Raw genomic sequence first — 64,682 nt, forward strand, 5'->3', positions numbered from 1 at the left:
AGTATTAAGGGGCATTTTACTTGTACTCTTCCATTTGCCATTAAATAGCCCCAGCTCATTGTTTACCTAAGCAACCCGAAAGACAGTTGCATCTGTCAAGTAGGAAATTTAGGGACTGCTTATGCGGGGAGGCTAATTTAACTAATTTATGTCACCATAAAAATGTCCAGCAGTGTGCGTGCCAGAAGATGAGGAGGTACTCCATCAAGGACTCAGCGTCACAGTGGATGATGAAGCAGCAGCTCCCCCTGTGGCCGGAATCAAGCATACCCTCATAAAGCCAGAAGCTGGAAATGTTAAATAGCCTCTGTGTGTGTGTGTGTCGTATGTCTGTGGCATGGAATGTTTGCCATGTATGTGTACATTGTAATCCGCCCTGAGTCCCCTTCGGGGTGAGAAGGGCGTAATATAAATACTGCAGATAAATAAATAAATAAAGATGTAGAATTGGCGTCACAGGTCAGAACTTTGAGGTTATAACGTCCAAACTAAGGGTGTATCTACACCAGGCATGGACAAACTTGGGCCCTCCAGGTGTTCTGGACTTCAACTTCCACAATTCCTAACAGTCTACTGGCTGTTAGGAATTGTGGAGTTGAAGTCAAAAACACCTGGAAGGCCCAAGTTTGCCCATGCCTGACCTACACTGTATAATTAATGCAGCTTGACATAATTTTAACTGTCATGGCTCAATGCTATTTTGAATTTGTAGTTTGGTGAGGCACCAACTTTCTTTGGCAGCAAAGGCTAAAGATATTGTAAAAGTACAACTCCCATGGCTAGAGCATTGAGCCCTGGCAGTTAAAGCCACTTATAGAGGAATTTTTGAGTTACTTTTGATTGCTCATTACTTTTGTTTTCTAGACCTGAAAAAATACACAGAAAGATGTCTATGGGCTTCCTTCAGCCCTCAACTGAGTTCAGCGATGTTAATGAGTAATGAAGATGCAGTGAATATTTTTATTTTTTTGTTTTTATTCAAGTTACTTATCATTCTAAAATTAAGAGCATGTTAAAATGAAATGAGGGATGGATAGATGAATGGAGGGAAAGGCAGAAGAAAGGAAGGAAAGCAGGAGCTAGATTTCATTTGAAATGGTAACAGGATCATTTATGCAAGAAGAATAAGAAGAAAAGAAGAGGAAAAAGGGGAAAAGAAAGAAAGGAAAGTTTTTGCTTTTGTTAATGAAACTGTAAATATCATCTCACCAGGTAGCATGTCTATTCCTGAGGCAGAACCTGGAATGTTATTTTTGCCCTAGCAATTTATACTGCATTTCTGAAATATTCAAGCCCCAATTAATTATTGTTAGAAAGAGGGAAATTCTTTCCTAGCTATCTCACATTCCTATGTGGTACACTAATTCTATGGTACACTAATACTATGTGTACTTCATAACATAATTAACATAACCGTCACCTTATAGCTGTTATGGTCTAAGTTGAATTACAACGAATGCTGGACACCTTCTGCAGTTTGGTCATTTTAATCAGTCCATGCTGATGTGTAATAATGTTTTTACTTGCTTAACTGTTATGATTTAAATTTATTGTTCTTTCTAATCTGGACATTTTTATTATAATAAGTATGTTATATTTATTTTACATTTTTTGATATTAAGTGATGTAGTTATGGCATTGAATGTTTGCTGTTTTATATGTATATTAACTGCCCTGAATCCCTCTGGGGAAAGAGGGATTGTTGTTGTTGTTGCTGTTGTTGTATGGCACAGCAAACAAGATAGATATGCTGGATTTCGTATCATAAAATCACAAGTTGAACAGTTCCCAAGTGTCTAGGACTGTGTGATGTATTTTCGGATGATGCCTGCAGATCCCAGTAGGGTGCCCTTTTGCAGTTGGCAGATCGTAATTTTGTCAATGTCTATTTTTTTCCAAATGCTGGCTGAGATCATCATCATCATTATCAAAACTAAACATTTAATTGTGCGATTTTAGGTTTTATTTATAATTGGTTGTTTGATGTTGATTGGTGTTGGGATTGGGTGGGTTGTTAACTGTATCCTTTTCTGCTTTTGTGGTAAGGCATTGAATGTTTGCCTCTATTAGTGTGTTGTAATCTGCCCTGAGTCCCCTTGGAGAGATAGAGCAGAATATAAATGATGTTTTATTATTATGTTATTATTTATTATTATTTCTGGGTAATTTCTGGGTAATATTTTTAATTTACAGTACAGTACAATATAATATAATATTGGGACTTACTCCCAAGAAACTCATTTCAGGATTATAACCTTAAATAATAATGAATGACATGGCTTTTCCTCTTCTGTATTTGCTTTATCAAAGTTCACTCTGGTTTTCAGAAAGCTATTTGCTGTGTCCTTTTCCAGAGGGAGATGTGTGTGTATCTTCTCTGAGTTTTAAATAACTCACCCAATACTATAGAAGAAACCCCTGCACTACTGATAATAAATCATAGTTCACATAAATAAAGTACTGAGAGAAAAATCTAAGTTTGGAGGGAGAGAGAAAAACTGTTTGAAATGGCTCATAATGGCTGGGCCAGAGCAAACCTCACATCCATGTAGCTCTGAATTTTCTGGTTAGGTTTTAATGTTTTCAAAGGCGTTTCGTTCATTTTTATTTGTGTTTCTGACTTGCCCAGACTCTTTAATCAAAATCCCAATAAAAAGGAGGGGAGGGAATTGCACATTGGCAGAGCGAACGGAAGCCCTTAAAGATCTAAGGCCAGGAGATCAATGGCCCCTGCAATTTGGGTCTGGACCCTGTTCCCCTGTTAGGTCAGTCTTGCTGTAAGGAAGGCGATATGGGACTTATTAAACCCTTTTCATGCATTCGTCGACTTCATGTTAGGTGGGATGGGAGGTTAAAAGGGTGTGGGGAGAAGAGGGGAAGGGAACCAACTGCCCATGCAAACAGCTCACACAACATTTTGCCTTGCACAGAGCTTTCATTGTAAAGGCCAAGAGTTCTGCTTTCAATAATCCTGCTGCTAATAATGCCCCATTGAGTCCAAAGAGAAAGACATCATTGAATCACTATAGGGCTGTATTTCCAGTGAAGAGTTAAATTTTTTAAAAAATGTTGGCATAGAATCATACCATGTGGCCCATATGGTATATCGGGGCATCTGAGAAACATGTGCCACCAATCTGTGTGACTTGTCAATGTTCATAGTTTTTTTTATAAGGCAGAACACAAACACTCACAAATGTGCAGGTTGGGGTTACAATGTACACCAAGAATGTGAGTTTGGTTTTTGCCCCAGGCTGTATAATTATATTTTGTTTTTAAATGCATAATCTTAAACATGTGGTTAGATATGAGTGTTAGTTGGGGACATTTTACCAAAAGGCATGGAAGAGTTTGGCCTTGTGCATCAATAAGCTGAACATAAATTAATATAGATCCAATGAAGGACAGGAACTAGCTTTGCAGATGGTATTCAGTGTTTGGGTTACCTGCTCAGCGGAATCGGCATTGCTTAATAGACTATCTGAGAAAACCTAGATTATATAAACTTAAATACAGTCAATATATCAAGCAAATAGAAAATATGTAAGATTCTGGGTCCATCCACACAGCCATATAACCCAGAATATCAAGGCAGATAATCCACAATATCTGCTTTGAATTGGATTATCTGAGTCTACACTGCCATATAATCCAGTTCAATGTGGATTTCATACAGCTGTGTGGAAGGGGCCTTCCACAGAGCTTTCATTGTAAAGGCCTGTAAACTTTTGTACCATGTTGCTGCTGTTGCTGCTGTTCCAATGCTGCTGCTGTTGTTCCAATGCTATAGAATCATGGGAGTTGTAGTCTTACAAGCCCTTTAGTCTTCTCTGCCAAAGAGTGCTGGTGCCTCAAAAAGCTACAGTTCCCATTATTCCATAGGATTGAACCATGGCAGTTAAAGTGGTGTCAAACTGCATTCATTTTACAGTGTGGGTGCACCCCGAGTCACAATGCTACAGTTGGCCTTAGATTTTCAGATTTTTTTCTCAAGCGCACAAAATAGAAACGGCTGCTATAAATTCCCCTGATCCAGGGCATATCTGCACTGACAACTTAATATGGAAGAACCACCAACAAGCTCCATGGTGGCTAAATGCTATGCAGAACTGCTCCGAGGCAACGTGAGGCAAGGCAACCTTAATGCACCCTTCTCCCACATTAACCAAAGTTAAGGAATACTCGAATTGGACTAACCATACAGAGTATTGGTTCTGTGACAGAAGCCACTGCAACTGTTTTCACTACCATCTAATGTTACCTGGGTTTGGTGGCCCAGGGACGTGGGATGGCCTTTATTGTCTCCTCCTGTTTTCTATGTCCCCTATTGTGCTCCGTGTTGCAGTGGTCTCCAGCTGTTACATGTGTCTTACTTGAAAGCTATCACTACTAGTGATTTTTTTATTGTGTCAGAAGCGACTTGAGAACATGCTGCAAGTCGCTTCTTGTGTGAGAAAATTGGCCGTCTACAGAGATGTTGCCCGAGGGACGCCTGGATGTGTTACCATCCTGCTAGGAAGCTTCTCTCATGTCCCCGCAAGCTAGAACTGACAGCTAGAGCTCACCCCGTCTCACGGATTCGAACTGGTAAAATTCGGGTCAGCAACCCACCCTTCAGGTTAGCAGTTCAGCCGGCACAAGGGTTTAACCTATTGTGAGCCATTGAAGCTCACACTTCTAGTGATGCTGGCCAGAGCAACAGTGAGATCAGGAGGAGGTAGATGGAGATGAGGGTGATAGACAGGTGATGGACTGGTAGGACCTATGTGGTGGTCACAGACTGCAGCAATATGGAACAGGAGGGGATGGCAAGGGTGGCCATCCAGTGGTGCTGAACTGTGATTCCAAAGGGGGTCTCAGCAATATAGAAGTCTTGGTAGTCCAATTTTCCTGAGCATTTCAGTGGCATGCAGCCTTTTCTTGGGAGAAGCTTGTTTCTGCCCTGCCCTTCCATCTTTGCGTCATGGTAGTGTAGACACCCAGGCAAAAAAGAGCAAAAACCCATAATGAAATACTGTTTTAAAAGCATATTATGTAGCTTATCAGTCATGCTATCTATGTAATTTGATAAATAACAGGAAAACCCACACAAGGCACAAATTGAAAAATTGTTACTTAATTTTCAAATAGTTCCACAAATCCCATTCATGTGAAATGTACATATTCAACTTTTAAAAATATTGTCTGGAAATGTAGAAAAGAGTCTGTGATGTCTGGCATTTTGCCATTAATCCCATTACACTGTCATCTGGATTTCCATTTAGAAAGGGAAAAATGTAAAGTAAAATATTTTGCTAAAGTAGGATGAAGTGAATTGTGAGGCTTTTATAATGATGCCCAACCACTTCCATGGGATCTGTGTAAGAAGCAATGTACGGATTAGAATATTAAGTTAGCTTACATAGTGTAAGGTTGGTAATTTTGTTGGGCAACCACATATTAAAATATAAGCTTTCCTAAAGCTTGCCACGTTTCCAATTCTATTAGGTACCATAGATGGTTATGTTAAGGAATTTGTCTCGCTTTCATGCACTAGATTTGTTGATTTTGATTGGTGTCCTTCAGATGGTTGCAGAATGATATGGAGATTGACTGAGGTATTTGTAAAAATAAGAAGAAATGGGATAGTATGTTGAACAAATTTCCTGTTTTGATAAGGGAAAATGTATTTTTGAAAACTGTTAATGGCATTTGACTTCAGTTCAACTACACATTACAGATTCAGGGTAAAATTTCAATGTTTATGGCTTTTCTGTAACAACATATCTAAATTTTGGAACAGTTTGCTTTGAAATAAATTATATTAACATAATAGAGAAGAACAAAGTAGAGAACTATGACCATCTTCAAATTCTTACTGTTGTTATAATGACTTTAATTTTTATGTCAATTACTATATTAATGATAATAAGGTATAGTAAAACTCAATTCAGTTTGCCTTTCAAAGAAGACAAAGAGGAGCTTTGGTGAAAGTATCTGGAAAACAGCAAGCAGAGAAGAATTAGGAGTTCTCAAAAGTGATTTAAAAGTAAAATATCAGAAATTTGAAGATATGAATACACACAACGTGTTATCCAGCTTGGCCCATTGTGAATTAATATTGAAGACTAGACAAGCAGGCTTTTGAAATCAGTGCTTCAGTTTTTCTGCATAGTATACATTTCAGTGGTTTTCTTCTTTACAAACAACTGACTTTTGAAGGTGGCATTTTAGACAAGGCAATGAATCAAGAGGCACGAACTACACAGCTCTGGTGAAAATATTAATGCTAAGAAGGAAATATATCAATTGGATAAAAATCAAATGAGGGAAAAATCAAAGTCAAGTATAGTTGTTTAAACGTTAATTTGCTGTATTTCTGAGCATTTCTTTCCAGGACAAGAAATATGTAGAATCTAAGGTTCATAGAATCTTACAGTTGGAAGGAGTTGCAAGGGTCATTTAGTCCAACTTCATACCACGCAGGAATGGACTACTAACATACTCTGAAAGAGTCCCAGGCAACCTCTGTTTCAAGACATCGAAAGAGGGAGTATCCACCACTAGGAAGTTTATTTAAATGCCAAACAGATCTTACAATAAAGAAATTCTTCCCAATGATTACATTGAATCTCTCTTCTTGTATTTTGGATCCATTGCTTTGAGTTCTAGTCTTTGGGTAGCAGAAAACCCATCTTGCTTCATGAATGTGCTCAACTGTTTTCATCACATAAATGTACACTTCTGCCCTCAGTAAATTATATGCCTTGATTATATCTACTGGCATAGTCACAGATTATGTTGATATCCTTTTTGTTGATGTTGTTATTTTTCCTTAAATTGGCTTCAATTTATTATGTCCCTATGAATGAGATATCTCCATGAGGCTTGGCGACCAATAGCCTAGTCATGCAAAATCAAGACTGTGGCTCCACAGTAAAGTGGCCTACCTCTTTTCCTATTGCTTTCCACGTAGTATTACCTTTTTCCAATGGGTCAGTTGATCTTAGGATATGCCCAAGATATGGCAATTTTGCTGTAGTCATTTTGGCTTCTAGTGAGAGTTCAGAATTGATTTGAATCCACTCATTTGCCTTTTCAGCACTCCATGATGTCTGTAGAACTCTCCTCAAACAGCGTATTACAAAAGAGTTGACTCTCTTCCAGTCAGCTTTCAATGTCTTGCAAAACATTTCCCCACAGTAGTTGAAGAATATTTACCTTACTCTTCTGCTAAAAACAAATTTATGTGTAAAGTTAGGGATGTGTAAGGGTCATGACAATTTATTATGAGAATTAGTAGTAAAAATAATGTGAATCTTTCTCATTGACTCTTGAAATTGATAAGGCTTGGACAGCAATCAGAAATTGGCTGCTCACTCATCTTCCCTCCTTAACCTTTTTCATTTTAAAGATATTACGATATGTATTGGTTGTCAGAATGAAACATTATAAAGGCAAAATGGGAATTGAGAGAGGGGCAAACAAGTACAGTAGAGTCTCATTTATCCAACATAAACGGGCCAGAAGAATGTTAGATAAGCGAATATGTTGAATAATAAGGAGGGATTAAGGAAAAGCCTATTAAACTACAAATTACGTTATGATTTTACAAATTAAGCACAAAAACATCCACAGAAACAAATCCACAGAAAAAGCAGTTCAATACACGGTAACGTTATGTAGTAATTACTGTATTTACAAATTTAGCACCAAAACATTGCAATATATTGAGAACATTGGCTACTAACAAATTAACTACAAGTAAAGATAGAATTGCATAAAATGAACTTACAGTAACAACATTGTTGGAAGTTAAATCCGTAAAAGGTTCGGTCCTTGCTGCCTAGAGAAACAGCTGTGGATCCTGGCGGGAGGCAGACTGCGTTGGATAACCCAGAACGTTGGATAAGTAAAGGCTGGATAAGTGAGACTCTACTGTATATTATTATGTGCTCAATCTTTACTGCAAAGTGGGATAAAATATACAGATTCTGTAGCCATGGATTCAAGCACCCATGTCTTGAAAATATTTTAAATCCAAAAAACAAACCTTGATTTTGCCATTTTGTGTAAGGGACATCATTTTACATGAGCATCCTGAGATTTTAGTTTTCACAGAAGTTCTGGAACCAAACCCCAGGAGATACCAAGAGCTCACTGTACTGTATTAAACACTAATAGTAATATCAGAGACCAGCAGTGTAGCATTTTGGGCCCACCAGAATCAGAGCTGAATTCCTTGAAATAACCTGTTTAGAAAGGACACTTTTTAGGGCAACAACTGCCAGAATCTTCCAATTAGCATGCAGATTCTTGGGGCAGCTGTCCAAAAAGTTATCTTTCCAGTTTCTGGAAATAATATACCAGGAATCATAGTCTTGTCAAAAGCTAGTATGAATAACACCCCACCACTTGTTGTCTAGCAACGGCTGTCAAAAGAACAAGATGGAGGGCAGAATTAATTTTTCCAACAGCTCAGCTAAAAGAGGCCAGGGCATATTCTTGATTGTCACAATGATGATGATGAGTAACATAAGGCTGCATTCCCCACATAGCATTGTTTCCTGGCAGTGTCTGGGGTAAAGCAGGAAAATGCTGACATTTGCTGCAATTATGGCTTGACCTGTCACTGTGGTTTGATGGGATGATTGTAACACTGTGAGCCCATCATTTGACAGATCTCCATTCTGCCACCGAGAACCCTGGGGATTATATAATGCTTTTCTGTGAGGCATTCAGGGCATTCATTTATATTAACCTCAGTAATTAACTGTGTCACAGGGAGCAGAATTATAATCTGTGATATTATCATAAGACAGATGGAAAGTGATACATTGAAGGATAGACCAATAAAATAGTGCATGGGAAAGGATTTACTGCAAAACTGGAAGACTCATGAAGTTGCAATCTGGCTTGTGCTATGTATTTTTAATAGTTGGTACTTGACGGGGGATAATGGAAAAGGTAGAAGCATCAGTGACAACAACTATTTTTACCTGTGTCGGCTATCTCACATTATTTGTTGCTGCTGCTAATATTGTTGTTATGTAATTGGTTTAGAGTAATCCTCCCCAAAGTAGATTTCAATTAAATTAAATCTCATAAACTCTAGCATGTATTTTAATTGATGTATGAAAAAGAAGTCCCGGCCACTTTGATCCTGGGGAGAGAGTCACCCTGTTCACATCTTAACTTCTACATTTGTATGAAGAATAGGCTGGGGTTCTGCTCACTGTTCCTTGTTCCTGACATCAAATCCCTTGGCTAGGTTTGCCAGGTCATTGAAGTTTGAGACCAAACCCAGAGACCTAGCATGCCTCTACTCTGTAGAATTAATGCAGCTCGACATTACTTTAAGTGCTATGCCTCAATGCTATGGAATCACAGGAGTTGTAGCTTTACAGATACTTTAGCCTTCTCTGCCAAATAGAGTGTATGCCTCACCAAACTGCAAACCCCAAGATTTCAATTCACATAGTGAGAATTCACATATACGTATTTGGGGATCAAAAGTAACATTTCAATCTGACTCAAATTAACTCTAATTATTATGTGCACAGGAGCCTTCTAGTTTGGATCCCAAAATTTGCTTTGACTATGTAGTGAATTCAGTGAACATTATGGCTGACTACAAGATCAAAATGCAAGGTACTGTCTAAACATTTCAGTGAAATGTCAGACAGCAATTTTTTAAAAATACAATGGCCAGATTTTATCTTTCTATTGGTAGGGTGATTTTGTTCCTGCAAAGTACAGATCAAATCCCACTCTATGTCAAACTTGGAAATGTTGGCTCTAATTCCCCAAATCTCCCAGCCATCCTGGATAATGCTTACATTAGCTGGGGAGGGGGCTGGAAAATGCAAGCACATTTAATATGTTTGCCTGAAGGAGGAATCTACTGGATTCATCACTCTACATCCAGCTGGAATGCCCCCTCAATTACATGGATGAAGAAATTATGTAAATAATGTAAATCTGGTCTAAGATAATAACCATCACATTGCAGCATATGCTGCAATGGTTCTTTACAAACACATATTTTCAACAAAGGCCAGGAGTACAACCAAGACTTGTATCAATCCATATTAGATAAATTTATATTCTGAGCTCTACCAATCCACTCAATTTTCTCTCCTCAGTAGCAGGAACAAACCCCAATTTGAATTTCATATAGATTCTAAGCCTAGTCTTCAATGAACCAGAAAGTTGCAGCTGACTCTGGATTTTATCCATTTGGGCTAATGAATGCTATTCCATGTAACAAATTGTAGATAGAGCCAAAGGGAGAGGATCCCCCAGTGGCGCAGCATGTTAAAGTACTGAGCTGCTGAACTTGCGGACCAAAAGGTCGCAGTTTTGAATCCGGGGAGCGGAGTGAGCGCATGCTGTTAACCCCAGCTTCTGCCAACCTAGCAGTTCGAGAACATGCAAATGTGAGTAGATCAATAGGTACTGCTCTGGCGGGAAGGTGACAGCGCTCCATGCAGTCATGCCAATCACATGACCTTGGAGGTGTCTACGGACAACGCCGGCTCTTCGGCTTAGAAATGAAGATGAGCACCAACCCCCAGAGTCAGACACGACTGGACTTAATGTCAGGGGAAAACTTTTATCTTTACCTACCTTTGTTACAGGGAGAATTCAGTCAGTTCAGCTTCTGCCTGTCCTATAAATTGCTGTAATCCAAAGTCAGAAACAAATTTCTCACCTCAGTGAGAACTATTCAGTCCAAAGTAGGATGTAGCTCTTGTCCCAAATAATCCTCTTTACACTTCTCACTGTGGCAGATTACAAACAAAACAAAAATCTGGCCAAATTTCTGAACCCAATGAAAATTCCAGTGTTTTGTTAGGTGATCACTGGATTATATCCGAATACTCAATGAGGAGCGGTTGCGACCACAATGGCCCTGTATTGTACAATATTCAAACACCCAGAGCCAGAAAATGCACATTAACATGATATGCAATATTTTGAATAGCTATCAGCGCTCCTTTGGTAATGGGGAGGGGGGGGGGTGGAACAACAATACATAATAGACTTTATAGTAGGTATGACTGAAACTCATGGACATTGTGTACAGCTCTTGAGGCGACAATGTCATATGGCCCGATTGTATAGAGCAATAATTAGGGGCCGTATGTATATGTGACAGCAAGTGTAGTGTAGTGCTTTTAGTATTGAGCTCTGTGATAGGTTCATCTTAGGGTTGCTGTTAGCTGGAAACAACTGGAAGCATCAACAAGACACAGCAGCAGTTCGAAGTGATACAAACTTACTATATTATTTTCTTAAAGAATATGCTTTGGTCTTAAAGTTTTTCCAGCTTTCTTATCATAACTCTAAGTTCTCTAAGTTATCTAAAAATGGTTATCAGCCTTAAAAACAGAACTACATATATTAATATTTTTGACGTTGCTGCTGTCGCTTCCTTAGATAATGCATTTCAGTGGGATGCTGCTTAGTTTCAAAAAGAGAGATGAATAATGTTTGAAAGAAATTACTCTGGGATTTAGTCAAGTCTCCTAAGTCATGAGGTCATTGGTAGAATTTAGGTTTGATAATGATGATGGCACTTATGAAGCAACCAGGGAGTAGAAGGGAGTAGAGTAGAAATGATCCTAAACTTTAAATTCAAAGACATTCTTTTCTGTGAACTGGAACCACTGCTAAACTAAAAATCTTTGTGTTCCTGTGACTTTGAACTCTGTTTAGGAATAGTTCAATTCTAGTTTGAAACAAGTGGTTCAATAATCAGGATTTTTTTTAAAAAAAACTAATAAATAGATATGAAAGGCAAGAAAAGAAATTAAGGACAGATATTTAGAACCCTTTTAGAGCATCTAATGCCTCTAATGGATAAGAGGTTATCCCAGCACAAACACATGTAGTGTGAGCTGATTTCTGGACCCAGCTCTGAGATTTTAAAGACTGGTCCATCTGCTCTGATCCTTAGGGTGAGAGAGAAGACTCTCAGGGTGACAGCAGTGCCCTGAAATGTATCTCTTGGTCATTAGCGTGATGTGTTGTCTCTGCTGCTGCCAGCTTTAGAAAGAGGGTGCTGTGAAACCAAGAGGTTCACTTCTCCCTTTCCCTTCCTTTCATGACTGGGCAAGAACTCAGTGAGAACGAGAGGACAGTACAGGGAAATAGGTTCTAATTTGTAAAATATGGTGTTTTTTGTTTGAATTGCAACCCCTGGGCAACTGTTATATAAGTTAACTAGGCTTGATGACACAAAGAGATCCAGCAGAGTGACTGTTGCAGTGTCCTGGTGCATAGTGTGTCCTGTTGCATCCCAAGGCACATGTCTCATGGCATGTGGCCCAATGAACAATGCATTTCATAGAGCAACAGACATCTTGGCATTGTCACTTGTTGCTATTGTATGCCTTCCAATCATGACCCTAAGGCAACTCCATCAAGGGGGCTGTATCCATACTGCAGAATTATAGCAGTTTGACATCACATTAACTGCTATGGCTCAATGGTATGAAATTCTGAGATCTGCAGTTTTGTGAGATATTTAACCTTCTCTGTCAGAAAGGTCTAGTGCCACAACTACAAATTCCTGAATTCACGAAATGGGGCCATGACAGTCAAAGTGGTGTTAATCTGCTATAATTCTGCAGTGTGCATAGTCTTGGATTTTCTTGGCAAGATTTGCCCAGAATTGCCTTCTTCTGTGGCTGTGTGACATGCCCAAAGTCACCCAGTAGTTTCCATGGCCAAGCAGGGATCTGATCTTTGGTATCCAGAATTGTACTCCAATTCTCAAACCACTACACCATGCTGGCTGTCGATGCATAACTGCAATTCACTAGTATGGATGTATCGGCATCGAATTGTTGCCAATTGTACGCCGCCCTAAGTCCCTCCGGGTGAGAAGGGCGAGATAGAAATATTTGAAATAAATAATAAAATAAAATAAATTTCATGTCAGAGATGTAGTTCTGTCCTTGTAAAGTTTTGTACCACAGAATCATAATTGGCCTGTTTCTGTTTCTCTTGAGAAGATTGATGTACAAAGAATATTTAGAAATTAAAATTCTGATGGATTTGGTGCAGTGTGTGTAGCATCCATGTCTTCAAAACACCGTTTTCACAAGCCACATATGTATAATTGCAGCCAGTTTATAAGAGTGACAGTGCAGCTCTCACAGTTTGATGTTCATCTGTATGAAATGTAGCAAAAGCAGCTCAAAGTGGATGAACAAGCAGTCAATCAGAGAGTTAAGTGTCCTGCTCACTTCAAAGGATCAGTCTGAACGCAGATCAGAGATGGCTGCTCTCAAATCCAATCTTTATTGAAGAACACATGACTTTGGAAAAGTCAGGAATGACCCAATGTTTACATACAACTATTTTTATAACTTTTGATGCTACGTAACACCACACGTAAATATCATCATCAAGTCCCACCCCCAATATCACATTACTACCATTTTCACACACTAGACCAATTATAATTGTTTATACTTTCGGCCCCAAGTTCCCAGGCATATTCTATCTTCTTCTGCCAGGTGCTCCTGGGATTGTTTATGTTATGACTCCCAGTTACAGGGCTGAATTACCAAAGCCCTGTAACTGGGTTCCATGACATGGTGCCCTCCTTTTCTTCGTCCTCCTCTTCGGTTCTTCTTTCATCACCAGCCTGAAACAAAACAATAATTCTATGTGTCCATTTTGTCCAAAGTACCCATATATTTTTTCAGTAAGCTACGATGGAATACAGGGTGTATTTTCCCTAAGCTTTTTGGCAATGCCAACTGGAAAGTCACCTCGTTGATAACACCCTGTATTCTAAATGGTCCAATATATTTAGGGCCCAATTTTTTCGAAGGTAGCCCCAGTTTGATGTTTTGGGTACTTAGCCACACTAAATCTCCTTTCTCCAATTTATCACCTTCCACCCTCTTTCTGTCTGCGAATACTTTATACTTTTTATGTGCTTCTTTTAAGGATGCAGTCACTTGACTCCAGCATTCCATCATTTGCGCTTTCCATTTCCCTGCCTCTGTTCCCTCATTCTCTGTCCATCTCGGCAGCTGGGGCAGAGGCTGTATTTCATACCCGTAAACTACTTCAAAGGGGTTTTTATTTGTTGCTGAATGTATAGTCGAATTAAAAGCTAGTTCTGCAAAAGCCAACCACCGAGACCAGTCATTTTGTCTCATGTTAGAGTACATTCGAAGGAACTGCCCAAGTGTTTGCTGAGTACGTTCTACCGCCCCATTTGTCATGGGGTGAAAAGCAGAACTTAAACTCCTTTCTGCTCCTAGCATTTCCAGGAATTTTTCCCAAAATTTTGCTGTGAATTGTACTCCTCTGTCACTGACCACTCTACTGGGACATCCATGCAGTTTGTAAATATGGTTTATGTACAATTCAGCTAGTTTCTCGGCTGATGGTAGTTTCGTCAGTGCTATAAAGTGGGCCTGTTTAGAAAACAGGTCCAATACTGTCCAAATATAACGATGTCCTTTGCTAACCGGTAGTTCCCCCACAAAGTCCATAGCTACACATTCCCAAGGTCTGGTAGGTTCTGCTACTGTTTGTAATAATCCCATTGGCTTCCCTCCTCTCGATTTATTTCTGGCACAATCATCACATTGAACAACATAATTTTTTATGTCCTTCCTCATCCCTGGCCACCAGCAATGTTTTGCTATTGCTTTTGTTGTTTTTGTAATTCCTGTATGACCAGCGCTCTGGTTGTTGTGAAAACGATGCAAAATCTTGATCCTTAATGTTGCTGGGATATACAGTTTCTTGTTCACAAACCAAAATCCCCCCTTCTGCTCCCCCTGTTCTGCATTGGATGCGATCCACTGGTCTCCTTCATAAGACTGTTTCAGCTCGTTTCCCCAATTATCTTTTCCGTCGAGTTCAACCATAGCAGTGTTCTCCTTTTGGGTTTGTGCTCTTGTTCTGACAGCTAAACCCCATTGTTTGTCAGAGAATATTGTTCCCTCTTTTGCTGTGGTTATGCCTTCGTGTTGAGGCATGCGTGAAAGAGCATCTGCCAAGACATTCTGCTTCCCCTGAAAAAACTTTAATTGGAAATCGAACCTGCTGAAGTATTGTGCCCATCTAATCTGTTTGGGGGACAATTTTCGAGGGGACTTTAAATACTGGAGGTTCTTATGGTCAGACCAAATTTCAAATGGGATTCCGCTTCCTTCGAGAAAGTGTCGCCAGCATTCTAAGGCTTTTAATATGGCTAGTGCCTCTTTTTCCCATATCGGCCAACATTTTTCAGTTTCGCTGAACTTCCGGGATAAATATCCACAGGGTTTTAAGTTCCCATTTTGATCCTTTTGCAATAGTACTGCCCCATACGCACAGTCTGAGGCATCGCAATGGATTATGAAAGGGCTCCTGATATCGGGGTGTTTTAGAATGGGTCCTTCTGTGAAGCATTCTTTTAGGGTTTCAAATGCCTTTTGGCATTCTGGCGTCCAACTTAGTTTGGCGCCAGGAGCTTTTACTTTTGCTGTCTCTCCTTTCCCTTTTGTTTTTAAAAGTTCAGTAAGGGGTGCAGTTATTTGCGCGAAGCCTTTTATGAAGGATCTATAAAAATTTGCAAACCCCAGAAACGATTGCAATTGCCTCCTTGTTTGAGGCACTCCCCATTCTTTTACATCTGATACTTTAGCTGGATCCATAGCTAACCCTTCTGGAGATATCCGATACCCCAGAAAGTCAATTTGAGTTTTATTAAATTCACATTTGGACAGTTTTGCGTACAGCTTTGCTTCTCTTAGTCTCTGCAAAACTTCCCGGACCAATTTCACGTGCTTTTCCTTATCTTCAGTCACAATCAAGATATCATCAAGAAATATGAATACCCCTCTGTACAACAATGGGTGCAGTATTTCATTTATAAGCTGCATAAAGCACCCGCCTCCATTTTTTAAACCGAAAGGTAAAATTTTATATTCAAAATGGCCGAATGCGCAGGAAAATGCAGTTTTCCAAGTATCTTCCGGTTTGATCCTTAATTTATGATATGCTTCAATTAAATCAAGTTTAGTAAATATGCTCCCTTTTTTCAATACGGTAATTAAATCCTTTACTAAGGGCATAGGGTATTTATTGTCCTTAGTAATTGCATTCAAATTTCGATAATCAATGCACAATCTTAGGGAGTTGTCTTTCTTTCTCCTGAATAACACTGGGGCCCCGAGAGGAGAATTGGATGGCTTAATGAAGCCCCGCGCCAGGTTTTTATCAATGTATTTCCTCAATTCCTCCTTCTCCTGCACAGACATGGGATACACTTTTGGTTTTGGTAAGTTTGCTCCGGGGGTTATTTCAATTTCTACTTCTATATTCCTTTTGGGAGGTAATTTACTTGCCTCTTTCTGATTGAACACATCCACAAAGTCTCTGTATTCAGGTGGCAATAGCAGTGGGTCTATTTCACCTTCTTCATCTCCCTCGTCCTCCTCTTCTGCAATCTTGCTTATCTCCCATTGCGTCTGCTGTTCTTTAAATGCTAGGCTCTTTCCTCTCCAATCTACTTCGGGATTTGCCTGTTCGAGCCATGGTATCCCTAATATTACGTGGTATGTGGCAATAGGGGCTATCACAAAGGATATTCTTCCTTCCCATTTGCCTATTTTACATTTGCCGTATTTCCTTTGTAGATACTTCCCCAGTAGCAACTGATCCGTCTAGCTGCGAAAATGCAATTGGGGAGTCAAGCGCCATCTGCTGGCATTTCAACGCTCCTGCTAACTCTGGAGTTATAATATTCCTGGAACAACCACAATCCACAAATGCCTTGCAGGTGGCCCGATTCTCTAGCCCCGAGAGGCAGATTGGCACTACTATCATGCGTTTGTCCCGACTCACCAATTTTTCTGAAGATTCTGGGGCTTGCACCTCCTCCTCCGCACGCCTCCCGGTTGCTGGCTTGGGCTTTGAGGGTTTTGGCGGCTCCCCCTTCCGTGCCCAGCATTCTGCTGCTCGATGGCCCGTCTTCCCACATACAAAGCATCCCGGTTTAGGTTTGTTGTCGTCTCCTCTGGAGGGAATCCCCGGCCTCCCTCCAGGTCTTTCCTGCTTCCTCGTTTCTCCTCGACCTCTCGCCACCGGTCTTTGCTGGCTGCTGCTGCTCCTGAAGCGCTTTACTTGGGCCAGGGTGGATTCAACGCGCCCCGCTAGTTGAATCCATCCCTGGAGCGTTTCGGGGTCATCTCTGTGCGCTGCCCAGCTGAAAATCTCGGGGCGTAGTCCCTCTTTAAATAACTCCACTTTGGTCACTTCAGACCACTCTGGTACCCTTTCCGCGAGGTGTAGGAATTCCTCTGCGTACTCGGGCACTGTTTTGTCCCTCTGCTTTATTCCTTTCAGCTGGTCTCGAGCCCTCAATTGCTCTAGCCGGTCTCTGAATCGGTTTTCCAGTGCGGCGAGGAAGCGGGGCACTGACCTCAGGCATGGGTCGTGTCTGGCATGGAGTTGCACGTACCAGCTGGCTGCTCCTCGCTTTAGTGTGTTGCCGATGGCTCGAACCCTGCTTGCTTCGGAGGGGAATGTGTGTGCATTGTCTTCCATGTATCCTCTGATGCTAATTAGAAAAAAGTTCAGTTCATCTGATTCCCCTCCGTATTCCAGTTTGAGATCTTCTCTTCTTGGCATCCATTCTGCGGCCCGTTGATGCTGTCTGGGAGGCATGGGGAAGGGTTGCATCAGGTTCCCTCGGGCGGCTCCTTGGAACACGCCGCGCCCCACTCCGGTGGTCATTCTGCGCGGCTCCCGAAAGTCTGCCGCCGCTGTCGGCCCTTCCGCCCATCCGCATACTGGCCTCGCTGTAGCCCCCTCATCTCGCCTTTCCTCGTCGTACGGCACATCCTCCTCCTCTTCCTGGATCCCCCGCTCCTCTCCGCCTTCGTCTGCAAATCCACTGGACCCGATCCCTGGCCCCAGTGGCCTTTCTACTCCGACGCCCATTCGGGGGGTTGGGAGCTCTGTTGGGGTTGGCGGCCTCAGAGTTCCCAGAGCTTGCTGGCGCTCCACTTCGCGCGCCATTCTGTCCCGGAACTCCAGCTCTTGCCAATATTCCTCGTCTCCCTCGTCCCTTGCCGCCGCGGGACTCTGCGTGGAAGCTCGCTGTCCCCTCTGGCTCCAATCGCCTCCTTTGCTTGGCTCTCTCTCGGCGCCATATCGGATGTGCTCTTTTTGGAGATTCTCTTCCAATATTGGCACTATTCTCCCCACGGTATCCGACAGCCTGGATAAATGAGTTTCCAGGATGGATAACCGCAGGGCCACGGTCTCCGGCATGCTTCCTCCAGATCCCCAACTGGTTTCTGCCGCCGCCGGAACGCCTCTTCCCCCTCTGGGAATCCTCTGGGTCACGCCGTCCGGCTTGGGGTACCCCGTAGAGGAAGCTATGGCTTGCAATGTCTCTTCTGCCAACGGCAGAGCTCCCAGCGGAGGCCCCTTTGCTCCGTCATGGCTTTGATCTCCTTCCCTGCTCATTATCACTTCACTGCAAATTTGCAGGAGGGTGAGAACTGGATTCCTGACTTAATTGTCCTGCTCACTTCAAAGGATCAGTCTGAACGCAGATCAGAGATGGCTGCTCTCAAATCCAATCTTTATTGAAGAACACATGACTTTGGAAAAGTCAGGAATGACCCAATGTTTACATACAACTATTTTTATAATTTTTGATGCTACGTAACACCACACGTAAATATCATCATCAAGTCCCACCCCCAATATCACATTACTACCATTTTCACACACTAGACCAATTATAATTGTTTATACTTTCGGCCCCAAGTTCCCAGGCATATTCTATCTTCTTCTGCCAGGTGCTCCTGGGATTGTTTATGTTATGACTCCCAGTTACAGGGCTGAATTACCAAAGCCCTGTAACTGGGTTCCATGACAGTTAAGTACTGAAAAGCTGAACTGGAATTGGCAGGGACAAGTAATGTTAAACAGTGTTTGAAGGAGAAATTCTTTATATGGCCTAGGATATGCAAAGAACACAATGTCGGCAAGAACTCAGACTCCTTAGTCGTAAACAGAGAAGATAAAGCATGATATATTATTTCCAAAAAAGGAGAAAGAAAACATTGGAAGATTAAGTACAGATTTCTGAAGTATTTGTGGAAAAGTGCTGAGCTGCTTGATTTTCCTTAATGAAAAATGTGGGTTCAAGAACAGGTTGAACTGCCAGAAAGCTGTACCCACCATCTGTTGTGGGTTTGCATATGTTAGCCTTTTTTTTTTAACTATTACAGTAGGTAAGTATATGTGTATGTATAGGTTACATGGGCAAGATCTTGTGCTTTCCCCCCCTCTAAGCATGCATAGAATTGTGGAGTATACGAGACACAGAGAAGACAAGGACAAAGACCACACGCATATGTTAAGCATATCCACACACGTAGATTTCTCTTATGTATGTGAATATCCCTTTTTGGGATGCTGCAGCAGTTGGTATTCCCTCATGCCTCTTATCTCCATTACTGAAATGCCACCCCAAACAAAAGGATTACAGAAGGGTCTCTCTCTGTTCCCATAACCAAATATGAAACAAAGACATCACCACTGCCGTTATCATTTTACATCTGACTATGGGCACATAGTCTGTGGTCCTGCCTGCTCCCCACAAAGCACCAAATGTCTGTGTGGGTCTGCTTTGGGACCTTTTCAGAAACTCAGGTACAAGAGGAGAGTATATGGCTCAGTCAATCATAGATCCCCATGTAGATTGGTATGCAAAGCTGGATTATGTTATGTTTCAATTCCGCCGAGAATTGAAAACATGGCTATTCCGAAGAACCTTTGAGTGAATTCGCTCACCAGACATGTAATCTGTTTATAAAATCATACTGCACTTTATCACTATCCCTCACTCTATATGTCTAAGCACTTTAATGAACCATTCCCTTGCCCAGTCACCTTCTGTTGTACGTGCAATTGATGCTAAGTTTTTAATAATTGTTATGTGATAGTTATATTTTATTGTTTACTGTCTTAATTATTGTTTTACTGTTTTAACTATTGTTTTTATATAAGTTATGTTGTTGTTGTTGGGCTCATCCCTGTGTAAGCCACCCCGAGTCCCTTCGGGAAGATGGTGGTGAGATACAATAAAAAGTTGTTGTTGTTGTTGTTGTTGTTGTTGTTGTTGTTGTTATTATTATTGACACAACAACGTTGTATGACACAGTAAACAAGATAGTTATGCTGGATTTTGTTTCACAAAATCACAAGTCGAACACTTCCCAAGTGTCTAGGACTGTGTGATGTATTTTCGGATGATGCGTGCAGTAGGGTGGTCTTTTGCAGTTGGCAGATCGTAATTTTGTCAATGTCTATTGTTTCCAAATGCCGGCTGAGATCTTTTGGCACGGCACCCAGTGTGCCCATCACCTGCAGTGGTTTCTGCCAAAGTCTTTGAAGTTCAATCTTGAGGTCCTGGTAGCGGCTGAGTTTTTCCTGTTGTTTTTCATCAATGCGACTGTCACCTGGGATGGCGACATCAATGATCCAAACCTTGTTCTTTTCCACAACTGTGATGTCTGGTGTGTTGTGTTCCAGAACTTTGTCAGTCTGGATTCGGAAGTCCCACAGTATCTTTGCGTGTTCATTTTCCAATACTTTTGCAGGTTTGTGATCCCACCAGTTCTTTGCTGCTGGCAGGTGGTACTTGAGGCATAAGTTCCAATGAATCATTTGGGCCACATAGTTGTGCCTCTGTTTGTAGTCTGTCTGTGCAATTTTCTTACAGCAGCTGAGGATATGATCAATGGTTTCGTCGGTTTCCTTGCAGAGTCTGCACTTTGGGTCATCAGCTGATTTTTCGATCTTGGCCTTAATTGCATTTGTTCTGATGGCTTGCTCCTGGGCTGCAAGGATCAGGCCTTCTGTCTCCTTCTTCAGGGTCCCATTTGTGAGCCAGAGCCAGGTCTTCTCTTTATCAGCTTTTCCTTCAATTTTGTCAAGGAACTTCCCATGCAATGTTTTGTTGTGCCAGCTGTCAGCTCTATTTTGTAGTGTGGTTTTCTTGTACTGGTTTTTTGTCTGCTGTGCTTTGAGGAGTTTCTGATTTTTGACTTCAATCAAAGCAGGTTCTTCACTTTGCTTGACATATTATGCCAGGGCATGTTCTTCTTCTTTGACTGCTTGTTTTACTTGTAAGAATCCTCTGCCCCCTGATCTTCTAGGCAGATATAGCCGGTCAACATCACTGCGAGGGTGCAGTGAATGATGAATGGTCATGAGTTTTCTTGTTTTTCTGTCCAAATTGTCCAGTTCCACCTGTGTCCAGTTTATGATGCCAGCAGTATATCTTATGACAGGTATGGCCCAGGTGTTTATGGCCTTGATGGTGTTGCCTCCATTGAGCTTGCTTTTGAGAATTTTTCTGACCCTTTGTGTGTATTCTTTGCTGACCACAGTTTCACATGTTCATGCTTGATGTTGTCCAGCTGTAGTATGCCCAGATATTTATAGGCCTCTGGCTGGTGACACTTTATTGTTTGGCCATTGGGCATATTGATGCCCTCACTTTCAATGATTTTTCCCTTCTTCAATGCCACTGTCGAACATTTGTCCAAACCAAACTCCATGTTGATATCAGTGCTAAAAATTCGGACAGTGTTGGTCAGAGACTGGATTTCAGTTTCCGTTTTCCCATACAGCTTCAGGTCATCCATGTACATCAAATGTGAAATTTTGTGAGAATTCTTAGATGTTTGGTAGCCGAGATTTGTTTTTTGTAAGATTGTTGACAGAGGGATCATGGCAATAATGAAAAGCAGAGGGGACAATGAATCTCCCTGGAAAATTCCTCTCCTGATGTTGACAAGTCCATAGCTTTCATTTCCAACAAACAGTTCAGTTTTCCAGTGGTTATTATTATTATTATTATTATTATTATTATTATTATTATTATTATGGCAACATATGAGAAGCACAGTTGAACCCTATTGTTCTCATTGCATCCCTTACTACACCAACTCTTCATGCATAATTTTGCATCAACATAAAACAAGATTCCTCCTGCTTATAAAAGTTTTCTATGCCGATATTCCTTCTCTGGAAGCCATATTGCAAACACAACTTGATTTTTATTTAAGAATTTGGCAAAATTTTATATAGGGATCAAAGTCTTGTAATGGAAGAAAGGCAGGAGATAAAAAAAAGCAAGCATACAGTTGTTCCAGCTTCACCACATTACATAGCAACTATACTTTTCTGAATGCATTGAACTGACATATTTAGTAAAAACTTATAGTTAATGCTCCTCTCCAATGGGAGACCAGGGCATGTTCTAAGTCCTCCACCAGTGGTTAGCCTTCCAGATGTTTTAGAATTCAACTCCCCAAAGCCCTAGTCAGTTCGCCTAAGTGTTTGCAATGAACACTGGTAAGGCTAAGGATAAAGAGACACGCGTTTATCCGCAGTGCTGGGATTGCCTGAGAGGAATCCATACAGTCGGTGACACTGATGGGATATAAGCCTAGATCTCCACAGTGATGGGATAGAGGGGTTGACTTCTCAACAAATGCTCTTGCATGCCTTGTTTCAACACTGCTGAGCCACAGACATTTAATACTGTAGCAACAAATGTGATAGCATGGATCAGATGGGCCTGCCATAAGGTTCATAACCTTCACCTCCAACATTGCTCACCCTTGCCATGCTGCTCTAGAGAATAGAACAAATATTTCTTGAATTCATAGAATCATGTAACCTTAGTTGGTGGGGACAACAAGAACCATCTAGTCTAGGGGTCCCCAAACTAAGGCCTGTGGGCTGGATGTGGTCCTCCAAGGTCATTTACCTGCCCCGCCCTAACTTTAGACTTAGGATTGCCCTGTATCTGAAACGACTTGAAGGCCCACAACAACAACAACAACAACAACAACCCTAATTGACTTGACTATCTCATCAGCCAAAAGTAGGCCCATACTTCCCATTGAAATGCTGGTAAGTTTGTGTTTATTAAAATTGTTTTTCATTTTAAATATTGTATTATTCTGTCATGTTTTTAAACTACAAATAAGACACGTGCAATGTGCATAGGAATTCGTTCATGTTTCTTTTCAAACTATAGACCGACCCCCGAACAGTCTGAGGAGCTGTAAACCAGCCCTCTGCTTAAGGACCCTTGATTCTAGTACAACTCCCTCATGCAGGAATATACAACTAAAGCAGTTTTGAAAAATACCTATCCAACCGCTGTCTGCGATCTCTAGTACAACATCCATAGCTAGGTTCCTATCACAATTTCTCTTCTCACCAGAGATTGCCTGAATTAGTTGTCTGCTTTCCGATTGACAGGGAACAGATTTCTGTCAACTGCAAGAGTTGCTGCCCAATTAACGAGGATGGAGGACTTTTACGATCATTACATATCCTATGTAGCATAAATATGTAATATAAATCAGTTGTGAATGTGTAACTATAGGTTATGCAATCATAACTGCCTTAGTGAATTGCAGTCAGTGATAGTCTTCTGTATGTCCAAAAAAATGTTCATCCACAATGGAAGACTACAAGCTAGCTACAGATTCATCTATAGAAATCTTCAGACTATTACATAATAGCTGATTCATGTTTATCTTTCCAACTTTGAAAGAGAAGTCTCTTTGCCCTTGCAAAGGCTATGGGACTACACTTATGCTGTACTTCTGTTGGACTGCATGGTACAGATATAATTAAGCAGTACATGAACACCTGCAAAGATCATGGATTTTTTTAAACAAACAAACAAACAAACAAACAAACAAAGACAATATGAACGAGAACTTCCAAAGAAAGGAAGCCACTGTGTCTTAAGCACTGGGAGGTGATTGTTTAGGCCAATGAATTCAGTCTGAACTTTAGCTGATCTTAAAGTAGCTATTCAAGGTGCCGAACCTATTTTTGGTGACATATAGTACAGGCTGTTTAATGTATGGGGAAAACTGGTATAGATTCATCACTTTGCTGACATCAAAACTACTAGTTGCCTCTGATTGATTTCATGGATCATCATCTTTGAAGGATTACGGCACCAGCATCTGGCAGGAAGAGTGAACTATTTCACAGTTTTTCTCATCTTCAACAAGAAAGGTTGTCTCAATATGTCAAGACACATTGTCAAAGTTGTCAATTGCTGTAAGAGTTTTTGCCCCCAAGTGGGAGTGAAAACATTACCATGTTTTTCAGTAGCAGCACAACAAAACACACACACACACAAACACAAACACACACACACAGACACAGGATTCAGCAGTGGCAGCAATATCCCACTACTTCAATTGTTTTAGTGAAAAATACATTTTTATATGTAAAATACCTTTACATTTTTTAAAAAAAATTATCCCAAATACTGAAATCAATTGAAAATAGTAAAGTCTTACCCCACGGGGAGAAATGTTTGAATTCAATAAGCAAATATGCAAAAATAATGACAGATTTCCACCTCTAGCTAGTTTCTTATGGTATAGTATACTTAAAACAGTGGTTGGTTTCCTATTCAGTATTTCTGGTGTCGTAATGTGGAGAGCAAACATGGTGCAGTGGTTTGTGAGGTGGACTATGGCTCTGGAGACCAGGGTTTGATTTCCTGCTGGGCCATCGCAAATGCATGTCACACATTCTTGGCCTTAGAAAATCCATAATTCTCTTAGGATCGATCTAAGTCAGAAATGAATGGAAGGCTCTCAACCAAAACATGAACTTAAAACATTGCAAATTTTAAAATTGATGTTTATGGTCACCATACTAGTACAATGACCACTTTAGAAACCAGGGAGCCATGTCAACAACGGGATTTCTGAGACACTGAGGAACAGGGTGATGAGAGGAAAATTCTGACAAGCTCTTGGGACAGGACTATGCAGTCACTGAAGAAACTAGTTTCTTTTTCTCCCTCTAGAGTATCCAAAGCCTCCCAGTTTCTACCATTCTGTTGGTAGTGAAGAGTGAAAAGGAAAAGAAGAGCATATCTTTATGAGGACACTATGCAGAGTGACCTCCAAAGAATCCCAATAGAAGGTGTCCTGATGACCCACAGCCTCAATAGAGCATGATGAAAAAGAGACACAGAGGCAGTCAGAGGTGATTGATGTATTGGTGTCATGAAAGGCCCACTGTTTTCCACTCTCTTCAGAAGTCATGGGTGTCTGTATTAAACGTTTCTCCCCTAGCACCACCTTCTGGAACCAACTCCTGGGAAGGACTAGAAAAAGCATTACAGAACGGTGGTCCTTAAGACTGTGCCATTCAGGGTGCCCAGAAGGACACCGCATTTGAGCATGTTTCTTCTGAAACCTGCAGCAGAACAGGGGATCACTCAGAACGGGGAGAACCCAGGGATATGGACTAGGCTAACTAAGCCCTTTTCATTCCTGAAATCTCAACTGAAACTATAGGTTCCATTTAGACTTGGGCCCCCCTAAGATACCTCATTATGGAAGCATATGGCAATACAGGCATTCTAAAATCTGAAAGAAAAACCCTGAAATTCCACACTTCTTCTGATCCCAAACATTTATGAGAATGGGCGCTCTACATGTAAATGCTTGGGATGGATATAGAAAAGCATTATCAAACTGTATTTTCTGGCTACATGGAGAAAAGGAAGAGGAAGCAGCTGGCCTGTGATAGATTAAAAGGGAGCCAAGGGTGTCAAGCCCATTTTCATCTAGGGCTACATTAGCCTTAGGGTTGCCTCCAAAGGTCCGGTTCTAATTGTAAGACTGTATAAATGTAACTTTGTTGACCTGGCACTGAAAGCTTTGTGGGCCACATAAAATAAGGTGATGGGTCGGATTTGGCCCAAGGGCTTTATGTCTGAAACCTATACTAAGCTCTCCATGAAAAATTGGACCACCTTAGAAGGTGTGTTGCTGTGTCACCCGGGGAACCCCTGACAGAACCTGTAGGTGTCAAACGGGTAGCTTTTCAGTCAAGGAGAAGCAAGAAGACACCAACTGCAGGAGATCCTTTGTAGGAGTTCCAGGCAGAGGCAGTGGCAGATGTATTTATTTATCAAGTCAGAATACCGTTATAATGAATAGAAAAACCACAAACATAGACAAAAACTTGGCATTATACTAAATTTGCTTTGACCAGAAGCTGGTCACTTGGAGTGCCTCTGGTGTCGCTGTGAGGTGTCATTGTGCATGTGGCAGGGCTCAAGCGGCATTGTAGTAAGTGATCTGTGTTTTGCTCTTCTCCACACTTGCATGTTGCGGACTCCACTTTGTAGCCCCATTTTTTGAAGTTCCGGGTTTTAGTCTGTCACTTTTGTACTCTTGCTTGCTGAGGTGTTCCTGTGAGGTCTTTATAGATCTTAGAGAGCTGTTTCTTAATTTAAGTCATTGGCATGCTGGTTGATATCCGTACAGAGATGTAAATGCCTTGGTCCTTTCATTACTGGCTGCTACTGGTACTTCCCCACGGATATCAGATGGTGCAATACCCAGGGACATGAGAGAAGCCTCCCCACAGGATGGTCATACATAGGGGCGTCCCCTGGGCAAGTCTTTGTAGATAGCTGATTCTCTCACACCAGAAGTGACTTACAATTAAGCGATCCCTCGCTGATCGAGTATGATGGCCTTCCAAGTGTAGCGTCTTGGTGGTGGCTAGGTAGGTGACTGTAGAGCCCTATTCTCCACTCACATGTTCTTCCACAGTGAGGACATCAGAGTATGGTGTCTAGATCCAGGGAAGTCATGCTGCCCCTCTATTCTGCCTTGGTCAGACCACACCTGGAATACTGTGTCCAATTCTGGGCACCGCAATTGAAGGGAGATGTTGACAAGCTGGAAGGTTTCAATGATCAAGGGTCTGGAAAACAAGCCCTACAAGGAGGGGCTGAAAGAGCTGGTCATGTTTAGCCTGCAGAAGGGAAGGCTGAGAGGAGACATGAGAGCCATGTAGAAATATGTGAGGGGAAGTCATAGGGAGGAGGGAGCAAGCTTGTTTTCTTTTGCCCTGCAGACTAGGACGCGGAACAATGGCTTCAAACTACAGGAAAGGAGATTCCGTCTGAGTATCAGGAAGAACTTCCTCACTGTGAGAGCTGTTCGGCAGTGGAACTCTCTGCCCTGGAGTGTGGTGGAGGCTCCTTCTTTGGAGGCTTTTAAGCAGGCTGGATGGCCATCTGTCAGGGGTGCTTTGAATGCGATTTCCTGCTTCTTGGCAGGGGGTTGGACTGGATGGCCCAACTCTTCCAACTCTAGGATTCTAGGATTCTAGGTGGAAGGCGGCCAGGTCAGAGTTGGCTTGTGGCGCCTTCCTCTTTCAGTGTGCATTGGTGGAAAACGGGAGGGAAAGAGCTCCTGCGCTTCCCTTCGGTCGCTTCCCCGGGCTGGAGGAGGAGAGGCGGAGGAGGGAGGGCGCTGTGTGTGTGTGTGTGTGTGTGGGGGGGGGGGGGGTCTTCGGGCGCCCCATAAACCCGGCGGGACAAGGGCTTGCCTTCGCAATTGGCCACGAAGCGCGGCAGGGAGGGAGGGACCGCCAACGCCGGGCGAGTATAAGTTGGGAAAGCAAGAAGGGGCTTGGGAAACTTGTCGAGATTTGGGACGGAGAGCGAAGGGTCGGCGGATAGGGTCTCCCTCCAGACCCCAAGAGCAAAGGGGGGCAGCCAGGCCACCCGTTCCTTTTCCTTTGAACGCATGAAGGACTTTAAAATACACTTGGCCGGAGTTGGGGCGCCCGCTCCGGCTCCCTGTCTGTCCTGCGGCGCGATTTCCCCGCCCCTCCTCTCCGGGCCCTGAGAGGCCGAGGCTGCTCCCTCGCCCCCAGGGGGTTCCTGGGGTGCTCCTCCTCTGCTGGGAAGGCAGGCGGGCCCTCCTGGTCCCCTCCCGGCCAGGGCTTTTGGGCGGACGCGGCGCCCTGAAAGTTCCTTCCCGGAGGAAGGCAGGCAAGGCAAGGCAAGGCAGGGGGCAGAAAAGCAGCCCCCCGGGCCCCCGCCCCGCCTTGCCCTTCGATGCCCGCGCGGGGCCCCCGGGCTCCAGCATGGCGGTGTCGGCCCTCACCGGCGCCTCCCTGCTCAGCCTGCTCAGCCTGGGCTACCTGTCGTGGGACTGGGTCAAGCCCGGCGGCGCCTCCCTGGAGCCCGGAGGGAAGCCCATACGCCCCTCGGCGGCCTCGGGCCCGGCCGCCCCCGCTCCTCCCCCGCCCTCCCGCCCGCCGCACCTCATCTTCATCCTGACCGACGACCAGGGCTTCCACGACGTGGGCTACCACGGCTCCGACATCCAGACGCCCACGCTGGACCGGCTGGCGGCCGAAGGAGTCAAGCTGGAGAACTATTACATCCAGCCCATCTGCACCCCCTCCAGGAGCCAGCTCATCACCGGCAGGTCAGGAGAACCCGCCGGATGTGTGTGACCCGGGATCTGGAGGGAGAAAGAGGGGGGGGGGGGCTCCCAGGTTATCAGCATTTGGCGCCCAAAGGGATCCCACGGGATCCACCTGCCCCTTCCAAGAGCGGGAGCCTGAAGCGGGGAGAGCCCTTTCCAAGCAAGGCAGGAGGGACCCCGGAGCCAAAGAAGCACCTGCCGGGCAAGGGCAGCAGGAAAGGGGGGCACCAGAGACCTATCTCCCACCCCTAGGTTTCTCAGGGACCATAGGATGCAAAATGGCCAAGAAGGGATGCAAAATGGCCAAGAAGTCCCACCACAAGGGACTTGGTAACCAGAAAAAGTAAGGGGAAACTTTTCAAATATGAACGAGGAGGGAGGAGAGAAGAGTAAAGGCTGTTTTTCTTTTACTGTAAGTATTGATTTCCAAAAAAGGAACTTTCTTTGGCAGTTTCTTTTTGTTTATATGTTCAATTACCTTCTCTACTCATGAATAGGTCAAGGAATTGCAGCCCTAAAACCAACCCCCAAAGCCTGACTCTACTTATCCATGGGTCAGTGTGAGCAATGTACCTTCTTAGTAAAGGCAAAAGTTTTCCCCTGACATTGTCTAGTCATGTCCAACTCTGGGGGTTGGTGCTCATCTCCATTTCTAAGCAGAAGAGCCGGCATTGTCCATAGACACCTCCAAGGTCATGTGACGGGCATGACTGCACCAAGTGCCATTACCTTCCTGCTGGAGTGGTACCTATAGATCTCATATTTGCATGTTTTTGAACTGCTAGGTTGGCAGAAGCTGAGGCTAACAGTGGGAGCTCACCCAGCTCCTGGGATTTAAACCACTGACCTTTCAGTCAGCAAGTTCAGGAGCCGAGTGGTTTAACCTGCTGCGCCACCAGGAGTTCTGATCCTTGACGTATCTAAGGGTTATATCAAAGTAAATAATTTTGGCTCCAAAACCAACCTCTGACTTTATGCCTGCAACTAACTTGTCCATCAGTATGAACGGTAGATATATATGGGGGCATCAAAATCTTTAAAGTGCTTAAATTTCTACAGGCCTCAATCCATCCACCCAGATATTGTGTCTTGTGTTGGACCAGCCCCTCCAAGGTCCAGCCATACCACACAGCGATTGTGCTATCATCCCATTATCCCTGGAATCCTAGGATTTGTAGATTGGTCAGAGATGCCAGAAAAGCACTCTGGCTGAGAATTCCAAATCTTTGTTGCCATTGTGTGCTTTTGAGTCTTTTCCCATCCATAGTAAACCTTATCACATAGTTTCCTTGGCAAGATCAATTCCAAAGAGGGTTGCCATTGCCTTCATCAATCATTGCCTGAGCATGAGAGTTTGTGACTTGCCAAAGGTCACACATACCCTTCTCTAAACTGCACATCACAGATGCCTTCCCGTATCCTACCGTCCTATGTTCATTCATATGTGCCAAGCACATCCATGCAGCCCAATCCTAAAACTTCTTGAATTGTAATAAAACAGTTTGTGTGGGATTTCTGCTTTGACCAGTTTCCTCAAGATGTATGAAATGCTAAATTCCCAGGGGCAAAAGAGCTAAAAAGTAAAGGAACCTCCCAAAATTCATAATCCAAGTGCTTTCCAGTTACTGTACGGGGAGTGGGGTGGGTGGGGGGGGGGGGAGAGAAAAGTAACACAACACTCTTCCCAGAATATATCATTCAGGCCAAGGGGAGCGGGAAACTCCTGACACCCAGAGCCAAGGGTTGCCTTTCCTGAAAAAGGAAAGGACTTTCAGGACTGGAGAACAGATGATATGCCCAGTCTTGCTGACAGAGTGAACAGAACAGACTTACTGTGTGAGTCATAGGGATTTTATTCTAGAAAGTGGGCTTGTACACTTCTTCCACGTGGTTCTGTTTCCAGAAGGTTGGACAGTCAGAAATCCCAGGAAAGCAGGAAATCCTTTCTGCATCTGGCAAGTGTGACTGTGCAGACAACACAGACTACGTACAATAAGATTACTTCATATCACTTGAGTAAATAATTGCCAAGTTGAACACATTGTCTGTGCAGGCAACACTGGAAAGAGCATAAAGTCTTCTTTTAGGTAATTGCAACATCAGTGGGTGGGCAATATGTGGCCCTCAAGACTATTTTAGTGGTGTCTATTATATTGCCTTACTGCTGTTAAAACTAAGTGGGTATTGTTGATGCAGCCCAAGTTTGCAATTCTTCCGAGTTTTAAAAAAAGTGTTGCAGCTTGATTCCTCTCCCGAGCAAACTCTCATTCTTATTTTCTCGTTTCTTCCTGTGTGTTCAGACTCTTCTTGTTCTCTTGTTCTCTTTCTGTATTCTGGTGGCGCAGCGGGTTAAATCGCTCAGCTGCTGAATTTGCTAACCAAAAGGTAGGTGGTTCAAATCTGGGGAGCGGGGTGAGCTCCCACTGTTGGCCCCAGCTTCTGCCAACCTAGGAGTTTGAAAACATGCAAATGTGAGTAGATCAATAGGTACTGCTCCAGTGGGAAGGTAATGGCACTCGGTGCAGTCATGCCGGCCACATGACCTTGAAGGTGTCTATAGAGAACGTTGGCTCTTCAGCTTAGAAATGGAGATGAGCACCAACCCCCAGAGTCGAACACAACTAGACTTAATGTCAGGGGAAAACCTTTCCCTTTTACCTAGGCTTGAACAATCCATAGCAGAGGGAGCTCATCCTATAGTTGTTGAATTCGGGAGGCAACTGTGAACTGTGAGGGTGGCAAATTCAGTGGCATTATGTTTCCCAGTGAGCAATAATAATAATAATAATAATAATAATAATAATAATAATAATAATAATAATAATAATGATGTTATTTGTTATCCACCTGTCCTTGAGGTGATATACAACACCAGCAGTCCAATGCAATTTACCTGTTTTTGACTGATGGCAGTGGTGGTCTGCACTGCATTTTACTCTAGACTTAGAATAATCTCTCTGGCAGCTGCTGCCCAACCATCAGTAACTGGCCAGAAGGAGCACTATAATGTCCTAGTGTGCTTTATTGGGTTAGGAGTACAGCTCTGCCTGGCTTGCAGCCTGAACTAAACCTCTCAGAAAACCAATATCCGGCTTTAAAAAAATTGCCATGCTGAAAACATTTTTATTTATTCTAACTCTAACATTAAGAGTGGTTCTTAATCATGTGACCTTTAAGGGTGATCTTGAATTGTTGCCCAGGAGACATCTAGGAAAACTTTTATCTATACTTTTGAAACTGTGATTTTGCGATACAGGGTGCAATATAAATATTTTAATAAAAAATACTGGAAATTGGTATAATACTAGTGTGAATATCTTATGGTGGGAATCGCATTATCATCCTTTTGAGAGATCACCATGGATTTCCAGAAATAGTTAGGATTATGCCACTTGCTGAGACATATACCATCTAAAGATGAATTAATGGTTTGTTCTTTTGTTCTGTGAATCTGTATGTAAAACACATCAGATTTCCTTCCTGCTTGTTCCATCATTTTTCCGGTTGCCTTTACAACTACTGGCTCAGGGAAAGTAACCAAATGCTTCACATCTAAGCTAAAGTATCTCAACACATTACTAAATTTTCTTAAAGGGAGATAAAGATGAAGGCAACTGGAATTGAGGGCAGGATATGAGAGCAAATGGAAAAGTAGGAAAGCATGCCTGCCTAGTAATTGCTGCAGACTTGTGGCGCAGCTGAAAAATGAACAATGAACATGCATATGTCTTTCATTATATATATTTTTATTAAAACATGACTCTCTTACCCAAGGGTTTGATACCTGTGATTTCACCTATCTCTAAGGAGCCCCCAGTGGTGCAGTGGGTTAAACCCTTGTGCTGGCAGGACTACTGACAAACAGATCGGCAGTTCGAATCCAAGGAGAGAGGGTGATCTCTCTCTGTCAGCCAGCTCCCCATGCGGAGACATGAGAGAAGCCTCCCACAAGGATGGTAAAACATTAAACATCCGGGTGTCCCCTGGGCAACGTCCTTGCAGATGGCCAAATCCCACAAACCAGAAGCGACTTGCAGTTTCTCAAGTGGCTCCTGACATGAAAAAAACCCCTATCTCTTTCTGATGGTAGACTCCTACTGAGGTGAGAGAATCCATATACCATGCAGCTGTGGACAAGTCTACATAGGGACCACCAAAAGTAGAGCCCAAGCACAAATCAAGGAACATGAAAGGCACTGTAGACTACTTTAACCAGCGGGGTTAGCCATGGCAGAGCACTTGATGAACTAACCTGGACACAGCATATTATTTGAGAACACAGAAATGCTGGACCACTTTAACAACTACCACGTCAGACTACACAGAGAAGCAACTGAAATCCACCAGCATGTGGATAATTTCAACAGAAAGGAGAAAACCATGAAAATGAACAAAATCTGGCTACCAGTATTTTAAAAAACCCTCTAAAATCAGAACAGTAAATAAAGAACAACACTCTGAAAACAGGAATTCCAGACATGAAACAATTAGGTACAGCTAACACCTCCCAACAAAAATTTTCTCCCAGGCAGGAAGAGGCCAGGTCTTATAAGCCACAGGGCCACCAAATGCTAATCAAGGTGATTAGTTACAACAGTCACACCTGCCTCCAACAGACAAGAGTTCTTTCTCCCACCCTGGACCTATCATAGATATATAAACCTCCCTTGCCTAGTCTCCAACGTGCCTCACAACCTCTGAGGATGCCTGCCATAGATGTGGGTGAAACATCAGGAAAGAATGCTTCTGGAACATGGCCATACAGCCCGAAAAACTCACCACAACCCAAAACATACCATCTCTAGAACTTTTTAAGGTCTACTGGGTGATTCTAAGCTATATTTCTATGGAACATTATTAATAGAGACATCTTGGAGGACCTAGAAAATTGCTAGAGGATACCTCTCTAGGAATTTTCTAGGACCTCCAGGGCAACTCTATGGTAAATTCCAGCAGAGGTCATTCATTTAAATAGGGTCTGTTGTTGTTTTGTGTTCCTGTTTCCTGCAGATAGGGAAATCATATTATTGTTTGCTTTTAGACTGAATCTTGAACATATAGGTAGGATTTCCTTAGAAATTCATGTCTCAGTAATCAGACTTGCACATTAGGTTTATGTTTGTCTTTCAATGAGCTATTACAAAACAAAGTATTTCAAATGCAAGATAAAAAGGCGAGGAAAATAATGTGCTCTGAGAAATACACATAGCTGTCAACTGAATCTGTTCAGATTTCTGTAAGTAGATTAGAGTTACAGCACTGGAAAAAAGGTGAAATCTAAATGTATTATTTTTGTTACTTGTGGTGTTATTAGTTCGCCACTTGTGGGAGCACTTCTTCTAAAATCATGCTAAAATATCATTTGTATGTTATTACAACTCATGATGCTCTTTCTGCCTTCCTTCTTCTCTTACTAGGTACCAAATCCATACAGGTCTTCAGCACTCCATCATCCGTCCTCAGCAGCCAAACTGTCTGCCCTTTAACCAAGTCACACTTCCCCAGAAGCTACAGGAAGCGGGCTACTCTACGCACATGGTAGGGAAGTGGCACTTAGGGTTCTATCGAAAAGAATGCCTGCCGACCCGCAGGGGGTTTGACACCTTCTTGGGCTCACTGACTGGCAATGTGGATTATTATACCTATGACAACTGCGATGGGCCTGGAGTATGTGGCTATGATCTTCATGATGGGGAAAATGTGGCCTGGGAGCAGAGTGGCAAATATTCTACCTTCCTTTATGCTCAGCGCGTCAACAAAATTCTGGCAGCCCACAATCCCAAGGAACCTATATTTATCTATATAGCATTCCAAGCTGTACATACTCCATTACAGTCACCAAAAGAGTATATCTATCGCTATCGCTCCATGGGGAATGTAGCACGACGCAAATACGCAGCCATGGTCACGTGCATGGATGAAGCTGTGAAGAACATCACCTGGGCCCTGAAGAAATATGGGTACTATGACAACAGTGTGATTGTGTTCTCCACAGACAATGGTGGACAAACCTTCTCTGGGGGGAGCAACTGGCCTCTGCGAGGCCGCAAAGGGACCTACTGGGAAGGAGGAGTCCGTGGCATTGGGTTTGTCCATAGCCCACTGATTAAACACAAACGGAGAATTAGCAGGGCACTTATTCACATAACAGATTGGTACCCAACTCTAGTGACCCTGGCTCAGGGCAATGTGTCTGAAGCAGATGATTTGGATGGTTACAATGTATGGCCAGCCATTAGTGAGGGAAAAGAATCTCCACGGACTGAAATCCTGCATAACATTGATCCCCTTTATAACCATGCCAAATATGGCTCTTTAGAAAGTGGGTTTGGCATCTGGAACACGGCAGTTCAGGCCTCTGTACGGGTAGGGGACTGGAAGCTTTTGACTGGAGACCCAGGTTACAGTGACTGGATCCCACCACAGACTCTAGCCACCTTCCCTGGAAGCTGGTGGAACCTGGAGCGCATGACAGGTGGCATGCGGAAATCCGTCTGGCTTTTCAACATTACTGCTGATCCCTATGAGCGCTATGACCTTTCAGAGCAGCGTCCTGATGTTGTCCGGGCTCTCCTCCTCAGGCTGGTTCGCTACAACCAGACCGCTATCCCTGTCAGGTATCCAGCAGAAAACCCTCGAGCTCACCCGGACTTCAATGGGGGTGCCTGGGGACCTTGGGCAACAGGTGAGGAAGATGTGTGGGAGCCAGGACATGGGAAAGTGAAACACAAGAAGCGGAAGAAAAAGTGCAAGATCTGCAAGCTGCGCTCTTTCTTCAGGAAACTGAACACGCGGATGATGTCAAATCGCATCTGATGTTTGTGTGTGAGTGTGTTTGTATGTTGCCAAACGCAGCCTTAAAGAGGTGCAGCTTATCATAGGCACTCAGTATTATATGATAGCTGCCCTATACTGAGTTGGACCCTTGACCTATCTATCCCAGGACTGTTGACGACTGGCAGGAGACTATGTTACCCTACCTCAAAATACCAAGGATTGAACCTGGGACATCCTGCATATAAAGGATGTGCAAGTAGGGAGGGAAAGGAGCAAAGACCCAAGAAGCTGGTCTCGTTCCCCCCATCAACATTCAGTGCTTAGTTGAGTGGGATAATATCAGTTGGACAGAACCAACTCTATTCCAATTCTTTTTCATCAAACTTTTGTTACCACCCTCTGGTGCACATTTATGCTGGGAAACTATGCAGTACCTATTATTTCTTGTGAGTGTCTGCTTGGCAGGTTGTAGGGACAGGACCTTCCTATTGGTTCTTCATTGCAACATGTAACCACTTGGCATGGTGATCAATGCACCCTTGCATGTTACGATGAGATACAATGCAGAGAAGGTGTCCTTTTCAGGCAATTCAGGAACTAAGGGGAAAGCACTTATATGGAATAGCTTGTCGTCAAAGATCAAACCAATAGCACTCCAAGTACTAAAGGTGTTCAGACATAACTTCTGAGGAAGAGGAGTTGCTTTGTGTTTGCTGACCATAAATATGTCTTCATTTATGTAACTTTTCTGCTCTGGAGAAAATGTCTTTGGGTTCTGCTTTCCTTTAAGTCTGCAGCTTCCCCCTCCAGGTAACTTCATTGCATGTGGGTGGTGGTGCAGAAGACTTGGGATGGTTATTTTTATCTGAAATAGAATACTGATCTTGAACAGTGTGAACATTTCATCCTAAATATGTATAATGCCAAACAACTTGTGAATATAAGCAGGGGCATGAGTAAAAGGTCCACAAGTATTACATGGACTACATAAACAGGCAAATCTTGAAAACTGAGCAGTGTTTACATAGCTGCCCATGTACCTGTAGCAGTATAGGGCAAGTGGGTTTCATGTAACTAGTGGTATATCCACTCAGCATTTTAGTCTAAACTTGACAGAACTATTCAATGAGCTGAAGCCTGTCTTCAAAATAGATTCAGCCCCTTGGACACCTTTAAAGTTCAGATTAAATCCCAGAGTGAATTCAGTACCTCATTGACATGGGAGTTACCAGCTGTCATGGACATGTAGAGAGAAATGATTAACCATCTATTTACTTAGCCACTGACATACGCACAATGACTCACATTGGACATGAAAAGAAGCTGCTGCTCTTGTGGAGCTTTCTCCACCATATGGGTGCTCTTTCATTGCAATCTCAGGAAAGCTATAGGTATCTCATATGTGCTTATATTTCATTTTATGATATAGGAGAGTTAGCACAAGATGCTTCTATACAAGAGTTTATGTTTGACAACAGAACATGGGAATAGTGCATACATATGATTAGGCCCGAAACAGTTAAACAGAATCCTACTGTTGTTACACTCTGGCAGCAGTTGCTTCCAGGATTTGTTCATGCAGTGTATAATTAATTTGTGGAATTAATTGCTACAAAGGTGGTGATGACTACTAGCTTAGTAGTACTTGCTTTGGAAGGCGATTAGGCAAATGCAAGTGGATCAGTCTACTAATAGTTGTTAGTCATGACAGCAAAATAAAACCATATTCAAAAGTAGAGTGTCAAATATTAACTGAAAAATACGGAATAACCAACATGGGCTGTGTGCAGAAACCGGATTGGTGGCATGGGAGATGTTATGTATAGGAAGGGCCAGCAGTCTGGTCCAGCAAGGCAGTTCTGATGATCTCACATTTCATAAATGGCAATGTTTCCCATTCAAAGAGACGTTAACTATTTGAATGGGAGTCTACAAACCTTAGAAAAATCAGGCACTCTTTTCTTCTTCTTCAATGGGCAAGTATGTAAACCAGGGTTAGGCAACATGAGCTCACATGGCGCTTTGTAATCCTGGGCTCTCTAAAGAACAAACCCCTTCTCCTCCCAAAATGAAGATTTGCAGCTACAAGAAGCAATTGTTTAATGTAGTTGCAAGTCTTTAGGCCTTTTAAAAAAGAGTTTGTTGAAATGGAAATGAAATGCCTGGTCTGGTGGAGGGAACACTAGAAAACTCCTTTTGAGCAAAGGTGTAGTCTCTAGGAGTCAGAATTGGCTTCCAGGGCTGCCAAAGCTTCTTACTCTTGGTAAAAACAACAGGGTTGTTAGAATATGGCATGTTGTTTCACACCAAACCGACCATTAATCCAACTAGCCCAGTACTATTTACACTGATTGGCAGTATCTCTCCACATGTTCCGTTTTTTCTAGACCTGCTTGGAATCCTAGGCCCCTTTCATACCATACTATAATGGGTATGATTCCATTTTAACTTCCATGCCAGTATTCTATGGAATTCTAAAAGGAAAGGCTTTTGATTTTCCAGCTAGGAAGTGCCTCATCAAACTGCAACTTTTATGAAATGCAGCTCTGCAGTTAAAGTGCAATAATAGAGTTAAACTTGTGAAAAGAGCTTGAATCTGGGACTTCTTGCTCAAAAAACAGTTCTAGCACTGTACTATGGCACTCTAGCAATGGTGGCTTAAACATCATGTTCCACATTAAAACAGAGTGACTTCTGAATGCATCAAGTGAGGAAAAGGCTGACACAGGCTCTTATCCCAAGATTGGTGATACCCCACTGATCATGTGAGGAAACATCTGCCTAATATGCATCCATTTTCTGTCAGCTACATTTTCAACACAGGAATAGATAACTCTTAACTCACTGAAATAGTAAAAGGTAAACAAAAAAGTTAGGATATGAATATACAATATGTGTGTGCAAAATATGTATCTTATATAATAAATCACTAAAATAATGAATTATTCAGATTTCACAGTCCTCATGATAAATAGCAATATGGGAAATAGTTCATAGGACATACATGGATGGTCCAAGTTCTTAACTGATTCTTCATTTAAACTAGGGATCAGCAAACTAAGGCCCGCAGGCTGAATGCAGCCCTCCAAGTTCATTTGTCCGACCCCCACCCTAAATTTAGACTTAGGGTTGCCCTAAGTCTGAGACAGCTTGAAGGCACACAACAACAACAACAACAACCTTAATTAATTTGATTAATTAACTGATTGTCTCATCAGTAAAAAGCAGGCTGACACTTAGAATCATAGAATCATAGAATAGTAGAGTTGGAAGAGACCTCATGGGCCATCCAGTCCAACCCCCTGCCAAGAAGCAGGAAATCGCATTCAAAGCACCCCCGACAGATGGCCATCCAGCCTCTGCTTAAAAGCCTCCAAGGAAGGAGCCTCCACCACAGCCCGGGGGAGAGAGTTCCACTGTCGAACAGCCCTCACAGTGAGGAAGTTCTTCCTGATGTTCAGGTGGAATCTCATTTCCTGTAGTTTGAAGCCATTGAAATACTGGTAAGTTTATGTTGGTTAAAATAGTTCTTCATTTTAAATATTGTATTGTTCTTTAACTTTTTTGCACTACAAATAAGATATGTGCAGTGTGCATAGACATTCGTTCATGTTTTTTTCAAACTATTGTTCCGCCCCTAACAGTCTGAGGGACCATGAACCGGCCCTCTGCTTCAAATGTTTGAGGATCCCTGATTCAAACAGAAGACTTAGCAATCTTCATCAGAGGCAATTTTATTTTGTATAAATCTGTATAACATTGCCTCTTGTTTGGAGGAAATATTGAACAATATACAATTTACATAGGCCACTGATGAAATCTGCCAGTCCAAATGTATCCAGCTTCTGTTTAAATTAAGAATCAAATGAGATCTTGAATCATCATCTCCGTCAATACATGCTTTGTGTCCTATAGACCTTTTCCCATTTTGCTATTTATTAGTGGTGTGCATTTATATGGAATCACTAACCATTTCTATTTGTACCATTTGTATGGTCCCATTTCCGTCCGCCGCTAATGGAAATGGGTGTCTGTACAAATGAGCTTTTCCGTTCAAGGTCCAAAAAAACCCAAATATGTTTTGGGCCTTTGCCGGCAAAGCGCCAGGGCCTGCCAGCCAGGACCTACATCCGAGCAGGCCTGGCGCTCGGCTGTAGGCCCTGCCTGCCAGGCCTACAGTTGAGCATTCAGCGCTTGACTCTAGGTCCTGCCTGCTGGGCCTACAAGCATCAAGCACTTGGCACTCGACTGTAAGCCCTGCGAGCCGGGCTTACAAGTGTCGAGCGCCCGGCGCTAGGCTGTATGCTTTGCCTGCTGGGCCTATGAGCCATTGAGCACTCAGTGCTCATAGGCCCTGCTTGCACTCGATTGTAGGCCCTGTGAGCCAGGCCTATGGGCATCAAGTGCCCAGCACTTGGCTGTAGGCCTTGCCAGCCAGGGCCTACAGCCAAGTGCTGAAAATCAGCCAACCAAACAGCTACCGTTCCCTCCCCTTTGTTTTGTTTCACTGCTTCTTTCATTCAAGAAGAGGTTGTACCATTCCATGCCATCCGAATGGATGGAACGGTACAAAATAATTAAAGAAACAGGTGAAGCAGAATTTGGGCCTAGCTCTACTATTTATAGTGCGGGCTGTGTAGTGTTGATTTGAATAATTTATTTCAGTGATTTGTTATATTTGATATATATGCACGCACAGACAGAGCTTATATTCAAATCCTAACTCTACCATTTTAAAATGCAGAATTCACTCTTCTAGCTAGCTATCATATGGAAACTGGCTCACCAAAGTCTACTCCTGAATGGCTATAAGCGTTTCACTTTCTTCTGTTTTGAGCACTGTTTTCCTGTGTACTGGTAACAGACATAGGGTTCGTTGCCTGCAGGTCCCAGACACAGGAGACAGAAGTTGCATTTGAGGATTTCACCTTACGCATCTTTTAGATGGACTGTGAAATGCAGGTCTGTTAACATATGCAGGGGGCAGCTGCATAAATGACTGAACTATCACACGATACTGAATCAACTTGCTTTCTTCATTTCCTACTGAGTATCACTCAGTTTTTATAGCAAGGAGGTGACATCTGTTATCTGAAGGAAGTCATTGGGAACGTTTTGGCAATGTGCGAATGGCCGCCTCCTCCACTTACCTTGCTTTCCTTAAATTGCAAGCCCTTTTAAAGTGGTCATCTCTGTGTTTGTACCCCAGATGGGGATGCACCATAAGGAAAGAGGGTAAATGTCTTTAAAGGCTATGATGTGCATTTACATTTACAAAATGCATTTTATATTTTCTCCCCCAGGTTTTACTTGGTGCATTGTGTGTAGGCGAAAGCCCTGCTGTGAATTTTGAAAAAAAAAAAATAGTTATTTTTGTCACTGGAAAATGAGCCCTGTTAAGACTTGGATGAGCTGTGTGAGGGTCTTTTTTTTCTTTCTTTTCTTTTTAAAAAAAAATGAAATAACATTCATTTAAAATCTGTCACTAGAAGTTGTGACAGTTAGCAACTCTTATACTGTGTACCTTTTGGTGGTACTTTTTGAGATCTGCATGTGTATTTAAGCAAAACATGGATTTGCAGTGTTAGTTCTGTTTTTATCACAGTAATAAGGAGTCCCCAGTGGCTCAGTAGATTAAACCCTTGTGCTGGCAGGACTGATGACTTGAAAATTGGGTTGCTGACCTGAAGGTTGCCGGTTCAAATCCAACCTGGGGAAAGCGTGGATGAGCTCCCTATATCAGTTCCAGCTCCATGCATCTCCTCTATTTTTACATCATATTTTGAAGGCTGAGGTGATTTGAGTGCTGCAGATTTAAACTCAAATGACATCAGGGCACAGGCAACTGGCCCAGGAGATGAGGTGGTGCCCCCCTTTCTTTCAACTGGCAGCACAAGCTGATGTTATTCTGTCCCATCCCACCTTTTCCTGTGGTGATATCAAATCACTAATAAACTGCCTCTTCATGATATTCCTGTCATGAAACTTAATCACCATTTGTTGTTTTCTATATTCATATAATCCCTCTGCTGGAGCCTATTGGGTGCCTCTGGGTCTTAAAATCTGGTTGATTCTTCTCTCCATCCCCACCCCCAGCTCAAATTAATTTAGACTACAAGCCAAAGCATGCTTACTAAACATTAAGCCTGACTAAGCTACAGGGTACATTGGATTTTCATGCGGATAAATGTCTCTAGGCTGCCCTGAAGAATTTCAACACAGGGAAAAGACATGAAACCTGGTTGATAGGAACCAGCTCATGATTGTGTTGCAGTGATAAGCCCCATATTGTCTAATCAAAAGGTCCTCCGGATTTAAAAAACAAATCAACAGTGACTGAAAAAACCCACAATATCTGGTTTCACATTCCCAAGGAGATCTCATCCATCATCATCATCATCATCATCATCATTTGATACACAGCAAGATAGTACAACTTTGCTGGCTGTTGTATTGGATCACACATCAGACACTTCCCAAGTGTCTAGGACTGTGTGATGCATCAGAGAATCATGCATGGAGATCCGAGTGGGGTGGTCTTTTGCAGCTGACAGATGGTAATTTTGTCAGCACCAATTGTGTTTAAATGCAGGCCAAGGTCTTTAGGCACTGCACCCAGTGTGCTGATCACCACTGGGACCACCTTAACTGGCTTCTGCCAGAGTCTTTGCAACAACAACAACAACAACAACAAGCAGAGGCATAACACTGTTGCTCAAATGATTAATTGGAACTTGTGCCACAAATACCATCTGCCTGCGACAAAGAACTGGTGGGATCACAAGCTGGAAAAAGTTACAGAGAATGAACATGTCAAGCTACTCTGGGACTTCCGAATTCAGACAGACAGGGTTTTGGAACACAATACTCCTGACCTCACGATCGTGTTAAAAAACAAAGTATGGGATTGTTGATGTTGCAATTCCAGAGGACAGCAGGATTGAAGAAAAACAACTGGAAAAGCTGACATGATATGAGGACTTAAAGATCGAATTGCAAAGACTCTGGCACAAGCCAGTCAAGGTGGTCCCAGTGGTGATCAGCACACTGCGTGCAGTGCCTAAAGACCTTGGCCTGCACTTGAACACAATCGGCGCTGACAAAATTACCACCTGCCAGCTGCAGAAGGCCACCTTACTGGGATCTACACGCATTATTCGCCGATACATCACACAGTCCTAGACACTTGGGAAGTGTCCGACATGTGATCCAATACAACAGCCAGCAGAGTGTCTGCTGTGGATTCATCTTGTTGTGTTTCAAATAATAATAATTGCAAATTATCATTATTTATACCCCGCTTTATTTTGAAAGGGACTCAAAAGTGCTTAACATAAAAACATCATAACAATTTAAAATATACAAATATACAAACATTAAAACAGGATTAAATATAGACAGTACTAAAAAAATCCCAGTTTAAAACAAATTCAGAGTTAAAACTTATTTTAACCATACTTTTAGTGACTGCACCTGCAGGTGTAGCCAGATTTTGGTAATGAAGTAAAATAAACAGCTATTTCCCTTAATTGTATTAAGTAAGTATAAACACATGCCTCACTAATCAGATAATGATATTTGCTGTTTGTTGGCTTCTTGGACATTGTTAACAAATGGGAACCCACTACGTATCAGAATTTAAAATGCCGAGAACTGTTTTAAATTCTGATATGTAGTGGGTTCCCATTTGTTAACAATTGTACTATGTTCTATTGCTATTTTCCGCATGGAAGCCTCATGAGATTGGGGAAAACATCCCAATTTACAAAACACAATTGGAATAAAAGTTTGGTGTGCTGGAGCTTTGGAAGTATCAGATTTAATTGCCATTCAAGGTCAAACACATTCATATAGGAGTGCCCATCTCATACGATCTCTTCCGTGAATCACGGCAATGGGATGACACAGGCTGACTCACATTTGCCTTGTCTTTGTCTTCTCAGAACAACTTCTGCCTGGTTATATTTTTTTTGCTGGGGAAATGCCAAGTTAGAAGGAGACAATTTACTTGTTTTGCTGATTCTCTGTGAGCTAATGTATATTTGTAAAGAGCTCTTTAATGTGTCAGCAAGCCCAGCTGCAAAATGTCCCACGGTGGGTTCTGGGCAATGAGCAGTGTCAAATCAAGCAACATGGTTTTGGCTTAAAAGAGAACAAGCAGAATGACAGGAGTTCCTGCAGCTGTCTCTCCTTGGCTGGGCCACTGTATTTGATTGTCCCCACTAAGCCCCAGCATGGACAAGCTGCCTTGGCCATCACTGTAGCAAGCTTGGAAAGCTGTGAATACTTGGAGAGCATATGAAATCGCCTCAGGGAAGCGTCTGTGAAAGCTGTTGATTTCCCTTTGCTCAGTATGTCAATCCATAAAAGGCACAGCAAGTGAGAAAAAGCAATTAGGTTCAAGAAAGCGTTGTGAAAATATAGATTTTCAAAGCAAACCAGCCCTTCTTGACTCTGCAGAACAATAATCCAGCAGGCGCTGGACTGCGTGTTCTGAGCAATTCTGTGCGGTTGTTTTCCTGGAATTTTCAGCACCAGCAGCAACATTGTGCCTTTCTATTGGATTCAACACCACTTTATCCTCCCTACTTGCGCTTCCCACTGCGATGTTGTTTGGACCATAAGGAAAACAATAACAAGGCACTGCACAGTTGTTTGCTAAATGTAATGATGCTGTATGAGAAATTGATTTCTCTTTTGTACTAATGTGCTCCACACTCCTCCTCTAGTTTATCTGATCATTTTCCATTCATCTCCCAAAAATTTGGTTTTCAGCAATTTGGTGTTTCCTTGCATTTCTGTGGCATAGACATGAGTTAATTGGACAAGAATTTAAGAAGAGGTCTAACATACCAAATGAAAGTAATGTTACTTCTCCAAATTCTGAGCTGAAAATACATTGGGTGGGAGGCACCAACAAGCTGTCTGCAGATTTACAACAGAAATTGTATATTAGCCAATGATAATGCAGTTTTCCCTCCACATTTGTGGTTCTGACTTTTCCAAATTTGAACATTCACAGATTTGATTTATTATTATTATTATTATTATTATTATTATTATTATTATTATTATTATTATTTTAAAAAAACAAACCTTTATTTATACTCTGTCTCCATCTCCCATAGGGACTCAGGTTGGCTTACACAAAGACGCACAATAGTGCCATAACATATACAATACAACGATATATCACTCAGAACACAATAGATAAAAACCAACATATCAAATCAATAAAAGCAACCTCAAACAGAGACAGTAAAATATGGTCCTAGCCATAATTAAACGATCAATACAACGGTTCAATATAAATGTTATTAAACAATTTATTACCAATGTAAAATGTTATTACTATGAATTTATAGGTCCTCCAAAGTGCCTGTATGGTCCACTCCCCCATTCAAGTTCGAGGACCTAGAGATTTTGAGATAAAACACTTCTCTAGGTATCTCTACGTCTTCCAATGCAATTATATGGTCAGCTTCCAGTGGAAGTTGGTCATAGAGTCATGCTGGAAGACCTATGTAAAAAAGCAATTTCACTGTGTTTTAAACTTTCACTGGGGCCTCTAACCCCAGCAGATGTGGAGGGCTGACTTTATGGTTCCCCCCCCCCCCCCCCCAAGTATTTCCTGTGTTTCAGGGCTGAGACATGACATTTTGCTGCTTGAGGTGAAGGTTGTGCTTGTGCTCCTTCCCCACTATACACACAGAAGCCCATTGAACTGGCAGCTTTTAACGCCACCAGCAATGGTTTTGAGATATGCCAATTTGTGTGGGGAGGGGATAGGGTGGATCATGTGATTCATGTGGTCTCCACGAATTGCAGGCACAGTTTCCTGGAGCACTTAGGAGGACCAGCCAGTGGTTGCTTCAACTAGGGCCTGTAGCTACTGCCTTCCTCTGTTTAGTGATACAACCAGCCTTGGTATGTTGCAGGGGTTGACTTCAAATGTAAATTCCTACCTAGAAGACAACTTCCAGATAGAGGAATTATTAGAATCGTGGAGGAGCAGGACAATGGAGTTTCAGATGAACAAATGTGCCTAAGAAGTTCTATCATCATTGTTTTAGAACTTTCCTAAACACTGAATGGGTTTATAGGATCATGCATGGTTTCCTACACAAGAAGCTGTCTAGCTTTACCTTGTGCCATCTAGCTCAAAATTATCTACCACACAAACTGGCAGAAGTTCTCTGAGATTTTAGGCATAGATCCTCAGATTTATATATATAAAAGAGTGATGGCATCACGGCAATTCACAAAAAAAACAAAAGTACAGGCCCCCCAACCTCAAAATTTGACAACACAACCCATCATCCACGCCTCAAGGTTGATACAACAAAAAGAAAAGAAAAATAAAGTCCTAATTAGAGGGAGAGCAATAATTTTTTTTATCCAATTGCTGCCAGTTTAGAGGGCTAATCTCTGCCCACTTGGTTGCCTAGCAACCAAGGGACAGCCAGGTTTCAGTTAGGGGACAGGCAGATTTAGGCCTCACTTAGATTTCTTCCACAGATTATCTAATTTGCACTGGATTATATGGCACTGTAGACTCAAGGCCCTTCCACACAGCTATATAACCCATTTATAATCCTATATTATCTGCTTTGAACTGGATTATCTTGACTCCACACTGCCATATAATCCACTTCAGTGTGCATTTTGTACAGCTGTGTAGAAGGAGCCTCATATAATCCAGTTCTGAGCAGATAATATAATCATAGAATCATAGAATCATAGAATAGTAGAGTTGGAAGAGACCACATGGGCCATCTAGTCCAACCCCCTGCCAAGAAGCAGGAAATCGCATTCAAAGCACCCCCGACAGATGGCCATCCAGCCTCTGCTTAAAAGCCTCCAAGGAAGGAGCCTCCACCACGGCCCCGGGGAGAGAGTTCCACTGTCGAACAGCTCTCACAGTGAGGAAGTTCTTCCTGATGTTCAGGTGGAATCTCCTTTCCTGTAGTTTGAAGCCATTGTTCCGTGTCCTAGTCTGCAGGGCAGCAGAAAACAAGCTTGCTCCCTCTTCCCTATGACTTCCCTTCACATATTTGTACATGGCTATCATGTCTCCTCTCAGCCTTCTCTTTTGCAGGCTAAACATGCCCAGCTCTTTAAGCCGCTCCTCATAGGGCTTGTTCTCCAGACCCTTAATCATTTTAGTCGCCCTCCTCTGGACGCTTTCCAGCTTGTCAACATCTCCCTTCAACTGTGGTGCCCAAAATTGGACACAGTATTCCAGGTGTGGTCTGACCAAGGCAGAATAGAGGGGGAGCATAATATAAGATTAGAAATATACAGTAGAGTCTCACTTATCCAACGTAAACAGGCCGGCAGGATAAGTGAATATGTTGGATAAGAAGGGATTCAGGAAACGCCAATTAAACATCAAATTAGGTAATCGTTATACAAATTAAGCACCAAAACATCATATTATACAATAAATTTGACAGAAAAAGTAGTTCCATGCGCAGTAATGCTATGTAGTATTTACTGTGGAGTCTCACTTATCCAACACTCGCTTATCCAACGTTCTGGATTATCCAACGCATTTTTGTAGTCAATGCTTTCAATATATCGTGATATTTTGGTGCTAAATTCATAAATACAGTAATTACTATATAGCATTACTGTGTACTGAACTACTTTTTCTGACAAATTTGTTGTCTAACATGATGCTTTGGTGCTTAATTTGTAAAATTTGATTAATTTGATGTTTAATAGGGTTATCCTTAATTCCTCATTATCCAACATATTTTGTTATCCAACATTCTGCCGGCCCGTTTATGTTGGATAAGTGAGACTCTACTGTACTGTATTTACAAATTTACCACTAAAATATCACAATGAATTTAAAACACTGACTACAAAAACATTGATTATGAAAAGGCAGACTGCGTTGGATAATCCAGAACATTGTATAAGCGAATGTTGGATAAGTGAGATTCTTCTTTAATATGAAATAATTACTGGGATAGAATAATGCAGAACAATATAATCTCTAAAACCAGGACAGTAAATAAACAGGGGAATCCCACACAGGAAACAATCAGGGCCAGCTAACACCTCCCAACAAAGTATTCCCATCATCAAAATCAGGCAAATCCTCTGTTTTCTCAGGGCCACAGACAGTAGAAGCACATAAAATATCGCAAACAACACCACTCTGAAAACAAGGGAATTCCAGACAGGAAACAATCAGGGCCAGCTAACACCTCCCAACAAAGTATTCCCATCATCAAAGTCTGGAAAATCCTCTGTTTTCTCAGGGCCACAGACAGTAGAAGCACATAAAATATCGCAAAGAACACCACTCTGAAAACAGGGGAATTCCAGACAGGAAACAATCAGGGCCAGCTAACACCTCCCAACAAAGTATTCCCATCATCAAAGTCTGGAAAATCCTCTGTTTTCTCAGGGCCACAGACAGTAGAAGCACATAAAATATCGCAAACAACACCACTCTGAAAACAAGGGAATTCCAGACAGGAAACAATCAGGGCCAGCTAACACCTCCCAACAAAAAATTCACTCAGGGATGAAACAGCCAGGCTTTAAAGCTGCAAGGCCATTACATCCTAATCATTTTTCCTAATTGCAGCATTCATACTTGCCTCCAACAAACAAAAAAAACCCAATCAGAAATATTGTATATTCACAACCTTTAGGAAATAATATCCCCTGATGGTGCAGCGTGTTAAAGCGCTGAGCTGCTGAACTTCTGGACCGAAAGGCCACAGGTTTGAATTGGGGGAGCGGAGAGAGCCCCCCACTGTTAGCCCCAGCTTCTGCCAACCCAGAAGTTCAAAAACATGCAAATGTGAGTGCATCAATAGGTACTGCTCCGGCGGGAAGGTAACGCTGCTCCATGTAGTCATCCCACATGACCTTGGAGGTTTAGAAACAAATGCGGTCATTGCTAATAGTCAACACGGATTTACCAAAAACAAGTCATGCCAGACTAATCTGATCTCTTTTTTCGATAGAGTTACGAGTTGGGTCGATACAGGGAATGCCGTGGATGTAGCATATCTAGATTTCAGTAAGGCCTTCGACAAAGTCCCCCACGACCTTCTGGCAAACAAACTAGTAAAATGTGGGCTAGACAAAACTACGGTTAGGTGGATCTGTAATTGGCTAAGCGAACGAACCCAAAGGGTGCTCACCAATGCGTCGTCTTCATCATGGAAAGAAGTGACAAGTGGAGTGCCGCAGGGCTCCGTCCTGGGCCCGGTTCTGTTCAACATCTTTATTAACGACTTAGACGAAGGGTTAGAAGGCACGATCATCAAGTTTGCAGATGACACCAAACTCGGAGGGATAGCTAACACTCCAGAAGACAGGAGCAGAATTCAAAACGATCTTGACAGACTAGAGAGATGGGCCGAAACTAACAAAATGAAGTTCAACAGGGACAAATGCAAGATACTTCACTTCGGCAGAAAAAATGGAAATCAAAGATACAGAATGGGGGACGCCTGGCTTGACAGCAGTGTGTGCGAAAAAGATCTTGGAGTCCTCGTGGACAACAAGTTAAACATGAGCCTACAATGTGATGCGGCAGCTAAAAAAGCCAATGGGATTTTGGCCTGCATCAATAGGGGAATAACGTCTAGATCCAGGGAAGTCATGCTCCCCCTCTATTCTGCCTTGGTCAGACCACACCTGGAATACTGTGTCCAGTTTTGGGCACCGCAGATGAAGGGAGATGCTGACAAGCTGGAAAGCGTCCAGAGGAGGGCAACTAAAATGATTAAGGGTCTGGAGAACAAGCCCTATGAGGAGAGGCTTAAAGAGCTGGGCATGTTTAGCCTGCAGAAGAGAAGGCTGAGAGGAGACATGATAGCCATGTACAAATATGTGAGGGGAAGTCATAGGGAGGAGGGAGCAAGCTTATTTTCTGCTGCCCTGCAGACTAGGACACGGAACTGTCAGGCTCACTTCAAAGGACCAGTCTGAACACAGATCAAAGATAGCTGCTCTCAAATCCAATCTTTATTGAAGAATACATGACTTTGGAAAAGTCGAGAATGACCTAATGTTTACATACATCTAATTTTATCACTTCTGATGCAACGTAATACCACACGCAAATATCATCATCAAATCCCACCCCCTGGATCACATTACTACCATTCCCACACACTACATCAATTATAATTGTTTATACTTTCAACCCTGAGTTCCCAGGCTCATTTTATCTTCTCCCGCCAGGTGCTTGCAGGATTGTTTATGTTATGAAGTCAGATTCAGGGCTTGGAAATTCAGCCCTGGGATCTGGCTCCATGACATGGCGCCCTCGTTTTCTTCGTCCTCCTCTTCGGTTCTTCTTTCATCATAGTTCTGAAACAAATCAAACAATAACTCTATGTGTCCATTTTGTCCAAAGTCCCCATATACTTTTTCAGTAAGCTGCGATGGAATACTGGGTGTATTTTCCCTAAACTTTTTGGCAATGCCAACTGGAAAGTTACTTCATTGATAACACCCTGTATTCTGAATGGTCCAATATATTTGGGGCTCAGTTTTCTTGAAGGTAGCCCCAATTTGATGTTTTGGGTACTTAACCACACTAGATCTCCTTTATCTAATTTATCGCCTTCCACCCTCTTTCTGTCTGCGAACGCTTTATACTTTTTGTGTGCTTCCTTTAAGGATGCAGTCACTTGACTCCAGCATTCTAGCATTTGCGTTTTCCATTTCCCTGCCTCTGTTTCCTCATTTTCTGTCCATCTTGGCAACTGGGGTAAAGGCTGTATTTCATACCCGTAAACTACTTCAAAGGGGGTTTTATTTGTTGCTGAATGTATAGTCGAATTAAAAGCTAGTTCCGCAAAAGCCAACCACCTAGACCAGTCATTTTGTCTCATGTTAGAGTACATTCGAAGGAACTGCCCAAGCGTCTGCTGAGTACGTTCTACCGCCCCGTTTGTCATGGGGTGAAAAGCAGAACTTAGACTCCTTTCTGCTCCTAGCATTTCCAAGAATTTTTCCCAAAATTTTGCTGTGAATTGTACTCCTCTGTCACTGACCACTCTACTGGGACATCCATGCAGTTTGTAAATATGATTTATGTACAGTTCAGCTAGTTTCTCGGCCGATGGTAGTTTCGTCAGCGCTATAAAGTGGGCCTGTTTAGAAAACAGGTCTAATACTGTCCAAATATAACGATGTCCTTTGCTAACCGGCAGTTCCCCCACAAAGTCCATAGCTACACATTCCCAAGGTCTGGTAGGTTCCGCTACCGTTTGTAATAATCCCATAGGCTTCCCTCCTCTCGATTTATTTCTGGCACAATCATCACATTGAACAACATGATTCTTTATGTCCTTCCTCATTCCTGGCCACCAACAATGTTTTGCTATTGCCTTTGTTGTTTTTGTAATTCCTGTATGACCAGCGCTCTGGTTGTTGTGAAAACGATGCAAAATCTTAATCCTTAATATTGCTGGGATATACAGTTTCTTGTTTACAAACCAAAATCCCCCCTTCTGCTCCCCCTTTTCTGCGTTGGATGCGATCCATTGATCTCCTTCATAAGACTGTTTCAGTTCATTTCCCCAATTATCTTCCCCGCCGAGTTCAACAAAAGCCGTGTTCTCCTTTTGGGTTTGTGCTCTTGTCCTGACAGCTAAGCCCCATTGTTTGTCAGAGAATATTGTCCCCTCTTTTGCTGTGGTTATGCCTTCGTGTTGAGGCATGCGTGAAAGAGCATCTGCCAAGACATTCTGCTTCCCTTGAAAAAACTTTAATTGGAAATCGAATCTGCTGAAGTATTGCGCCCATCTAATTTGTTTGGGAGATAATTTTCTAGGAGATTTTAAATACTGGAGGTTCTTATGGTCAGACCAAATTTCAAATGGGATTCCGCTTCCTTCGAGGAAGTGTCGCCAGCATTCTAAGGCTTTTAATATGGCTAATGCCTCTTTTTCCCATATTGGCCAACTTTTTTCAGTTTCGCTGAACTTCCGGGACAAATATCCACAGGGTTTTAAGTTCCCATTTTGATCTTTTTGCAATAGTACTGCCCCGTACGCACAGTCTGAGGCATCGCAATGGATTATGAAAGGGCTCCTGATATCGGGGTGTTTTAGGATGGGTCCTTCTGTGAAGCATTCTTTTAGGGTTTCGAATGCCTTTTGGCATTCTGGCGTCCAACTTAGTCTGGCGCCAGGAGCTTTTACTTTTGCTGTCTCCCCTTTCCCTTTTGTTTTTAAAAGTTCAGTAAGGGGTGCGGTTATTTGCGCGAAGCCTTTTATGAAGGGTCTGTAAAAATTTGCAAACCCCAGAAATGATTGCAATTGCCTCCTTGTTTGAGGCACTCCCCATTCTTTCACATCTGATACTTTAGCTGGATCCATAGCTAGCCCTTCTGGAGATATCCGATACCCCAGAAAGTCAATTTGAGTTTTATTAAATTCACATTTGGACAGTTTTGCGTACAGCTTTGCTTCCCTTAGTCTCTGCAAAACTTCCCGGACCAATTTTACGTGCTTTTCCTTATCTTCACTCACGATCAAGATATCATCAAGAAATATGAATACCCCTCTGTACAACAATGGGTGTAGTATTTCATTTATAAGCTGCATAAAGCAACCGCCTCCATTTTTTAAACCGAAAGGCAAAATTTTATATTCAAAATGGCCGAATGCGCAGGAAAATGCAGTTTTCCAAGTATCCTCCGGTTTGATTCTTAATTTATGATACGCTTCAATTAAATCCAGTTTAGTAAATATGCTCCCTTTCTTCAATACGGTAATTAAATCCTTTACTAAGGGCATAGGGTATTTATTGTCCTTAGTAATTGCGTTTAAATTTCGATAATCAATGCACAATCGTAGGGAGTTGTCTTTCTTTCTCCTAAATAACACTGGGGCCCCGAGAGGAGAGTTGGATGGCTTAATGAAGCCTCGCGCCAGGTTTTTATCAATATATTTCCTCAATTCCTCCTTCTCCTGCACAGACATGGGATACACTTTTGGTTTTGGTAAGTTTGCTCCTGGGGTTATTTCAATTTCTACTTCTATATTCCTTTTGGGAGGCAATTTACTGGCCTCTTTCTGATTGAAAACATCCACAAAGTCTCTGTATTCAGGTGGCAATAGCTGTGGGTCTATTTCACCTGCTTCATCTTCCTCGTCCTCCTCTTCTGCAATTTTGCTTATCTCCCATTGCGTCTGCTGTTCTTTGAATGCTAGGCTCTTTCCTCTCCAATCTACTTCAGGATTTGCCTGTTCGAGCCATGGTATCCCTAATATTACGTGGTATGTGGCAATAGGGGCTATCACAAAGGATATTCTTCCTTCCCATTTGCCTATTTTACATGGGACCCCCCGTATTTCCTTTGTAGATACTTCCCCAGCAGCGACTGATCCATCTAGCTGCGAAAATGCAATTGGGGAGTCAAGCGCCATCTGCTGGCATTTCAGCGCTCCTGCTAATTCCGGAGTTATAATATTTCTAGAACAACCACAATCCACAAATGCCTTGCAGGTGGCCCGATTCTCTAGCCCCGAGAGGCAGATTGGCACTACTATCATGCGTTTGTCCCGACTCACCAGTTTTTTTGAAGATTCTGGGGCTTGCGCCTCCTCTTCCGCGCGCCTCCCGGTTGCTGGCTTGGGCTTTGGGGGTTTTGGCGGCTCCCCCTTCCGGGCCCAGCATTCTGCTGCCCGATGGCCCGTCTTCCCACATACAAAGCATCCCGGTTTAGGTTTGTTGTCGTCTCCTCTGGAGGGAATCCCCGGCCTCCCTCCGGGTCTTTCCTGCTTCCTCGTTTCTCCTCGACCTCTCGCCACCGGTCTTTGCTGGCCGCTGCTGCTCCTGAAGCGCTTTACTTGGGCCAGGGTGGATTCGACGCGCCCCGCTAGTTGAATCCATCCCTGGAGCGTTTCGGGGTCATCTCTGTGCGCTGCCCAGCTGAAAATCTCGGGGCGTAGTCCCTCTTTAAATAATTCCACTTTGGTCACTTCAGACCACTCTGGTACCCTTTCCGCGAGGTGGAGGAATTCCTCTGCGTACTCGGGCACTGTTTTGTCTCTCTGCTTTATTCCTTTCAGCTGGTCTCGAGCCCTCAATTGCTCTAGCCGGTCTCTGAACCGGGTTTCCAGCGCGGCGAGGAAGCGGGGCAGTGACCTCAGGCATGGGTCGCGTCTGGCATGTAGCTGCACATACCAGCTGGCTGCTCCTCGCTTTAGTGTGTTGCCGATGGCTCGAACCCTGCTTGCTTCGGAGGGGAACGTGTGTGCATTGTCTTCCATGTATCCTCTGATGCTAATTAGAAAAAAGTTCAGTTCATCTGATTCCCCTCCGTATTCTAGTTTGAGATCTTCCCTTCTTGGCATCCATTCTGCGGCCCGTTGATGCTGTCTGGGAGGCATGGGGAAGGGTTGCATCAGGTTTCCTCGGGCGGCTCCTTGGAACACGCCGCGCCCCACTCCGGTGGTCATTCTGCGCGGCTCCTGAAAGTCTGCCGCCGCTGTCGGCCCTTCCGCCCATCCGCATACTGGCCTCGCTGTAGCCCCCTCATCTCGCCTTTCCTCGTCGTACGGCACATCCTCCTCCTCTTCCTGGATCCCCCGCTCCTCTCCGCCTTCGTCTGCAAATCCACTGGACCCGATCCCTGGCCCCAGTGGCCTTTCCACCCCGACGCCCATCCGGGGGGTTGGGAGCTCTGTTGGAGATGGCGGCCTCAGAGTTCCCAGAGCTCGCTGGCGCTCCACTTCGCGCGCCATTCTGTCTCGGAACTCCAGCTCCTGCCAGTATTCCTCATCTTCCTCGTCCCTTGCCGCCACGGGACTCTGCGTTGACGCTCGCTGGCCCCTCTGGCTCCAATCTCCTTCTTTACTTGGCTCTCTCTCGGCGCCATATCGGATGGGCTCCTTTTGGAGATTCTCTTCCAATAGTGGCACCAACCTCCCCACGGTTTCCGACAGCCTGGATAAATTAGTTTCCAGGATGGATAACCGCAGGGCCACGGTCTCCGGCATGCTTCCTCCAGATCCCCAACTGGTTTCCGCAGCCGCAGAGACGCCTCTTCCTCCCCTGGGAATCCTCTGGGTCACGCCGTTCGGCCTGGGGTACCCCGTAGAGGAAGCTATGGCTTGCAGCGTCTCTTCTCTCTTCGGCCGGGCCCCTTGCAAAGGCCTCCCTGCCCCATTTGGGCTTTGATCTCCTTCTTCACTCATTATCACTTCACTGCGAATTCCGCAGGAGGGTGAGAACGGGATTCTCGACTTAAATGTCAGGCTCACTTCAAAGGACCAGTCTGAACGCAGATCAAAGATAGCTGCTCTCAAATCCAATCTTTATTGAAGAATACATGACTTTGGAAAAGTCGAGAATGACCTAATGTTTACATACATCTAATTTTATCACTTCTGATGCAACGTAATACCACACGCAAATATCATCATCAAATCCCACCCCCTGGATCACATTACTACCATTCCCACACACTACATCAATTATAATTGTTTATACTTTCAACCCTGAGTTCCCAGGCTCATTTTATCTTCTCCCGCCAGGTGCTTGCAGGATTGTTTATGTTATGAAGTCAGATTCAGGGCTTGGAAATTCAGCCCTGGGATCTGGCTCCATGACACGGAACAATGGCTTCAAACTACAGGAAAGGAGATTCCACCTGAACATCAGGAAGAACTTCCTCACTGTGAGGGCTGTTCGGCAGTGGAACTCTCTCCCCCGGGCCGTGGTGGAGGCTCCTTCTTTGGAGGCTTTTAAGCAGAGGCTGGATGGCCATCTGTCGGGGGTGCTTTGAATGCGATTTCCTGCTTCTTAGCGGGGGGTTGGACTAGATGGCCCTTGAGGTCTCTTCCAACTCTACTATTCTATGATTCTATGATTCTATGGAGGAGTCTACGGACAACGCCGGCTCTTCGGCTTAGAAATGGAGATGAGCACCAACCCCCCAGAATTAGACATGACTGGACTTAAGGAAAACCTTTACCCTTTACCTTAACTACCACCAATTCCTCAATACTTTATTTCCCATACCACCATACTTCGCCACAGCAACGCATGGCCGGGCACAGCTAGTACTGTATATAGGACCTTCAGCACACAAAGTTATAGTCTTTCTTCAAAATTCAAAGTACCTTTTTTCCTAACCCCATATCCCCACAAAACAGAGCTGAGGAGATACTACTGTCTTGTGTTTGTAGCTTCACAATATAACAAAGAATATAAAAGACAAAACTAATGTTCTTAAAACTCCTTGCTATTTAGGTACAGTGTTCCCTCACTACTTCGCGGTTCGCTTTTTGCGCCCTCACTGTTTTCTGGTTTTTTAATAAACATTAAAATAATAGTATAAATCGTAAAATTATATTATAAATCCCTCTTTCTACTTCCTTCCTAAGGAAGGAAGGAAGGAGAACCCAAGGGAGAGAAAACCTGCTATTTATTCAGAGGAGAGGCAGAACACTCAATTCCTCATTTACCAGACTCTCTGATGAGTAAAAAGCAGGGAAGTGAAAGGCTAGAAACACAACCGTCTTGGGGAAGAGGACAATCTTTCCTTTGCCAGATTGCTTGATATCCACGTTAAGCCCAATGTGTTTCCGTACTAAACACATGAGAAGGGCCTCTGCCTATCTAAGAGAAAACAAGACTGAATTGCAAGAAGAAAGTCTGAACATTTTTGCCCGTAACCCTCCCTCACCCATGTGTAGTCGGCTTATTATCTGGATCAACTCAGAGGAAGGTGACTAAGGGCTCCTCCAAACAGAATAAATGTGTTGGGAGGCTACAGCATTTCTTGCCATAGTTCTCAGGGTTTTCAAAATTATCCGTGTGACATTTCTTTTGTCCTGGACTATTTTCTAGCAATTTTAGAGGAACAGTTACAAAATTTTATTCTCGCCCTAGTGTTTTCTTTTTAATTATAAGACATATCAGAACAGTATGTTCCCTTTTCTTCTTCTTTTAATTTTTAGCGAGTTATAGTGCTATAATGCATCAATGAAATGGCACTTTCACACTATAAATATAACTATTAACGTTAAAAAAATAGGTGAGAACATTGGTCCTTCAAAAACAGGAACACCATGGCAAATAATTTCCTATCTGAAAAAAGGAAGCCTTTGGAAGAACACTGCAATAGATTCAAGAAATCAGTATAAACAGACTCCCCATGGAATTAGTGGATGTGGAGGCAATAACAATGGCAAAACCCAGGAAGCTCTATTTTAAGAATGTAAACTTGGATTGATCTGGAGGAGCCTAAGATGGTAAAAGATGCAGAAACCAAGCACTGACTTCTGGTAGCTAAAGTGGTGTCAGACTGCGTTAATTCTACAGTGTAGATGTGCCCATAGGCAACTATTTTTTCTGCTTGTATAGTAGGTAGGTAATGTAGCAAGTAACACATTTATTTGTGCAAGGTTGCTATTGTAGTGCAGGAGAAGGGAGAAAATGATGGCAGCTTTAACCAATAGATGTAGATTTTAAAAAAATCAAAAGCATATGAACATTGAAGAGCATGTGAACTTTGGAGTTGTAATTGAATTTTTTCTCACATGCCTTTCAAACTAAGGACCTCTTCACACATCCCCTGGGGCTGTGCTGTTCAGCTGGCATTTGTTGGCAAAATGGCAGGCATGCGGTGTGCTCTGTGCACCCTCCCTCCTTCCCCCAGATGGGGACAACAGGACAAGATGCTACTTGTATTTTAGGGCTCTGTCACCATCAGATGGGAGAAAGAGTGACAATGCATGTTGCTGCATTGCTCTTTCCCCATCACATGGCTCTTGGCAGATCCCATCCCCAATGTGCTTCAATGGGGAAAATTGCCCCAGCGTGATGAAGTAACATAGCTTATGACCCAAATCCAACCAGAGTAGGTCTACCGTCAGTGTTGACCTGCTACACTCCCACTGATTTAATGGTTAATACCCTTATTAGGGTTGCCAGAGAGAAAATTGGAGAGAACTCCTGTACTTTTAATGGATATACAGAAGAGGGAATTTCAATAGGCATTGCTTGTTATCTGGTTGTGTGACAAACAACACTGTTCCTCTTCTGTCAATTCAAAATCATGGTCATTTCTGAAGACCACACAGGAAATAGAAAACAGTGCTGATGTGCATAGTGGAAAAGGCATGCATGAGATCTCCAGATATAGTGATGTGTACTTAGATTGTCACTCATATGCCCAAGTGGCTTCTGTGTAGGAATGCTGTGTCATGGGTAATGATAGGCCAATCTCTTAGTTTCATTTTCTCTCACATTTGATTTATGTGAATTCTGATTTAAAAAACATGAACAGAAACAAATCTCCTATACGGCAATTTTGCAAATTCTGTGACATTCTGATCAAAAGCAACCAGGAACAAAATCCTCATCTATCCCTAGTCATCCAACATGTATTTCTAGGTAAAACTAGAAGCAAAGAGGAGGACAATATATCAAATATATCAAATTTTATAGCATGATAGTTTGGATAGCAGGAAAGAATATGGCAAGGTATGAAAACTGATACCAGTTATCAACAAAATTCTCTTGATGAATCATATACAGTAGAGTCTCACTTATCCAAGCCTCACTTATCCAAGTTTCTGGATTATCCAAGCCATTTTTGTAGTCAATGTTTTCAATATATCATGATATTTTGGTGCTAAATTCGTAAATACAGTAATTACAACATAACATGACTGCGTATTGAACTACTTTTTCTGTCAAATTTGTTGTAAAACATGATGTTTTGGTGCTTAATTTGTAAAATCATAACCTAATTTGATGTTTAATAGGCTTTTCCTTAATCCCTCCTTATTATCCAAGATATTCGCTTATCCAAGCTTCTACCGGCCCGTTTAGCTTGGATAAGTGAGACTCTACTGTAATAAGGAAAGTATACATCCTCAAAGTGCTAAATTCATTATTATGCATTTCACCTATATATTCCTACGGTGCACATAAGGATACCCAAGACAGCTCACAATAAAACACCATCCTGATGCAATAAAAATGAGAACAGTTACAATTCCTTAGAAGGGTGATGAAATTTTAAAAGCCTTTACTGCCTTCCTTAAAACAATCAGTGAAAACTACCAGCACATTAAAATAAAAATGTCAAGATGCTTCAGAGTACGGGAAGCAATTATGCTCAGATGCAATGTAGAGATGAGGAAATTATCTGGTTTATGATCAAACATCTTTCTCCTATTTAGTTCTTTCAGCCAAACACAATTGGACTGGGAATCCTCTTGGCTGCATGCTCTTCCTTCCAGCTCATTCTGTGATTTCCAGATAGTATTTCTGAACCAGAAAACTATGGCTTATGTTTGACTTGCCAAGCAAGCTGGATTGATCTTTACTTGAAATTCTGGCTTGCAAGGAAAACAGAATTAATAGTCTGCAAGCTCTCTTGCATTTCATAGAGGAAAACTGGAACACATGCAGCCAATCAACATCAGGTTGGGCTCAGGAAGAAAACGGTTATTAATGAGGAAACAGATAAACTAGGAGAGGCTGCAGCAGCTTCATTTTGCCTGCATCTTCAGGGAAGGGCAAAGAATCTTCCCATGCAGCCAGTGGTAAATGATTCTGTACAGCCAGAGTTAGATGAGGCTGCTGTTCCTGAGGATTCTGGGAGCAGGCATACAATGGTTTCAAGCAAGCAGCTTGAACCACATTCCTTGGGAGAGTCAAGGTTGAGTTATCCCTTGGCAGATGGGCATTCCAGTCTTGATAAGAGTAATGAGGTTGACAGAAAGAAAGCGATATGTCAACAGAGAATAGAAAGGGAAGTTCTGAGAAGGAGCAAACAGTTACTACTGAGTTGTTGTATGTCTTTCGGGCTGTGTGGCCATGTTCCAGAAGCATTCTCTCCTGACGTTTCGCCCACATCTATGGCAGGCATCCTCAGAGGATGAACCAGCCTGGACACAGAATACTATTTGAGAACACAAAAATGCTGGACCATTCTAACAACTATCATGTCAGACTACACAGAGAAGCCATTGAAATCCACAAGCATGTGGACAACTTCAACAGAAAGGAAGAAACCATGAAAATGAACAAAATCTGGCTACCAGTATTACAAAACTCCAAAATCAAAACAGTAGATGGGAACCAACACAATGAGGACTTGACTGAACAAAGGATGCCCCCAGGCAAGGGACAAAACATTTCCAGTGCCAATTAGGGTGATTAACTGAAACATTAATGCTGGCTCCCAGTGACAAAGAACTCTTGCCACACCTTGGACTCTACACAGATATATATTCTTTCCTTTCCTGACTTAGTTTATCCATACCTCACAACCTCTGAGGATGCCTGCCATAGATGTGGGCGAAACGTCAGGAGAGAATGCTTCTGGAACATGGCCACACAGCCCGAAAGACATACAACAACCCTGTGATTCTGGCCATGAAAGCCTTCGACAACACATAGTTACTACTGAGATAAGGTTTTGAAGAAACTTCCCATGGAAAGAAGCCATGATTCTAGCTTTAAGAGGACCCGTTTCTGAGAGTGATTTCAGAGGTGGTAACTTTGCTCATCAAGAGGTTGGATCCTGCTTCATGGACTCTTGTTTCATGGACTTTCATGCTTTGTTCCTGTGGATTATTATGTCATGTTCCTGAAAGCCTTGCATTTTGAATCTCTTGTTCAGCAGTGGAACTGCTGAGTTCCACAGTGAGGAAGTTCTTCCTAACGTTCAGGTGGAATCTCCTTTCCTGTAGTTTAAAGCCATTGTTCCACGTCGTAGTCTCCAGGGCAGCAGAAAACAAGCTTACTTCCTTCTCCCTATGACTTCCCCTTATGATTCTACTAAATATCAGCCTTATCCCAACATCACCAACTTCTTAATCCCTCAATTTCCTGTATTGAGTGAGATTCGTAAATATGTATATTTGCATGATGAGTACACAAAGCATGCCACATTCTTGATGTTCTTGAGGGAACATGTAGTTAAACAGCAACAGCGTGGTCAAGATGACAAAAAGTTACTGTTGAGGACACATAAGATAGGAGAGACTGCCACAGTTCCTGAGCCAGTTGGAAAGGGCAAGATTCCAACCTTTTCTCTCCTCTTCCCACTGCTGATTCAATTGAGTGCAAAGTAATTTTTTTAACCTAGAGCTAAGTTTGCAGCAACTGGAGTAGTCTGAGGACAAAGGGGAGAAGTGGAAGGAAGAAAAACCAGGACAGCTGAAAAAGTGGGACAACAGAGGAATAGTTGGTACTGTCCATTTGGGACGATTTGAGGTTACGGTGGCCCCTTGAAGTTGCCCATTCTTGCTCTAGATTAGTGGTTCTCAACCTATGGGTCCCTAGGTGTTTTGGCCTACAACTCCCAGAAATCCCAGCCAATTTACCAGTTGTTAGGATTTCTGGAGTTGAAGGCCAAAACATCTGGGCACGCACAGGTTGAGAAACACTATTGTAGATAAACCACTAAAAGTGTGTCATCTTTCACCTGTTATAAACAAATGATTGTTCATACTGATTATCCTATATGGCTCCAGCAGGGAGGAAATACACAGTTTCTCTATTGAGATTCTGAGTTTAAATGGAATGATTAAAGTGTGCTGTGGGCCAATTTATAGAGTATGAATTATCTTTAGCGTTCGTGCCTTCAGATCCTACTGCCATTTAATGCTCTCTGCAGACACTTCTATACAATGCTCTGCATCCATCATCTCGTAAAGATTCAGCTTTCTTTTCTCTCTGCTACCATGACAAACTCCTCCATCCTCCTCCTCTAACTTGCCTGGGAGTGGGATGGGGGTGTATGCTAGAAGTGTATAAAAATAAAACGTACATCAAAATGAAATGGTGTTTTTCACTGACAGCTTTATCTACCCATATTAAACACAATGAGGGCTGATACATTTTGTCCTGCTTCTGATGTGGGTTTTTTTTTAATTAAATGCAACTAAGGAAAGAAAGTGTAAACGTCAACCAAATCATTTGAAATTGGAGTGGAGCCACGATGGCTCAATGGGTTAAACCCTTGGACTGCTGACCTAAAGAGTTGGATTGCTGACCTGAAGGTTGCTGGTTCAAATCCGTGAAACAGGGTGAGCTCGCATTTGTCAGCTCTAGTTCACAGAGACATGAGAGAAGCCTCCCAGCAGGATGGCAACATGTCTGGGCATCCCCTGGGCAATATCTCTGTAGATGGCCAATTCTCTCACACCAGAAGCGACTTGCCAAGTTGCTTCTGACATGATAAAAAACCTTGACATTGGAAGAGCACTTGGTTAAGACTGCAGAGTGTATCAATCTACGCTCAACCAGGTTTTTCAGAAAAAGAGAAAAAACATTATTCACATTATTGCATCTTGTTTATTTACATTGTCAACCCATTCTGCAGATACATTAGAACTGGATAACAATTTACAAGTTTGCATCCCTGGTGGCCACCCTTTGGCGAGGGCTGCAGTGCCCCCTGGTGACCTCAGTTATAAAAAGAGCCATTCCTGACAAACGTTCGGAAATTTTCTTGGCTGGGGATTTACAGCTGGACTTCTTTTGACTCTAGGCTTGACATATGCACACACACAAGTGTTTTTGAAATGCTTCCCCTACTCAGGTCACAAAACTCAACCTGCAAGGCTTTTGTGGAGGGGGGGCACTTTATAGTTAAGAACAATGATATTGTAAATCTCCCACCTACACCAGGGCTACCAGGATTGTCCCAGACTCTGCGGTTTCCAGGTTGAAACCTGAGGCCTATGGACAGCCCTGGTGTGGACATTGTGTGTTATGCATTAAGTGCCAACCACTGTTGCTCACAGCTTGCCATTCAGAAAGTGAGAGAGAGAAAGGGACAAAGAAAGAAATTAAAACAAACTCTTTACTACAGGTGTAGAACCCCAGTAAAGGTTTTTTTAAACATGTCAGAAGCGACTTGAGAACATACTGCAAATCGCTTCTGGTTTGAGAGAATCGGCAGTCTATAAAGATGTTGCCAGGGGACGCCCGGATGTGTTTCCATCCTGTTGGAAGGCTTCTTTCATGTCCCCGCATGGGACGTTAGGGCTGACAGATGGGAGCTCAGTCCATTTCGTGGATTCGAACCTCCAACCTTCAGGTCAGCAATTCAGCCGGCACAAGGGTTTAACCCATTGCACCACCACGGCATCTCCCCCCGCCTGGGTCAAGGTGAAATGAGGGGATTACAATAGATCTTCAACTTTTGTAGGGGATAGGGGTGCAGGACCCCTGTAGAAATGAAAAATATCTATTTTTAAACCTGATCAAGCATCTGCACTGTAGAATTAATGCAGTTTGATTGTCATGGTTAAATGCTATGACATCCTGGGAATTATAGTTTGCTGAGACTCCAGCTGTCTTTGGCAGAGAAGGTTAAAATACTTAAAAAACTATAATTCACAGGATTCCATAGCATGAAGCCATGGCAGTTAAAGTGGTGCCAAACTCCATTCATTTGACAGGTTAGATGGACCCTAGATCCTCCAATGTGACTATATGGGCAACTTCTGGCTATGGTCAATTGAGAGCTGCTGGTCACTGATAGGAAATGAAGACCCCAGGGGTCTGCTCCCTTGATTTTTTCTGCAAGCTTCAAAGGGAGGGGTCATGTTCAGGGCATCTGCCAAGTCCTAGTGAAGAGAGGGCTCCCAGCTTCTTGGATTCAGAGAGACTGCTGTGAAATGCCTGGATATCTGACTCCTCTATCCAACTCTTTAGATTCCAGAAAGTAAGTTATGACATTACTGTGGGCACCAGTTTTAAAATGGCTTCTGCTATACTACATGTCAACTTTCTCAAAGCACAGAAGAAAATGTTCCATCTTGGCTCCCACCGACAGAGGTTGTCTGCTATACAAATCAGCCAAGCTATCAATATTCCATGCATTCCTACAATAGGCAAAGGAGAACACAGCAACCTCCCTGAGGGTGAAACAGCACCAAGTATGTTCTGCAGAAGCAAGGATTATGGAGGAAATAAGGATGGGAAGAATATTTGAAAATATTCAAATAATGATTACAAAGCATATTTTTGAGTAATGAAAAATTCTGGCAAGAAGAATCCTCAACTGATGACAATCTTTGAGATTTTTTGCACAAAATCTGCATGTTGTTGTCTTGTTTCTGCATGGAAAATAATATTTTAATGCAGAAATATTAACACCTTTGTAGAAAATGTTACAATTGGGGAATTGTTTTATGCAAAATTTGCACGTGGTTGATATGCATGGAAAATGGCATTTAATGCACAATAATTAAGACTTCTGTGTGGAAATATTTTTCATGCAGAAAATTGTGTTTCTTGGGCAGAATAAAGGAGTTTCTGTACAAAATAATTTTGTGGAGAACAAGTTCCAAATTGTGGATAGCATTGAAAAACTGCAATTTTTTTTTAAAAAAAACCTTTTGCATAGCAGGAAGAAAATTATTTAATATACACATAGCTTCTAAACTTTGTAAAAAAAGAGGGAAAAGTTTTTATAGAAGACTTCATAATTTAATCTGTTAGAATCTGTGTAGGGAATTTATAAACAATAACTATCACACCTGACGGAAGAATAGAAAAGCAATGTAATAGGAAGGAAGAACAGAATTATATATGAATGTCTCCAACCCAAGGGATGGGAAGTCACCAAAATGGGCGGGGTTGGGGAAGGGAAGGGTATAACCAAATATGAATATTGTATATATGTTAGTATTATATTGGTTTATGTATATATACATGTATACAGATTTGTTTCATTGTGTTTATAAAAAAATAAAATTTCAGGATGAATATACACATTGCTGCCTTCAAGGAAAAAATTACTGAATAACTGCATCCCTAAAAGATAGTTAATAGGAAGAACTAGTTGGTGCACATGTTTTTTTTAAAATAAAATCTTTATTAGTAGATTTGAGAAAATGATATTGAATAATAGTTTCCAGTTTGGCTGATTTTCTTTTTTGAAGTTTAGCCCAAACTTACTTACTCTAAAATGTTCCCTTTATTGGAGTACGATTCATCTGGAATGAAATAATTTGCAATTTGCAACCTTGTGTATTTAGATTTGTCCAATGCCATTAGTAAGCAACGGGAGTAATAGAATAACACATCTGGAAGGGCTCTGATGAGGAAGACTGGACTAGTTTTGAATTAAATTTGGGTCATTGAGATGGTGGGAGTGACAAAACTCCAAAGGGCATCCAGGAAATAGTTTAAAACAAAATATATGGAGTGAAGATTGATCATCTTTGACTAAAACACTCATTTAGATAAATAAGGATTTATGCAATGTTGATTGCAAATTGTATACACAAGCTTTTTGATAAACAAATGCATAATTCTGTCAGTGCAACTGTGATTTAACATTTCAGTGAAATAGCATGGGATTATGATGTTTCTAAGTAGTTATAAAATTTCTATGAAAAGATGTCAGACCTTAGAGAGAAAATAAAACAGTAGTTTAATGATCAGCACATATGCAAAATGTTGCTGAGATTACATGCAGGTTAGTAGCACAATGTTGATGAATGTTAAAGAAATAATATTGCTCTCCAGTGAATATTACTGTGCAAATAGTACAGCAGTATCTAAAATGGGCATATTAGTGTGCATTTCTTTCCTTTTGTCACAGTG

The 64,682-nt window shown here is 42.5% G+C and overlaps 1 protein-coding gene across 1 annotated transcript; it reads left to right on the plus strand.

The window, feature by feature from the left end:
• The first annotated feature begins 27,474 nt into the window (after nucleotides 1-27,474).
• On the plus strand, nucleotides 27,475-36,835 carry arsi (arylsulfatase family member I). The gene is made up of 2 exons (XM_003217453.3): nucleotides 27,475-28,322; nucleotides 33,740-36,835. Exons 1-2 carry the CDS (start codon nucleotides 27,976-27,978, stop codon nucleotides 35,136-35,138), a joined length of 1,746 nt encoding a protein of 581 aa, XP_003217501.2. The 5' UTR covers nucleotides 27,475-27,975; the 3' UTR covers nucleotides 35,139-36,835.
• The last annotated feature ends 27,847 nt before the right edge of the window (nucleotides 36,836-64,682 follow it).

This window comes from Anolis carolinensis, chromosome 2, assembly GCF_035594765.1.
Source record: "Anolis carolinensis isolate JA03-04 chromosome 2, rAnoCar3.1.pri, whole genome shotgun sequence".
Taxonomy (NCBI): Eukaryota; Metazoa; Chordata; class Lepidosauria; order Squamata; family Dactyloidae; genus Anolis; species Anolis carolinensis.

Bases quoted from the DNA above. Each gene is read 5' to 3' on its own strand.
- arsi (XM_003217453.3), top strand. From the start codon at position 27,976: ATGGCGGTGTCGGCCCTCACCGGCGCCTCCCTGCTCAGCCTGCTCAGC. The intron at 28,323-33,739 runs GTCAGGAGAACC...TTCTCTTACTAG, and splicing joins AGCCAGCTCATCACCGGCAG to GTACCAAATCCATACAGGTC.